Source organism: Triticum urartu, chromosome 2 (genome assembly GCF_003073215.2).
Source record: "Triticum urartu cultivar G1812 chromosome 2, Tu2.1, whole genome shotgun sequence".
NCBI lineage: Eukaryota > Viridiplantae > Streptophyta > Magnoliopsida > Poales > Poaceae > Triticum > Triticum urartu.
The window spans coordinates 52,905,249-52,977,337 of record NC_053023.1 but is presented as its reverse complement, the minus strand read 5'-3'; the positions used below and the strand labels follow the sequence as shown (position 1 = coordinate 52,977,337).

General features: G+C 45.3%; 1 protein-coding gene across 1 annotated transcript; it reads right to left on the bottom strand.

The window, feature by feature from the left end:
• Positions 1-51,953: 51,953 nt before the first annotated feature.
• On the bottom strand, positions 51,954-53,657 carry LOC125540985 (peroxidase-like). The gene is made up of 3 exons (XM_048704493.1): positions 53,407-53,657; positions 53,131-53,307; positions 51,954-53,008 (listed from the first exon to the last, which is right to left on the bottom strand). Exons 1-3 carry the CDS (start codon positions 53,611-53,613, stop codon positions 52,451-52,453), a joined length of 942 nt encoding a protein of 313 aa, XP_048560450.1. The 5' UTR covers positions 53,614-53,657; the 3' UTR covers positions 51,954-52,450.
• Positions 53,658-72,089: the final 18,432 nt, after the last annotated feature.

Below are 72,089 nucleotides of genomic sequence, written 5' to 3'. Positions count from 1 at the left end.
TTCGTAAAATTCTTTCTTATTTCTTATTGTTGAAATCCAAAATTAAAGTCTCTTGGCTCTCTTCACGCTTTCTCACAAACAGATTAAAAAATAGATTTTTATTTTTGAAGTTTGGATAAACCATTGCTTCGTTTGGTGTCTACAATACATATAACTCATTATAGTACTAATTTCATTTTTACCAGATCGACAAATTTTATGTTGAAAAGAAAAATTTATAGATCCAATGTCAAGTTTCTGTTTATTCAATATTCAACATTGTGATACAGCCCATACGATCAACTTTTGTTGACCCGTATACACCATGCATGCATTTGAGTGGTGCACAATGTCGTAGTTTTTTTGCCACCTATCATTTTATATCATTATAATAGCTTACACTGTTTGTCTCAGCAATTGTATATAGCACAAAGTTATAGACGGGCGCGGCGTGCCGCCGCGCGAGGTTGGGCTAGTAACGATGCTATAGGTTAGCCAACTTTTCATATTCCTTAGATTAGGGACAACATGTTTGGTTGTCTGTGCCCGATGATCCGTTTTGTATCCCGCAATTTGTGGAATTCAAGCAATAAGGTCTCCTTTGGTTTGTAGGAATGTCATAGGATTTCTATAGGATAAGATTTGCATAGGAAAATTTCCTTTGAGGCCCTTTGGTTTGTAGGAATGGATTCTTATTCCTATATAGGATAGGAATCAATCCTTCACATTTTGAAGGAAAAAAACATTAGCTAAGACTCAATGAAAAAATTCCTATCCTATGCATCAAATGACATCTCTTTCTCTATAGGAATTGAGATGCATGTCATCTCACTTTCTATAATTTTTCTATTCCTACAACATTTCTATCCTATGAACCAAAGGAGGCCTAAAACTTGGTTGAACCTCTAAAAAAACATGTCCAACTCACTCCCGCAATCGATGCCGCGGCCAGCCGCCACCTTGTCACCTCCACTAATTTTTGGCTCGCCCTTGATGGGAACGCTGCAGCTACCCCGCAAAAAAGAAGAAGAAGGGAACGCTGCAGCCGGCCACGACGTCCACATCTCGAGCTCAAAGCTTTGTTGTTGCTCTTTGTTGCATAATCAATTGAGACATCCCATATTCTCAGACAACCGAGAAATAGTAAAATCGTAAAGAAAAAAAACATAAGCATAAGATTTTGCCTCCTCCAATAACTAACAAGTTAGAGAGTTTTACAGTTGGCATGATTATAATTTTTTTTCACTCTCTTGGTATGATTTTCCCCAAATGCTTGGCACCAGAGTGGACCTAAGGGTGACTTCGTGCATGATGTTGGCGAGAAGAATAGGCGTCGTGCAGACTTGTAGTGGAAGACCTGTGCAATGAGCTTGTTCCAAATTATCCAACATCTGAGTATGGTGAGAGAAACCATGACCCTCCTTTTAGGTATATGCACCTTTGACATGTCGATCCATCACTCCTTGATGGATCACACCACATTCCAAGAAGAGGTGTGAATATGAACTCACTCCTTCACCATGCCCCAAAGCATAATGGTAAACCGACATGAAGAGATGGGCCACGGTTTCATTCTCCCGCTTGCAAAGAGAGCACAACACACAATTTGGCCAACTCCCCTTTGCCAACATATCGAAGTCTAAATCATATTTAGAGCCAACCATAAAAATAATTTGACCTTCAGGGGGAGGGGGATGCTCTTCAAACTATGGTCTCAATGACGAAGTTAGTGAAACCAATGAACTGCGCCTTGTAAGTAGTTGCCGCCCAGTAGTGCCACTAGATGTAAGCTTCCAAATGATGCCATCATCCATTTCTTCATTGAGTTGGATTGCATGCAAGTTTATCCAAAGAGAGATGTTTTGGTGAATATGGTATATCGCCCGTTGAGTGGGAAGCTTTATTTTGAGACATTTTTGGCATGCAGCCATCCATGCACTGTTTACTTTTGCATGGAGCCCAAAGATGTTGCGCCCAAAGATTTTCGAGATATCAAAAAGAAAGGCATGCATGGTGAGCAAGGCGCTTGACAACAACTTTTGGATTCGTCAAATTGACATTCAACAGGGCCTCACTTTAACTCATATTCAGCAGTTTGCTTCTCTTTGGGAGATGATTTCCGGCGTTACCCTCAGGCACGACAGACAAGACACTATTTCTTGGAAATTCACAACCAGCGGGGAATACTCTGCGTTGTCGGCGTACTTGGCCCAATTTGCGGGTCTCACCTTCAGTCCCAATACGGCCACGATTTGGAAGATGTGGGCACCTCCAAAGTGTAAATTCTTTGCCTGGTTAATTCTTCAAAACCGCGTTTGGACGGCTGATCGCCTAGCTCGGCGAGGATGGCCTAACTGCGGCCTTTGCTCGCTCTGCAAGCAGGTTCAGGAGTCTGCTGTCCATCTTCTTTTCCAGTGCAGATTTTCGGCACGAGTTTGGAATGAGATCACCGCTTGGCTAGGCATTCAAGACCACTCACCAATGTTGTGGAGGCATGAAGATTCTGTCCGATCATGTTGGCAGAAGGCGGTGAGTGCTGGAGGTCAAAGACGGAAGGCCATTGCTTCGGTTATGATGCTTGTCTCATGGGAAATCTGGAAGGAACGGAACGCAAGGATTTTTCGCAACACGGCTGCCCCGACCTACGTCGTCGTCAATAAAATCAAAGAGGAAGCCCATCTTTGGGCATTGGCGGGAGCCAAGCATTTGAGTCTTCTGATGTCGCGAGAGTAGTTTTCCCTTTTTCCCTTTTGCCGCTTTGCGGCTTATGTCTAAACCTTCTCCTTAATGAATGAAAATGGCAAGTCTTTTGACTTGTTTCAAAAAAAAAACTTTTGCATGCAGCCACTCGCGCCCCTAGTAGACGCAGATCGAGAGAAAAGCAACGATGCATGTCAGCGGCCTTGAAAAAACGGACTACCTTCGATGGCTTGCTGGCCTTAAAATCCGAGATAAGACACTCTAAGGTATGTCTATATACATTTGTACATAGTCCATGTTAAATTTTTTTAAAAAACTTATATTTAGAGACGGAGGAAATAACAAACTCCATCTTTCATAGCCCCGGCCACCTTCCAATTCTTCCTTGAAGAGGCATCATATATAGATTAACGGGGTAACCACCCTAGGCCGCATGTCAGTAACCAAAGGGAGTCCCAAAAGGGAACTCGTTCCCCATTGCAGATGGTGATGATGATGAAAGCATAGAGCATGTTTAGGTCCGTCTCTCATCGCATGTGTTTTTGTACTCATCTACATTTTAGTTGGCTCTTTGTGTTCGGACAAAGGATACCGCAATATAAGGGTCCGGGTAAACTTGAGGAGATTAAGTACCGAGCCCCCAAGGCTATAGGGACGGCGAACGGTCTCGCCGGTCCCTCGAAGGTGGGATGAGCAGGGTGACATGGTATAATACTTGGGAGGTGAGCACAGACTTGATGACGACACCACGGCCCATGGTGTGGTTCTTGCCATCCCAAGGAGCGAGTCTAGTAATCGTGTCCTTGATGGAGTGAGGACAGCGATTGAGTCTTTATAACAGGAATCGTGCTAAGCTCGTGTTTTCTGTTGCTTTCCTGCTGAACACATAACTTTTTGCTTTGAAAACAAAGCCTCTGTTGTGAAACAGCCCTTTTCGTTTGACAAAGGCCTCTGTTGCGAATATTTTTTTTATTGAAACGAGCCTCTGGTGCGAGCAATTTTTTACATCTGGAACAAGTTCTCTGTTGCGAAATTTTTTTCCTTTGAAACAACATCTTTGATGATAGGTTTTTTCTTCTTTGATGTGATTGCAACAGGGTCTCTGTTGCAAACCTGGACTATGAGGTTCTTTAGAGTTGTCCGATCAAAATCTGATTGGACGACCACGGAGATGGTCGACGCGCGCAGCGTGCGCGTGATCAATGGGGTGATCGCTAGCGTTTTCTAATTTAAGTACGTACGTGAAGCAGAAATTCATGTATGCATCCACAGATGTAACAATGAAATTCTCACTTTCTCATGCAAAAGCATGCTTCCGGCTTATACCAATCCTATTTACACGTGTACACAGATTGAAATATAAACTTCTCTTTTGGCTGCATCGTGCCGCGGGCGTGATAGGCAATTCCAAACCAATGAGCACTACTCCTTTTGGCATTTGTCATGAAGTGCCGCTCACTTGTGCATACTTTCGCCGGGAGCACGTGAATATCAGGGACGAGTCTACGTAGCGGCCGGCTACTCGCTGGCATATGCGAGCGGCCGGCCTAAAATAGAATTTTTTATCCGCTAGCGTCCGCTCTGCATAGACATGCATGTGTGTAATTTTTGTCCGCTAGCGCATGTATCTTTTAGCATTTAATGCATTCACACCGGTTACATTCAGTTGAAAAAAACAGATTACATATGCATTTGTTTCGGTTTTCAAATTTTTAAAAAGCTATATCTTCCAAACCGCGCGTCGAAATTCAGATCCGTCTTCATCATTGGATTCTTCGCGGTGAGATCTTTAAAACTAGATCCCGCATGGATATGTTTCGATGAATTTTTTTTGATGCCAACTTTGATGCTATATGGTGTAACTTCAGTACTGCATTGTGCAACTTTAGTACTACATGGTGCAACTTTTTTCAAAACCAGTTTTTGAAGATGCATGGTCTAATTTCATATGAGGTTGCAACCTAGCAACCATGACAACTTGTTATGCAACTAGTCTACTGCTCCGACCATTTGTCTAGTATCCAACCATTGTCCTAACTCATGGATGTGTTGTTTTTTTAGTTGACACACCCTGCCCCATCTGCCTTACCAGCGATATGTGCAACTTAGTCTGTTGTTAGAGCCAACTGTCTATTACTCGATGTGCAACTCATTCCCCTCCTACTTGTGGAAATGCAGTTTTAATTGGCGGGGGCAACAAACAGAGTTGCACAAAGTCTACTAGGCAGTTGGCCGGAGCAACATATGAAGTTGTACGTCTCACAGGCAGGGACAGTTGGAGGGTGAAAATTTCACATTCACGAGGGGTAGTGAAAAGTCATATATTCATGAGGGTAGTGAAAAGTTGCATATAAACAGGGCGCTAAATTAAGTTGCACATTGTACTAAAGGGGTGGTTTGGACCAGGTGCTAGTAGAGAAATTACACATCCACGGGGTACGAGGGAAAGTTGCACATCACTCGTAAAATAGTTGGCCGTGGCAGTATCTGAAGTTGCATATCCATTGCTAGACACTTGACCGATGCAGCAAACAATGAAACACAACCACGAGGAGGGGGAAAGTTGCACATCAACTACTAGGCAGTTGGCGTGCACAACACATGAATTCTCACATCTCACTAGAGGAGGAGGTAGTTTGGGGGTGGAGGCGCCCACCAGTGAAAACTACACATCTACGGGTAAGCAAAAAGTTGCACATCCACTATCACGTAGTTGCACATCGACTACTAGGCAGTTGCACAAAACGGAGACTAAATTGCACAATTTTTTTAACGAAACATACCCATGTTGGATCTAATTTCAAAGAGCACGTTGCGAGAGTTTCAACGGTGAAATCAGATCTAATTGAAACCCTCGCGACGTGCTCTTCAAAAGTAGATCCCGCATAGGATGTTTCGACGGAAGTCTTCCTGCCAACTAAACATCAATTTCTATACAACTAGACTATATTGTCGCGCCAACTGAGCATATGTGTGTGCCAATAGTCCTGCCAACTAAACATTAATGTGTGTGCAACTAGACTACATTGTCGCGCCAACTGAGCATATATGTGTGTAACTAGTCCTGCCAACTAAATATCAATGTGTGTGCAGCTAGACTACATTGCCGCGTCAATTGCGCATATGTGTGTGCAACTAGTGTCCTGCCAACTAAACATCAATGTGTGTGCAACTAGACTAAATTACAAGCCATAGTGTCCTGCAGTTCAACACTATGTGACTAGCATTCAGATCCATATGCACACGACACACACTAAGCTAGCACTCAGATCCATCCAGCTGACATGAGCCAACTAGTAAACGTAACAATCCACACACACCATGAGAGAAAGAAACACACACACGAGAGAAAAAGAGTCTGCCGTGAACGGGATGACAGGGACGGCCACGACTCAAGGTCGATGCATCCATGTGCTGGGAGGTTTGCCACAGCTTGCAGGCTTCGATGCCTAGCCAACGAGTACGAGGTCGATGGCGACCACGAAGAAGTCACGCACGTCAGATCGAAGATGGCTGCCTTGCGTAGATGTAGATTGATGCAGCCACGGTGAGCCACGCGAGGGAGGTAGACGCCGGCCCCCGGGACGCCATGCATAAAAGGGAGATGCTGGCATGGACGATGCCACACACGCAGAGAGATGACGGCCTAAGCGCGTCGGTGACCGCGGGGTGCTCGCGAACGGTGAGTCCGGGAGGCAGCAGGGAATACGACGGCCCCGGCTAGATGATGGAGCAGTGCGTCGACGCCGGTGCTCCTCTTCTCCTCCATGCTTCGTCGCGAGCTCCAGCATCGAACGTTGACCAGGCAAAGGGGATTGAGCTGGGAAACAAGAGAGATAGACACAGCAAATGTGATGGATGTGAATTTGGGTAGCGATGGGGTGCGGAGGTGGGTTACTGCGGCCAGTGCAAGTTGGGGCGAAGGCGGAGGTGTCCGGCGAGGCGTGGCGGCGGCGGTTGACGCGAGGGGATGAGGATGAAGGGCGTAGACGCGAGTGGATAGCGACAAACGTCAGCCGTTGAGAGCGCCCGACCAGATAGCACCTGGCCCACGCGCGCGACAAATCGGGCGGGATCGAGCGGCCAGGAGTCAGCCGCCCGTTTCTGTTAGATGGTGGCCGGCCGCTTTTTAGATTTTAGGGAATATCAGGGTAGCTCCCACATGCTGCTTTGAAAGGCAGGTATGGAAGCGCTGCCTAAGGGGAGCCCAAGTCCTGTTTGAAGCTTAAGGTGCCATTTATAGGCCTATTTATTTACGGGCGCACGCCCCTCGCAGCACCTACATAGGAGATGGGTCGGCCCATGTATGTACATTTTTTTGTTTACGAAAGAATTTGCACCATCCGGTTTTGTGAAGCTTCCAAACCGGCTTTTATGTGATTTTTTCTTTTTTCTTTTTCTATTTTTTTTGCACTTTGTTATTTTTAATTTTTTAATGTTATCATTTTTTAAATTCATGAAATGGTTTTTGAATTCAAGAACTTTTGTAAAAATCTTAATTTTAAAAAAATCATACTAAAAGGACGTGGAGGTCGCCGGGGGGAGGGGGGAGGGGGCTAGGCGTTTTAAAACAATTACGGTTAACAGTTAGTTTGTCATGCATAGAACCGAAACATATTATGTTCAACTATGTGCACCAGTAACTTATGCTAAGCAAGATAAACAACTAAGTGATAGTAAGATATATAATTTCAAGTGCGAAGGCTATCACAAAGTAAGTGCAAAAGTAAAAAAGCTCAGTTAAGAGATAACCGAGGCACACGAAGACGACGATGTATCCCAAAGTTCACATACTTGCGGATGCTAATCTCCGTTAGAGCGGTGTGGAGGCACAATGCTTCCCAAAATGCCACTAGGGCCACTGTATCCTCCTCACATCCTGGCATAATACAATGTGTTGTGACTTCACTAAGGGACCGTTGAGAGCGGTCAACAAACCCGTACAAATGGGCACTCAATAGGCACAAGCTCTAGGGTGCCCGAACACCCAAGAGTAATAAGCTTCTTAATTTTCACTTTCATGTATTGTAGGATCGAAAGTATGTCTAGAGAGGGGTGATTAGACTACTTGACCAAATAAAACCTAACATTTTCCCAATTTTTGTTGTAGGCGGATTTTAATAATTACAACAAGTCAAGCATCACCCTACACATGCAAGTCTAAGAGTATAATAGCGGAATGTAATACATTGCACATTTAAGTAAAGGGAAGGGTTTTGAGAAGGCAAACGCAACGGGGACACGAAGATTTTTGGCGTGGTTTCGATAGGTGATGCTATCGTACATCCATGTTGATGGAGACTTCAACCCACGAAGGGTAACGGTTGCGCGAGTCCATAGAGGGCTCCACCCATGAAGGGACCACGAAGAAGCAACCTTGACTATCCAACCATGACCATCGTCCACGAAGGACTTGTCTCATTCGGGTAGATCTTCATGAAGTAGGCGATCTCATTGCCCTTACAAACTTCTTCATTCAACTCCACATCATGTCGGAGGCTCCCAAGCGACACCTACCAAATCTAGAAGACACCACTCTTCAAAAGGTAATAGACAATGTGTTGATGATGAACTCCTTGCTCTTGTGCTTCAAATGACAGTCTCCTCAATACTCAACCCTCTCTCTCTCTCTCACACACACACACACATAGAGGTTTGGTTATGATGGAAGAAGGATTTGAGTGGAAAACAACTTGGGGAAGGCTAGAAGTCAAGGTTCAGATGGTAGGAATGGAACCTCTTGATCTCAACATATGAGTAGGTGGTTCTCTCTCGGAAAATGAATGGTGGAAGTGTAGGCACGTTCTGATGGCTCTCTCTTATGAGACAAGGGGGTGGAGGGGTATATATAGCCTCCACACAAAGATCCAACTGTTACACACTTTTGACCCAACTCGGTGGCACCGATCAGAAATCTTGGTGGCACCGACCTGCTTAAAAATATGAACGTTAGGAATCTCAGTGGGACCGACGGGAACAACTCAGATGGACCGATGTGCAATGGCTTAGGGAAAACCTCGTATCGGTGGCACCGATTGCATCATCTCGGTGGGACCAAAGTGAAGCAATAAGGCAACAAGGAGTTGGCAAGACATCTCGGTGGCACCGATTGCAATTCTCGGTGGGACCGAAATAATTGCAACAAGTAACAGAGAGTTGGCAAGACCATCTCGGTGGGACCAAGATCTATATCGGTGGATCCGATTTGTTAGGGTTTGGCAGTGGCTAAGTCCAAAAGAACTCGGTGCTTCCGGATAGGCAATATCGGTGGGGCCGAGTTGGAATCTGGGTTTGGACATAGTTAGATGGAGAAAGTGGTTGAGGATATTGGAGCAATATCACTAAGCACTTGAGCATTAAGCAACACCTCATCCCCTTTTAATAGTATCGGCTTTCCTATGGACCCAATGTGATCTTGGATCACTTAACCAAAAATGTAGAGTCTTGAGATTTTGCCAATCCATTTCCTTAGCATTTTGAGGGGTTCACAATCTCTAGTCCTTGCCATGCCAATCATTGAACATCCTGAAATATTTAACTTGAATGGACATTAGTTCAATGAGATATATGTTGTCATGAATTACCAAAACCACCCGGGGATTAGTTGCACTTTCACATATCACCGAGGAGAACTCAAACCGATGCAACTAATGCAATGGCAAGAACACATGAATTGCTCAAGTCCCTCACTCTCAAATCCCAACAAGGCAAGAAAGCGATAGAGGAATATGAGAGGAAGATCAATGGGAACATAAAGAACTCCAAGATCTAGATCCACAAGGTTTCCCTCACTTAGAGGAGAAAATGATTGGTGAAGATATAGATCTACATATCCTCTCTCTTTCCCCTAAAAAAGAATCAAGAATCATGGAAGGAATAGAGACAAATCAAGCTTTTGAAGGTCAACAATGGAGGAGAAAACCATGCTCCAAAAAATGTGTTGCTTTGGGGAAGAAGACCCCGGCCCTTTTATATGACCCCACGGATCCCACTTTTATGTTCTGAAAATGCCTTAAGCGGTACTACCGCTCGGGGGAGCGGTACTGCCGCTAAGTATAGGTAGTCGCTAAGACCCACTGAGGAACAACACGGAACTAGCACAATAGTACTACCGGAGCAGTACTACCGCCTTAGATAAGCGGTACTACCGCGAATTAGCCGGTGGGTAATAGAGACTTCCATGGTAGTGTGTGCACTACTCCAACGGAACTACAACACAAGCGGTACTACCACTAGGAGCAAGCGGTACTACCGTGTTGAGGATATAGCTCCGAGGTGTGACCCGCCCAGGAGGGGCCGGGTTACACCGTTGGCGGCTTAACATGAAGAAGGCCCAAGTGGGCCTAAGAAGATGAAGTGTGAAGATGGCGGCTCATAGGAGTGAGCCTGGCAAAAGCCCAAGACCTGGACGTATGAACCGCTATATGGTGGCTTGTCTGTTAAAATAAGGCAATTTAGAAACTAGGGCGGTCACGTTGTGTGATCCGGTTCGGACTCTTGTAAGCCGCCGGGTTTCGACCTGTGTATATAAAGGCGAGACCCGGCGGCGGGTTAACTCAAGAAACAATCGATCGAGAACTAGGTCAAGCATATTCGCTCCCTTGTAATCGAAACTCAAGCAATACAACTAGAAGCAGGACGTAGGATTTTACCTCATTGTGAGGGGTCGAACCTAGGTAAATCCTTTGTGTCCTTTATCACGTTCAACCCCTTCAAGCTAACCTACGTTGCGATGGCTCCACACCTAAGTCCTTTCAATAGGGCATCTGCCGTCCCAAAACCACGACATACCGCGTATTTCAGAAGGGTAACAGAGAAATCCACAGTAGTGTGCGTGATACTCCAGTCGAAGTACCGAACAAGCGGTACTACCGCTAGGAGCAAGCAGTACTACCGCGAATTCCCAAAGGGTAACCGAGACCCTCCTGGTAGTAATTGCAGCACACCAGTGAAAGTACCACACAAGTGGTACTACCGTGGTAGCCAGCGGTACTACCACCAATTACCATCAGGAAGGCCAAAACACAACAGAAGACAATAAGAAAAAAACTGCCATAACTTTTGCAAACAAACTCCGATTTCGACGAACTCCATCTTGATAGAAAGCTAGCGACAAGAGCTGTGAAACCTCTATTAGTGAAGAACTTGGCAAAAAATTACAACATCGAGGAAACAATAGATGATGCATACAAAATCCGTTTTCGATGAACTTAAGGTTATATGAAGATAACTGATACGTCTCCAACGTATCTATAAATTTTTCTTGTTCCATGCTATTATATTATTATTCTTGGATGTTTTACAATCATTTTATAGAAACTTAATATCATTTATTGGGACTAACCTATTGACATAATGCCCAGTGCTAGTTGCTGTTTTTTGCTTGCTTTTTACTTCACAGAAAATCAATACCAAACGGAGTCCAAACGCAGCGAAACTTTTTGGAGATTTTTTCTACACCAGAAGGAACAACTTGGGCCGAAGAAGTACCAGAGGGGTGCCCCAAGGGGGCACAACCCACCTGGGCACGCCTCGGTGGCCTCCCGCACCGCCTCTTTGCTCTATAAATACCCCGAAAATCCAAAAACCCTGGGGGAGTCGATGAAACACAATTCCAGCCGCCGCAAGTTCCAGAACCACAAGATCCAATCTAGACACCATCACAGAGGGGTTCATCATCCTCATTGGTGCCTCTCCGGTGATGTGTAAGCAGTTCATTGTAGACCTACGGGTTCATTGGCAGTAGCTAGATGGCTTCCTCTCTCGCTTTTGATTCTCAATACAATGGTCTCTTAGAGATCTATTTAATGTAACTCTTTTTATGGTGTGTTTGTTGGGATCCGATGAACTTTGAGTTTATGATCAGATCTATTTTATCCATGAAAGTTATTTGAGTTTTGATCTCTTATATGCATGATTGCTTATAGCCTTGTATTTATTCTTCGAATCTTTGGTTTAGTTAGGCCAACTAGATCGATTTTTTTGCCATGGGAAGATGTGCTTTGTGATGGGTTCGATCTTACGGTGCTCAATCCCAGTGACAGAAGGGGACATGACACGTATGTATCATTGCTATTAAGGATAACAGGATGGGGTCTATTCCTACATGAATAGATCTTGTCTACATCATGTCATCGTTCTTATTGCATTACTCTGTTTCTCCGTGAACTTAATACTATAGATACTTGCTGGATAGCGGTCGATGTGTGGAGTAATAGTAGTAGATGCAGGCAGGAGTCGGTCTACTAATCTTAGACGTGATGCCTATATAATGATCATTGCCTGGATATCGTCATAATTATTTGAAGTTCTATCAATTTCCCAACAGTAATTTGTTCACCCACCGTATGCTATTTTTCTCAAGAGAAGCCACTAGTGAAATCTATGGCCCCCGGGTCTATTATTTATCATATTTGCTTTCCGATCTATTATTTGTCTCTTTATCATATTTGCCTCCTTTATTTGTCTGTTTTATTTTCATATTTTTTCTATTTATTTTATTTTGCGTTTTTGCGAGATCTATTTATCCAATCTACTACAAATTTATCTATCTTTTACCCGGGAGGGATTGACAACCCCTCTTACGCGTCGGGTTGCAAGTATTTGTTCTTTTTGTGCAGGTACATTTACATAGTGTTGCGTGGTTCTCCTACTAGTTCGATAACCTTGGTCTCATACCGAGGGAAATATCTACCGTAGCTATGCTGCATCATCCTTTCCTCTTTGGGGAAAATACTGATGGGACATGAGCCATCAATAACCACGAGCTCTAAAACTCACATAGAGAGAAGCCAAATAAGAACCAAGAAAGATGATGCCAAGGTTGCAAAGGTTTGAGATCTCTATGAACGGTACGATCAAACTACTTACTCGGGAGCCCCTTTGATAGTACGACTATTGATCTTATAACCCGGTCTCCCAAATAACACCCTGGAATTGGTAAGATAGAAAACCTATCAATGATATTACCATTTCCTTGCGCATAGTCCACTTGAGCTAGATGATGAAGATCTTGACCTCCTCAAGTTGGATCACCTTTCTTGATTGCGCTGGCTTGATGAAGACTAGTAAATTGTTTCCCCATACTCCATTATTGGTGAGCCTCTATCTTAGGCACATGTTAACATGTCCATTATCACCATAATGGACGACAAGCATCAAGGATGTGATCTCTTATTAATGCTCCACTTGAACTTGTACAACACAACCTTGATGACAATCTCCACTTGATGTCATCCTCCATGCGTTATATGCTATCTTCCTTCTGATGCAAGCCCATGGAAACATACATAACCCCACAAAGAAACATCACAGAGAACATGGGTTAGAACACAAAGCGTAATGGACAATGCTTACCATACCATGATATCACTTGATCCCACTCGATACATCTTCTACACTTTGTGTGCTGGTCAACTTGAATCCACTCTTGGCACTTGGTCCCGATCAACTTTGTATCATATGTTCTGTCTTCATATAAGTTGACGTCTTGAAGGTAAACACGAATGTTCATAGAATCTTCTTCTTCAAGACATGCTTGCAATAAGCTCAACTCTCACGTGACCAATCTTTGCATGACTCGTTGAATAGCACCTTAGTGAACACAAAATCTCCTTATAACCTTGAAACCAACATATGGTGTTCAAGCAATGCCTATGGACAAACATTAAAGTATAATTCAAAGCAACCATTGATCCATAGGGATTGTCATCAATTACCGAAACTATACATGTGAGTACCTTGCTTTTCACATGCACTTTTTTCTGCAATTCATGATTTTTTTGTTTTCGTGAAATTTTCTCGAATTTGAGATTTTTTCATTTTTAGTGAACTTTTTCTCAAATTTGTGATTTTTCCAAATTTGTATTTTTTTTCAAATTCCTGAATTTTCAAATTTTGTATGTTTTTTGCAAATTCATAATTTTTTTATTTTTATGATTCATTATTTTTATTTCAGGAACACACTCAATATCACAAAAGGCAGTGGCTGTTTATTTCTTATACCAGCAACACAACACAATCGAGAAAATAAAATAGGAAGGGAGCAAGCCAAGTTGTGCTGGCGAATGAACTAGGAAGAAAAGCGAGAGCGAGCGAGGGACTGAAGCTTAATGGGCCGCGGCCCGCAACCATCGAGCGCTGGTTCTCGATAGGGAAATTTTTGCTTTGCCACTCCAGTTTTTACCAATTTTTATTATGCCACTCTAGCTTTTGACATTTCACTTTTGCCACTTCTAGCTCAAACAATGATCACAATTGCCATTTCGTGGCAAAAGCAAAAATTTCAAAGTGACAATTGTTATTAATTGTCAGAAGCTATGATGGCAAAAGTGAAATAAAATTATTTTGCTTTTGCCACGAAATGGCAATTGTGATACATTATCAAAAGCTAAGAGTGGCAAAAGTGAAATATCAAATTTTAGAGTGGCATAAATAAAATTGGCAAAAACTAGAGTGGCAAAACCAAAATTTTCCCTTGCTGCTTCGACGCTACAGGCGCTCACGAGGAGGTCTCTATAGAACTTGGGCACGTCTTTCTCTTGCTCGCATAAAAACAATACGTCGCTTGACAACTCTGCTAAGCGAGCACGTCAGCCACATGCTATGCACATAGCACGTGCGCCAGTTTCAACTATTTCTTTTTCTAAATTTTGACATAATTTGAGTACATATATTTCAAATTTTAAGTCACTTAAATTTTAAAAAGTTCATCGCATATTAAAAAAAATTCCTAACACAATGTAAAAAATTGTGGGTAATATTTATAAAAAGTTCCTATCATTTAAAAAATGTTTCATGCATTTTAAAAAAAGTGACATCTTTAGAAAATTGTAGAAAATGTGTGTGATTTAATTTTTTTTCATACCCTTCAAAATGTTCATGAATTTTAAAATATATTTTTTGTGATATTTATAACAATATTCATGAAAAAAATATGTACATAGAATGTAAAATATAATTCGTGTCATTAGAAAAGTTTTGTACCATTAAAAATTGTTCTAACACTTAACAAAGAATTTGAATGTTTAAAAATAAATATTCATGTCATTTATGAAAAATGTTAAATGTGTGTTAGAAAAGGTTCAACATGTTTTTGAATAAAGTCCACATGTAGTTGGAAAATGGAGAAAACATAGAAAATAAAAGACATTTAAAAGAAATACCAAAGTAATAGAACACAAAGTAGAAATCCGAAACAAAAACAGAAACCATCAAAGAAAACATAAGAAGAAGAAAATTAAGATAATCCAGACTACTCGCTCCCAAAGTCGTGTTAAATGCATGGGCTGACCAGTACCAGTGCCACAGGCGAGGCAATGATACATCTCGCTGGAAGCAACAAATAACTATGAGCACATAACCTCCCCGAAACCTGAAATTGGAAATGCTATTTGGGCCGACCCATCGTAGCCTGGTATGTGCTGAAATCGCTAGTGAAGTGTTACCCATGTAAAGGTCACTACCCACCTTCCGAGGCGCTATTGTACGCCACTTGTCACAACTTAGGAGTTTCCCCCTTTTCATAAATTTGTTTATTCAAAATATTTTATCTCTAAAACCGTACATCCAAATACCGAATTGTTTTCACTGTTGGATTTCTCACATTGAGATCTTTGAAACTATATCCCTTTTTAATAGGTTTCAACAAACTTTTTTAAAACAAAAGGAAGAAAAGACTAAAATCAGAAAAAAATGAAACCGAAAAACGAAAAACTGGCAAATGAAGAAAATAAGAATATTGAAAACCCCAAAAGGAAAAAACCTAAACTTGAAAGCACAATTGTGGTTTTTACCCTTTTTCAAGTACAAGCTTTATTTCCCCACTTTTCGGTGAATCACATGTTGTTCTTCTCGCATGAACTAAGACCGTGCTTTCCGAAAGAAGCACATCTTTCCTTTTTTTCCTTTTTTTGGGGAAGTACATCTGCGCTTTTTTCCCTTTCGAGTGCTTGTCGTGGAAGCACACGTTGTGATTTTGGCGGAAGGGCAGATTGTGCTTCTACGAGGTGCTTCTACAGGAAGCACACGTTATGCTTCTCAACATGCTTCTTGTGAAAGCAAACATGTGCTTCCATAGGAAGCAAATCTATGCTTCCATGAGAAACACAACTGTGCTTCTTGTGAAAGCATAGTTTGTATTGTTTTTCAAGAAGCATAACTGTGCTTCAAGAAAAACCCAAAAATCCACCAAATACAGGAAAAGGTAGGAAAAAGCCAAAAAAAATAGAACAAAAAAAGCATTTAGAAAATGAAAGAAACCAGTGCTGTCGTGGGTGCACCCAGCGCACAACATGTGGTGGCAACCTGATGCACCACCTAGCGCGCTAGAGCGCTCCTGCAGTGCCCGGTGCGAGCCCCCCTTGATGAAGCTATGTACCTAGGGTAGGGTCATAGACCCGACCTAGACATCCTCCCCTAGGACATCACTCTAAAGCCAGGATCATTCAAAGGGTACCATCATCCACTCGACCAGAGACGTTCCACTCGGAAGAATCAATGTCACTCGACCGTCGCACAAGTCACTCGGCGGGCAGAAGAGCTAAAGCCATTCTGCATGAACAACGGTCGGGCATTTACTTATAGACTTAATTGTTATTTATAGCACTTTAGTGTGGGCGTTACCAGTAACGTTCCCTCTTCAATGTACCTTAAACCTTCTGTGACGTGGGCTGGCTGGGGTCCTGGCGCACTCTATATAAGCCACCCCCTCCACAGGCATAAGGGTTCGCACCCCTTGTAACACACACGCATATAATCCAGTCGACCGCCTCAGGGCTCCGAGACGTAGGGCTATTACTTCCTCCGAGAAGGGCCTGAACTCGTAAAAATCGCGTGTACAACTCCTCCATAGCTAGGATCTTGCCTCTACATCCCTACCCCCCATTCTACTGTCAGACTTAGAACCACGACAGTTGGCGCCCACCTTGGGGCCGGTGTCTTAGCGACTTGTTGGAGAAGTTGCGATTTTTCCAATCCCCATCAACATGGTTTCAGGCGGAGGTTTGGCCAAGGGCCGCGAGACCCGTCTCGGTGCGCTTGTGTTCGTTGCCGACGACTCCGCTTGGCTCCAAGAAGCTCCACTCGACGTCGAGGCGCTCCCCGTCCGCGGGGCAATGCACTTTCGCGCGTGCGTCTGTGGCGTCCTCCTACGGCAGCCATCGACTTAGTATCGGTCGGCTCCTGTGCTGTCCTCCCTCCCTGTAGCCCGCCGGCGCAAATGTTTCGGTCGATCGAGGCTTCAGCGGTGGGTGAGGCACGCGGTGGCTCGCCAGTCGGCTACCCCCCAGGTCGCGGCAATCGAGCCCGACGAAACTCTCTACAGCCTATTCGACTGGCTCCGTAGAGACTGCATCCAAGTGCGACAGCAGTGACCCCACGGCGGAAGTCCTGATGGTCAATGGACCTCGCAGTCGTCCTGGCTTCCCCCGCGGCGACGGTGGCGATGGCGGAGGCGATCTGTTGCGTGTTGACGAGGAGTACCGTCCCGAACCCCTCTCTTCGCTACAGAGAGAAGAACTTCGCCACCGGAACATGGATGCACTTCACACTCCTATCGTTGGAGAAACACCCGAGGCCCGAGCCTTGGAGGACGCGCGCCTGGCCAACTTGGCTGAGCGCAGTCGACTGGAGAACCTCCAGCGCGCACTCGACGAGCGTGCTCGGCAGTGGATCCCAGAATCCAGTCGACGACTACTTTTTCCGCCTCCAACTCAGGTATATCAAACTCCGATCCAGAATCTCACAGCTGCAGCCCGAATAGCAGAATCAATCCAGCCTTCTCAGTCAGAAGCTGGCAGAGGTTTGATGCAGACCAGGGCTTTACTCCGGGCAGCGGGAGAACAGAATACAGTTGTGTCACAGTCGTGGAATAGGATCCATAGCAGATCCGTTGTGGCAGATACAGTCCAGTCGGCTCACAGCCCAAGATCGCCCCCGAGGCGTGAGGGACGTGGGGACCGGCGAGATCAGTACAGAAACCGTGAGCAGTATGATCACCAACTCGATCATGATGATCGTCGTCGAGTGCCCACGCCTCCCCCAAGGAGTGGGTCATACGTGCCTCGGCAACATGATGACAGCCGCCCTCACAGTGGTGGGCGAAGGATTCCAGTCGACCCCAAGGAACCGGGCTTTGATGCGAGATCTATTCTCGTTCAGGGTCTGGTCGACAGAAATAGAGCTCACAAAGAAGGCCACGACAGAGATTTTCCAACCAGCACCAGAGTGCATGTCTCAGGTCTAGAGTGCTTCAGCAGAGCCATCAGGGCTGCGGTGATTCCTCCCAACTTCAGGTTGGCGACTGGAGTCAGTAAGTTCACTGGTGAGTCCAAGCCTGACACCTGGCTTGAGGACTACCGAGTGGCTGTTCAGATTGGCAGCGGCAATGATGAAGTGGCCATGAAGCACCTTCCTCTAATGTTGGAGGGCTCGACCAGAGCATAGTTGAATCAGTTAGCACCCGACAATATTTATAGCTGGGAAGAACTTGCCCGAGTGTTTGTCAGAACATTCGAAGGAACATGCAAACGGCCAGCAGGGCTAACAGAGCTGCAATCTTGTGTGCAGAAGCCAAATGAAACTTTGAGGGATTATATCCAGAGATGGATCACGTTGCACCACACGATGGAGAATGTGTCTAATCACCAAGCAGTTTGTGCCTTCAAAGAAGGTGTCAGATATCGAGAGTTGAATCTGAAGTTCGGTCAGACCGGAGATATGTCTCTGAGTCGAATGATGGAGATTGCCACTAAGTATGCCAATGGTGAAGAGGAGGATCGGCTCCGGAGTGGCAAACACAAAACAGTCGCCCATGAAACCGAAGGAGGAAACTCCAGTCAGAAGCAGAAGCGCAAAGCCGAGCCAGCTGCTCCTGGAGAAACCTTGGCCGTGACTCAGGGAAAGTTCAAGGGGAAGCCCAAAGGACCGTGGAATCCCAAGAAAATAAAAGATCAAGACGGAAATGATGTGTTGGATTTGCCGTGCCACATTCACACAAAGAAAGATGAAGAGGGTAATCTCATTTACCCAAAGCATACCACTCGACAGTGTCGACTCCTGATCCAGCATTTCCGAGAGAAGCAACCCAAAGAAAAGGAAAAAGAGTCAGACAAAGTTGAGGACAAAGAGAAAAGTGACGACGGTTACCCCCACGTCAATTCCACTCTGATGATTTTTGCTGATGTTGAGAGCAAAAGTCGACTGAAAGTCATCAACAGAGAAGTAAACATGGTCGCTCCGGCGACACCCGGTTATTTGAAATGGTCTCAGACTGCCATTACATTCGACCAGTCTGATCACCCGACACACATAGCCACCCCTGGGAGGCAAGCGTTGGTGGTTGACCCAGTTGTCGAAGGCACCCGTTTGACTAAAGTTCTGATCAATGGTGGCAGTGGCCTGAATATACTGTATGTAGAGACGTTGAAAGGAATGGGCATTCCGATGTCCAGACTCAGTGAAAGCAATATGAGTTTCCATGGAGTTATTCCTGGCAAGAAGGCTGAGTCACTCGGCCAGATCGCCCTTGATGTAGTTTTCGGTGATTCCAAGAATTACCGCAAAGAAAAGTTGGCATTTGAAGTTGTGGATTTCCAGAGTGCTTATCATGCTATTCTGGGCAGGCCAGCTTATGCACGTTTTATGGCTCGACCATGTTACGTGTATCTCAAATTGAAAATGCATGGTCCTAAAGGAGTGATCACTATCACTGGCAATCGAAAGAAGGCAGAAGAGTGCTTCCTGAAGGGCTCAAAGATCGCGATGCACAGATGGCGGTAGTGGAATTACAGGAGTATAAAAAAATGTAGATCCGAGTGATTTGTTGCAATCTAAGAAGCCTGCCTCAGATTCAGCATTTCAGTCGTCTGGTGAAACGAAGCCGATTCATATTCACCCGACGGATCCCAATGCTGCTCCGACTCACATTTCAACAACACTCGATTCCAAATAGGAAGAAGCGCTCATCCAGTTCCTCCATGAGAACTGGGACATCTTTGCATGGAAACCTTCTGACATGCCTGGTGTTCCCAGGGGACTGGCTGAGCATCATTTGCGAGTCGACCCAAAAGTGAAACCAGTCAAAGAACATCTTCGACGGTCCGCCGTATAGAAGAGAAAGGCAATCGGTGAAGAAGTGGCTCGACTTCTAGCACTGAGTTTATCCGAGAAATTTACCACTCCGAGTGGTTAGCTAATGTTGTCATGGTCCCAAAGAAGGATGACTCACTTCACATGTGCATTGACTTCAAGCATATCAATCAGGCATGCCTGAAAGATCACTTTCCTCTCCCTCGCATCGACCAAATAGTCGACTCGACTGCGGGGTGTGAGCGTTTGTCCTTTTTGGACGCTTATTCCGGGTATCATCAGATCCGTCTGTATGGACCTGATGAGATAAAAACAGCTTTCATCACCGCATTTGGGTGCTTCTGTTATGTCACTATGCCATTCGGCTTGAAGAACACTAGAGCCACATTCATGCGGATGATTCAGAAGTGTTTACTCACTCAGATCAGTCGGAATGTGGAAGCATGCATGGATGACATTGTGGTCAAGTCACGTAAAGGTTCTGACCTACTAGCTGACCTTTCTGAAACTTTTGCCAATCTCAGAAGGTATGATATCAAGCTTAATCCATCAAAGTGCACGTTTGGAGTTCCAGGTGGAAAATTACTCAGTTTTCTTGTTTCCGAACGAGGGATCGACGCTAATCCAGAGAAAGTGGATGCCATACTCCAGATGAAACGCCCTGTGTGTGTGCATGATGTCCAGAAGCTTACTGGTTGTTTGGCCGCTCTAAGTCGATTCATTTCTCGCCTCGGTGAAAAGGCACTGCCTCTTTACCGACTGATGAAGAAGTCAGATAAGTTCGAGTGGACTCCTGAAGCTGATGCAGAATTTGCAGAGCTTAAAGCCCTGCTTTCCACCCAGCCGGTGCTTGCTGCCCCAATCAGTAGAGAGCCTTTACTGCTTTACATTGCAGCCACTGGACAAGTCGTTAGTACAGTACTTATGGTCGAGCGGGAAGAAGAAGGAAAAGCTTACAAAGTTCAGCGCCCAGTATATTATGTCTCTAAAGTTTTGACTCCATCAAAGCAAAGATATCCACATTATCAGAAGCTTGTTTATGGGATTTATATGACCACGAAGAAGGTTGCACACTACTTCTCTGACCACTCCATTACAGTCGTCAGCGACGCTCCATTATCAGAGATTCTGAACAACAGAGATGCAACTGGTCGAGTGGCAAAATGGGCGATTGAACTCCTTCCCTTAGATATCAAGTTTGAGGCAAAGAAAGCTATCGAGTCCCAAGCAATAGCAGATTTCCTCGCCGAGTGGATCGAACAGCAACTGCCGACTCAAGTTTACTCGGAGCATTGGACCATGTTCTTTGACGGTTCCAAGATGTTGAATGGTTCCGGTGCTGGGGTGGTACTGGTATCCCCTTGAGGATACAAGCTCAGATATGTCCTCCAGATTCACTTTGATTCCTCCAATAATGAAGCAGAATATGAAGCACTCTTGTATGGGTTGTGTATGGCCATCTCACTCGGTGTCCGTCGCCTCATGGTCTATGGCGACTCAGATTTGGTAGTCAATCAAGTGATGAAGGAGTGGGACGTCAGAAGCCCAGCCATGACTGGCTACTGCAAAATGGTGAGGAAGTTGGAAAAGAAGTTTGAGGGGTTAGAGGTCCATCATATACCCCGACTGAAAAATCAAGCAGCCGATGATTTAGCAAAGATAGGTTCCAAGAGAGAAGCCATTCCCAGCAATGTGTTTTTGGAGCACATTCACACGCCGACAGTTCAAGAAGATCCTTTCACTGAAGAGCTCCCGCAGCCTAAGAGTGCCACAGATCCGACTGAAGTCGAAGTCCCAGCCGTGGTCGACCTGATCATGGAGGGTTTGGTCATCACTCCCAACTGGACAGTGCCATACATTGCATATATCCTTAGGAAGGAACTCCCAGAGGATGAAGAAGAGGCTCGACAGATCGTCCGTCGATCCAAAGCCTTTACTGTGATAAGAGGACAACTGTTCAGGGAAAGCGCAACCGGAGTCAGCCAGAAATGCGTAACACCAGAAGAAGGTCGAGTGATCCTCAATGACATCCACTCGGGGACCTGTGGTCACCATGCGTCCTCTTGGACCATTGTGGCTAAAGCATACCGAGCTGGATTTTATTGGCCTCGAGCAAATGAAATGGAAAAAGATATAGTCGACAGATGTGAAGGCTGCCAGTTTTACTCCAATATGTCGCACAAGCCCGCGTCAGCCCTGAAGACCATTCCACTCGTCTAGCCCTTTGCTATTTGGGGATTGGACATGGTTGGACCACTGAGGACTGGTAGGAGCGGCTTCACTCATGTGCTTGTAGCAGTTGACAAGTTTACCAAATGGATTGAAGCCAAGCGTATTAAGAATCTTGAAGCCAGTACTGCCGTCAGCTTCATCAGAGAGTTGACATTCAGATATGGGGTTCCGCACAGCATCATCATTGATAATGGATCAAACTTCGATTCTGATGAGTTCAGAACCTTCTGCGCCTCCCAAGGCACACGAGTCGACTATGCTTCAGTCACCCATCCCCAATCGAATGGACAAGCAGAAAGAGCAAATGGCCTGATTCTCAAAGGACTGAAACCCCGACTGATGCGAGATCTCAAGCACGCATCGGGCGCCTGGGTTGATGAACTTCCATCAGTTCTTTGGGGATTGAGGACAACTTCCAATCGGTCAACTGGCCGAACTCCATTCTTCCTGGTCTATGGAGCTGAAGCTGTTCTACCGAGTGACTTTCTTCACAATGCACCACGAGTCGAGCTCTTCTCTGAAGATGAAGCAGAACAAGCTCGGCAAGACGCAGTCGACCTCCTAGAGGAAGAAAGAGAGATGGCCTTGATCCAGTCGACCATTTATCAGCAAGACTTGCGTCGATTCCACGCTAGAAACGTGAGAGGTCGAGCCTTTCAAGAGGGAGACTTGGTTCTTCGAGTGGATCAACATAAACCACACAAGCTCGCCCCTACTTGGGAAGGTCCCTTCATCGTCACCAGAGTTCTCCACAACAGAGCATATCATCTTTACAATATCGAGCATAAGAAAGACGAGCCACGGGCTTGGAATGCGGAGCTTCTCCGCCCCTTTTATACTTAAGTACTCATTCAGGTGAGATGTAATAAGAAATACCTTTGTAGTTTGTTTATCAAAGATGAGAGCTCTACAGTTTTCTTAAACGATTGTTGTCGCTTTTGTTTGTGTTTGAAATCCCCCAGTGGGTGACTTTGCTGCGAATCCGCTTCACCTAAGTTCGAAAAATCCTACCGAGTGGTGAGCAAGCCTCCCACTCGAGGGCTTAGCCATGAATCCGTTTCGCCTAAGTTCAAAAAATCCTACCGAGTGGTGAGCAACCCTCCCACTCGGGGGCTTAGCTGCAGTCCAGTACTCGCCTAAGTTTAAAAAATCCTACCGAGTGGTGAGCAACCCTCCCACTCGGGGGCTTAGCTACAGTCCAGTACTCGCCTAAGTTTAAAAAATCCTACCAAGTGGCGAGCAACCCTCTCACTCGGGGGCTTAGCTGCAGTCCAGTACTCGCCCAAGTTTAAAAAATTCTACCGAGTGGTGAGCAACCCTCCCACTCGGAGGCTTAGCTGCAGTCCAGTACTCGCCTAAGTTTAAAAAATCCTACCAAGTGGTGAGCAACCCTCCCACTCGAAGGTTTAGCTGCAGTCCAGTACTCGCCTAAGTTTAAAAAATCCTACCGAGTGGTGAGTGTCGGTGTCAAAACCGGCGGATCTCGGGTAGGGGGTCCCGAACTGTGCGTCAAGGCCGGATGGTAACAGGAGACAAGGGACACGATGTTTTTACCCAGGTTCGGGCCCTCTCGATGGAGGTAATACCCTACTCCTGCTTGATTAATATTGATGATATGGGTAGTACAAGAGTTGATCTACCACAAGATCAAGGAGGCTAAACCCTAGAAGCTAGCCTATGGTATGATTGTTGTGTATGGAGTTGATCCTGTCCTACGGACTACAACCCTCCGGTTTATATAGACACCGGATAGGGTTAGGGTTACATAGAGTCGGTTACGATGGTAGGATATCTTGAATATCCGCACCGCCAAGCTTGCCTTCCACGCCAAGGAAAGTCCCATCCGGATACGGGACGAAGTCTTTAATCTTGTATCTTCATATTCCAGGAGTCCGGCTGAAGGTATAGTCCAGCTACCCGAACACCCCCTAATCCAGGACTCCCTCAGTAGCCCCTGAACCAGGCTTCAATGACGACGAGTCCGGCGCGCAAATTGTCTTCGGCATTGCAAGGCGGGTTCCTCCTCCAAGCACTTCATAGAAGGTTGTAAACACCAAGAGTAGTGTCCGGTTCTGCAAAATAAGCTTCCACATATTGCCATAGAGAGAATAATATTAACACAAATCAAATCTGCTGACGTATTCCGTAGTGCGTCATCACACTACAGCCAAGTCCTTCATCCGAATTGTTTTCATCTTTCCACCTCAGCATGTTTTGCGAGGCGGTTTCCTTGGCACGTCTTGTCAAAGCAGAGATCGTGTACCCCCCTTTTACATGATTCTCATCAATAAGGACGTGGGTAACCCAACCGCGCCACTTATCACGGCGCTTGGGAGGCAAGCGAGTTTTACTAGGCAGGTGGGGACGCACAACCGCATCCGTCCATATAAGGGGACAAGGATCCACCCTTTTTACCTACGCCTTCTTCCTTCCTTGCCTACCCATCTCTCGCGCACCCGAGCTCCAGCGCCCAAGCCCGCACTTCCCACCTCAACCTTCTCCAGCAATGTCCGGAGCGGGAGGCAAGTGGATGTTCTCCTCCTTCACGGAGGGCAAAGTCAAGAAGCTAAGGAAGGCCGGGTATCTGTCCAAGGACATCACGCACCGGCTTCCCGAAGAGGGGCAGCTTATCCCCACCCCAAGGCCCCATGAGAGGGTAGTATTTCTCCCCCACTTCCTCCGCGGACTGGGTTTTCCACTCCACCCATTTGTCCGGGGGCTCATGTTCTACTACGGCCTGGATTTCCACGATCTGGCTCCGAACTTCATCCTCAACATCTCGGCGTTTATCGTCGTGTGCGAGGCTTTTCTCCGCGTCCGCCCCCATTTCGGCCTCTGGCTCAAGACCTTCAACGTCAAGCCCAAGGTGGTGCGCGGCAGCCAGGCGGAGTGCGGAGGCGCCATGGCGGGCAAGATGGCCAACGTTCTATGGTTCGAGGGCTCTTTCGTGGAGACCCTAAAGGGATGGCAATCCGGGTGGTTTTATATCACCGAGCCGCGCGATCCGGAATGGACCGCGGCCCCCGAGTTCCGATCCGGACCCCCCACGCGGCTTATGTCCTAGAAAGAGACGGGCCTGTCGTGGGGTGACGAAAAAGAGGTGACCGGATTGCAAACATGCATCCAGTCCTTGGTGAACAAGCCAGTCTGGCTTGTTAATATAATCCAGGTTATGCTCGTCCGCCGGATCCTCCCGTGCCAACAACGGGATTTTAATCTGTGGGAGTTCGACCCGGCGCAGCATCAAACCCTCAGCAGGCTCTTCGACACAACATACGAGGACGCCTGGAAGATGCTATTCAAGGGCGCCGAGGCTCCCGCATCTGCTTCCGAGGACCGCAGATACAGCTCGCAGCGTCACGCTAGCAAGGTATGCCATCTACACCCTTTAGAGGATGTTAAGCTTTTTTCATAGTTTGACTCTATGCGGGATCTAAACTCCCTTACCTTTGACAGGCTTGGCGGGCCATAGCCGAACCGATTAACTGTCCGGCTCCGCTGCCCGATGACCCAGCCCCAGCTCTACTAGCGAAGCTGCTGGTTCCGGCACCTTATGTGGTGCCGGAGAGAAGGCCAAGAAGAAGAAGACCACATGGGCTCGAAAGAGTGCCCGCAACGTGGTGGTGTCGGACTCGTCATCTGACGAGTCCGAGACACCCTCCTCCCGCGAAAACGAGGAGGAGGAAGAAGAAAACTCTCCCCCCCAGCGGAGGGAGGAGAGAAGAGGAAGGCCACCCCAACGGGGGAGGCCGAGGGGTCTAGGAAAAGGAAGACCCCTCCGCCGGACTGCGCCCCCAATGCCGAAGAGGGCGAAGAGGAGTGGCCAAACAGGGCCAAGCGTCCGGCGAAATCGTAAGTTCGGATATCAGAGTAACTCATGATGTTCCTTTGTTGCACAGCTTTCCCTAATGTCGAATGTAATTATGCAGTCCGCCCCGGGCCGAACTCAACGAGTCATCGAGCGGCTCCCTGGATTCATCGGACGTGAACTCCGTTCCGCCCGCTGTATCCCCACACACTATGGACGACGCCGAAGTGGCGTCGCGACAAGCTCCGGGCAGGAGGAGGTGGTCCTGGAGGAGCCGCAAGGCAACCTCCTGGACTCCAGGAGTAAAGGGGACAAGACCCCCCAGGGCTCCAAGTCCGGCTTTGAGCCGGACACCGTGCCGGAATCTTCAACAATTCTGGACCGCGGCAGGCGAACTCCTTCCAAGAGGAGCAAGCCTTCTGAGCCGGCAGCCTTCGTGCAACTGGAGGCGCCAGACAATCTGCTGGAGGTGCTTGAAGGCGCCTCCATCGATGGGGAGCACCGTACTATTATGAGTACGGTGATCCGGAAGGTTCAGTCCGCCAAGAGCGGACTGACTGAAGCTTGCGCTAGCCTTCTAACAGGCTTCGAGGTAAGTAAAAATATGTAAAAATATTACCGCATAGACAGTAGCCCCTGATGCTCTGTTTGGCGTTCGGAAAGAAAAGCCGAATAGAGGATCTATTAAATTTCGCAGGAGTCTAACAATAAGGAGTCAATATGCGTATGCAGGCTTCGCTGCTATCCACCGCCGCACTGACGGCGGAGGTGGGTGTCCTGAAATAGGACCTCGAGCGGACCGAGCAAGAGCTCGGCCTGGCCAAGTGGCAGCTCGAGGAAAAAGAAGGTAAGAAATACCTTACAGAAAAAGTGCCTATAGAGAGGCGTGATTGCAAAAAAATAATAGGATTGTACTGCTTATTGTAGGGGCCACGACGGAGGTGGCGACCCTCAAGCAGGCGCTGACCGAGGCCGAAAGGAAAACGGCCGCGGAGCGCACCGAGCGAGAGAAACTTGGGGCTCAGGTCGGCGAGGTGCAGCAAGAGCTTCAGGCTCTCATGAAAAAACTGTTGGAAATATGCCCTAGAGGCAATAATAAAAGCATTATTATTATATTTCCTTGTTCATGATAATTGTCTTTATTCATGCTATAATTGTGTTATCCGGAAATCGTAATACATGTGTGAATAATAGACACCAACATGTCCCTAGTAAGCCTCTAGTTGACTAGCTCGTTGATCAACAGATAGTCATGGTTTCCTGACTATGGACATTGGATGTCATTGATAACGAGATCACATCATTAGGAGAATGATGTGATGGACAAGACCCAATCCTAAACATAGCATAAGCTCGTATAGTTCGTTTGCTAGAGTTTTCCAATGTCAAGTATCTTTTCCTTAGACCATGAGATCGTGTAACTCCCAGATACCGTAGGAGTGCTTTGGGTGTGCCAAACGTCACAACGTAACTGGGTGACTATAAAGGTATACTACGGGTATCTCCGAAAGTGTCTGTTGGGTTGACACGGATCAAGACTGGGATTTGTCACTCCGTATGACGGAGAGGTATCACTGGGCCCACTCGGTAATGCATCATCATAATGAGCTCAAAGTGGCCAAGTGTCTTGTCACGGGATCATGCATTACGGTACGAGTAAAGTGACTTGCCGGTAACGAGATTGAACGAGGTATTGGGATACCGACGATCGGATCTCGGGCAAGTAACATACCGATTGACGAAGGGAATTGTATGCGGGGTTGCTTGAATCCTCGACATCGTGGTTCATCCGATGAGATCATCGAGGAGCATGTGGGAGCCAACATGGGTATCCAGATTCTGCTGTTGGTTATTGGCCGGAGAGTCGTCTTGATCATGTCTACATGTCTCCCGAACCCGTAGGGTCTACACACTTAAGGTTCGGTGACGCTAGGGTTGTAGGGATATGTATATGCAGTAACCCGAATGTTGTTCGGAGTCCCGGATGAGATCCCGGACGTCACGAGGAGTTCCGGAATGGTCCGGAGGTAAAGAATTATATATAGGAAGTGCTATTTCGGGCATCGGGACAAGTTTCTGGGTCACCGGTATTGTACCGGGACCACCGGAAGGGTCCCGGGGGTCCACCGGGTGGGGCCACCTGCCCCGGGGGGCCACATGGGCTGTAGGGGGTGCGCCTTGGCCTATTTGGGCCAAGGGCACCAGCCCCAAGAAGCCCATGCGCCTAGGGTTCATGGAAGGGAAGAGTCCCAAAGGGGGAAGGCACCTCCTAGGTGCCTTGGGGAGGAGGCATTCCTCCCTTGGCCGCACCCCCCTAGGAGATTGGATCTCCTAGGGCCGGCGCCCCCCCTTGGACTCCTATATATAGTGGGGAAAGGAGGGCCTCTCACAACACGCCTTTGGTGCCTCCCTCTCCCTCTCCAACACATCCTCCTCCTCCATAGTGCTTGGCGAAGCCCTGCCGGAGTACTGCAGCTCCACCACCACCACGCCGTCGTGCTGCTGCTGGAGCCATCTCCCTCAACCTCTCCTTCCCCCTTGCTGGATCAAGAAGAAGGAGACGTTACGCTGACCGTACGTGTGTTGAACGCGGAGGTGCCGTCCGTTCGGCGCTAGGATCTCCGGTGATTTGGATCACGTCGAGTACGACTTCCTCATCCCCGTTCTTTGAACGCTTCCGCGCATGATCTACAAAGGTATGTAGATGCAATCCAATCACTCGTTGCTAGATGAACTCATAGATGGATCTTGGTGAAACCGTAGGAAATTTTTTGTTTTCTGCAATGTTCCCCAACAGTGGCATCATGAGCTAGGTTTATGCGTAGTTCTCTTGCACGAGTAGAACACAATTTGTTGTGGGCGTTGATGTTGTCAACTTTCTTGCCGCTACTAGTCTTATCTTGCTTCAACGGTATTGTGGGATGAAGCGGCCCGGACCAACCTTGCACGTACGCTTACGTGAGACCGTTTCCACCGACTAACATGCACAAGTTGCATAAGGTGGCCGGCGGGTGTCTGTCTCTCCCACTTTAGTTGGAGTGGATTCGATGAAAAGGGTCCTTATGAAGGGTAAATAGAAGTTGACAAATCACGTTGTGGCTTTCACGTAGGTAAGAAAACGTTCTTGCTAGAACCCTATTTCAGCCACGTAAAACTTGCAACAACAATTAGAGGACGTCTAACTTGTTTTGGCAGCAAGTGCTTTGTGATATGATATGGCCAAAGTTGTGATGAATGATGAATGATATATATGTGATGTATGAGATGTTCATGCTATTGTAATAGTAATCACGACTTGCATGTCGATGAGTATGACAACCGGCAGGAGCCATAGGAGTTGTCTTTATTTTTTGTATGACCTGCGTGTCATTGAGAAACGCCATGTAAATTACTTTACTTTATTGCTAAACGCGTTAGCCATAGTAGTAGAAGTAATAGTTGGCGAGCAACTTCATGGAGACACGATGATGGAGATCATGATGATGGAGATCATGGTGTCATGCCGGTGACAAGATGATCATTGGAGCTCCAAGATGGAGATCAAAGGAGCTATGTGATATTGGCCATATCATGTCACTATTATTATTTGATTGCATGTGATGTTTATCATGTTTTTGCATCTTGTTTGCTTAGAACGATGGTAGTAAATAAGATGATCCCTCATAATAATTTCAAGAAAGTGTTCCCCCTAACTGTGCACCGTTGCGACAGTTCGTTGTTTCGAAGCACCACGTGATGATCGGGTGTGATAGATTCCAACATTCACATACAACGGGTGTAAGACAGATTTACACATGCAAACACTTAGGTTGACTTGACGAGCCTAGCATGTACAGACATGGCCTCGGAACACAGAAGACCGAAAGGTCGAGCATGAGTCGTATAGAAGATACGATCAACATGAAGATGTTCACCGACGTTGACTAGTCCGTCTCACGTGATGATCGAACACGGCCTAGTTAACTCGGATCATGTTATACTTAGATTACAGGAGGGATGTCTATCTAAGTGGGAGTTCATTGAATAATTTGATTAGATGAACTTAATTATCATGAACTTAGTCTAAAATATTTACAATATGTCTTGTAGATCAAATGGCCAACGTAGTCCTCAACTTCAACGCGTTCCTAGAGAAAACCAAGTTGAAAGACGATGGCAGCAACTACACGGACTGGGTCCGAAACCTGAGGATCATCCTCATAGCTGCCAAGAAAGATTATGTCCTACAAGCACCGCTGGGTGACGCACCTGTTCTCCCTGCAGAACAAGACGTTATGAACGCTTGGCAGGCATGTACCGATGACTACTCCCTCATTCAGTGCGGCATGCTTTACAGCTTAGAGCCGGGGCTCCAAAAGCATTTTGAGAGACACGGAGCATATGAGATGTTCGAAGAGCTGAAAATGGTTTTCCAAGCTCATGCCTGGGTCGAGAGATATGAAGTCTCCGACAAGTTCTTCAGCTGTAAGATGGAGGAAAACAGTTCTGTCAGTGAGCACATACTCACTATGTCTGGGTTGCATAACCGCTTGACTCAGCTGGGAGTTAATCTCCCGGATGACCTGGTCATTGACAGAATCCTTCAGTCGCTTCCACCGAGCTACAAGAGCTTTGTGATGAACTTCAATATGCAGGGATGGAAAAGACCATTCCTGAAGTATTTGCAATGCTGAAATCAGCAGAGGTAGAAGTCAAAAAGGAACATCAAGTGTTGATGGTGAATAAAACCACTAAGTTCAAGAAGGGCAAGGGTAAGAAAGCCTTCAATAAGGACGGCAAGGAAGTTGCCGCGCCCGGCAAGCAAGCTGCCGGGAAGAAGCCAAAGAATGGACCCAAGCCCGAGACTGAGTGCTTTTATTGCAAGGAAAGTGGTCACTGGAAGCGGAACTGCCCCAAATACTTAGCGGACAAGAAGGCCGGCAAAACGAAAGGTATATGTGATATACATGTAATTGATGTGTACCTTACCAGTACTCGTAGTAGCTCCTGGGTATTTGATACCGGTGCAGTTGCTCACATTTGTAACTCAAAGCAGGAGCTGCGGAATAAGCGGAGACCGGCGAAGGACGAGGTGACGATGCGCGTCGGGAATGGTTCCAAGGTCGATGTGATCGCCGTCGGCTCGCTACCTCTACATTTACCTACGGGATTAGTTTTGAACCTCAATAATTGTTATTTAGTGCCAATTTGAGCATGAACATAGTATGAGGATCTCGTTTAATACGAGATGGCTACTCATTTAAATCCGAGAATAATGGTTGTTCTATTTATATGAGAGATATGTTTTATGGTCATGCTCCGATGGTGAATGGTTTATTCTTAATGAATCTCGAGCGTAATGCTACACATATTCATAGTGTGAATACCAAAAGCTGTAAGATTGATAATGATAGTCCCACATACTTGTGGCACTGCCGCCTTGGTCACATAGGTGTCAAACGCATGAAGAAGCTCCATGCAGATGGACTTTTAGAGTCTCTTGATTACGAATCATTTGACACGTGCGAACCATGCCTCATGGGTAAAATGACCAAGACTCCGTTCTCAGGAACAATGGAGCAAGCAACCAACTTATTGGAAATCATACATACTGATGTGTGCGGTCCAATGAGCGTTGAGGCTCGCGGTGGCTATCATTATGTTCTCACCCTCACTGATGACTTGAGTAGTTATGGGTATGTCTACTTAATGAAACACAAGTCTGAGACCTTTGAAAAGTTCAAGGAATTTCAGAGTGAGGTTGAGAATCAACGTGACAGGAAAATCAAGTTCCTGCGATCAGATCGTGGAGGAGAATACTTGAGTCACGAGTTTGGCACACACTTAAGAAAATGTGGAATAGTTTCACAACTCACGCCGCCTGGAACACCTCAGCGTAATGGTGTGTCTGAACGTCGTAATCGCACTCTATTAGATATGGTGCGATCTATGATGTCTCTTGCCGATTTACCGCTATCTTTTTGGGGGTATGCTTTAGAGACTGCCGCATTCACTTTAAATAGGGCTCCGTCGAAATCCGTTGAGACGACACCGTATGAATTATGGTTTGGGAAGAAACCTAAGCTGTCATTTCTAAAAGTTTGGGGATGCGATGCTTATGTCAAGAAACTTCAACCTGAAAAGCTCGAACCCAAATCGGAAAAATGCGTCTTCATAGGATACCCTAAAGAAACTATTGGGTATACCTTCTACCTCAGATCCGAAGGCAAGATCTTTGTTGCCAAGAATGGGTCCTTTCTAGAGAAAGAGTTTCTCTCGAAAGAAGTAAGTGGGAGGAAAGTAGAACTTGATGTAGTATTACCTCTTGAACCGGAAAAGGCCGCAACTCAAGAAAATGTTCCTGAGGTGCCTGCACCGATTAGAGAGGAAGTTAATGATGATGATCAAGATACTTCTGATCAAGCTCCTACTGAAATTCGTAGGTCCACAAGGACACGTTCCGCACCAGAGTGGTACGGCAACCCTGTCTTGGAAATCATGTTGTTAGACAACGGCGAACCTTCAAACTATGAAGAAGCGATGGCGGGCCCGGATTCCGACAAATGGCTAGAAGCCATGAAATCCGAGATAGGATCCATGTATGAAAACGAAGTATGGACTTTGACTGACTTGCCTGTAGAGCGGCGAGCCATAGAAAATAAATGGATCTTTAAGAAGAAGACAGACGCGGATGGTAATGTGACCATCTATAAAGCTCGGCTTGTCGCTAAGGGTTATCGACAAGTTCAAGGGGTTGACTACGATGAGACTTTCTCACCGGTAGCGAAGCTAAAGTCCGTCCGAATCATGTTAGCAATTGCCGCATTCTATGATTATGAGATATGGCAAATGGACGTCAAAACGGCATTCCTTAATGGTTTCCTTAAGGAAGAATTGTATATGATGCAGCCGGAAGGTTTTGTCGATCCTAAGAATGCTGACAAGGTGTGCAAGCTCCAACGCTCGATTTATGGGCTGGTGCAAGCATCTCGGAGTTGGAACATTCGCTTTGATGAGATGATCAAAGCGTTTGGGTTTACGCAGACTTATGGAGAAGCCTGCGTTTACAAGAAAGTGAGTGGGAGCTTTGTAGCATTTCTCATATTATATGTAGATGACATACTTTTGATGCGAAATGATATAGAACTCTTGGACAGCATTAAGGCCTACTTGAATAAGAGTTTTTCAATGAAGGACCTTGGAGAAGCTGCATATATATTAGGCATCAAGATCTATAGAGATAGATCAAGATGCCTCATAGGTCTTTCACAAAGCACATACCTTGATAAGATATTGAAGAAATTCAATATGGATCAGTCTAAGAAGGGGTTCTTGCCTGTGTTACAAGGTGTGAAATTGAGCTCAGCTCAATGTCCGACCACGGCAGAAGATATAGAAGAGATGAGTGTCATCCCCTATGCCTCAGCCATAGGTTCTATTATGTATGCCATGCTGTGTACCAGACCTGATGTAAACCTTGCCGTAAGTTTGGTAGGAAGGTACCAAAGTAATCCCGGCAAGGAACACTGGACAGCGGTCAAGAATATCCTGAAGTACCTGAAAAGGACTAGGGAAATGTTTCTCGTTTATGGAGGTGACGAAGAGCTTGTCGTAAAAGGTTACGTCGACGCTAGCTTCGACACAGATCTGGATGACTCTAAGTCACAAACCGGATACGTGTATATTTTGAATGGTGGGGCAGTAAGCTGGTGCAGTTGCAAGCAGAGCGTCGTGGCGGGATCTACATGTGAAGCGGAGTACATGGCAGCCTCGGCGGCAGCACATGAAGCAATTTGGGTGAAGGAGTTCATCACCGACCTAGGAGTTATACCCAATGCGTCGGGGCCAATCAAACTCTTCTGTGACAACACTGGAGCTATTGCACTTCCCAAGGAGCCCAGGTTTCACAAGAAGACGAGGCACATCAGGCGTCACTTCAACTCCATTCGTGAAAATGTTCAAGATGGAAACATAGATATTTGTAAAGTACATACGGACCTGAATATAGCAGATCCGTTGACTAAACCTCTCCCTAGAGCAAAACATGATCAACACCAGAATTCCATGGGTGTTCGATTCATCACATGTAACTAGATTATTGACTCTAGTGCAAGTGGGAGACTGTTGGAAATATGCCCTAGAGGCAATAATAAAAGCATTATTATTATATTAACTTGTTCATGATAATTGTCTTTATTCATGCTATAATTGTGTTATCCGGAAATCGTAATACATGTGTGAATAATAGACACCAACACGTCCCTAGTAAGCCTCTAGTTGACTAGCTCGTTGATCAACAGATAGTCATGGTTTCCTGACTATGGACATTGGATGTCATTGATAACGAGATCACATCATTAGGAGAATGATGTGATGGACAAGACCCAATCCTAAACATAGCATAAGATCGTATAGTTCGTTTGCTAGAGTTTTCCAATGTCAAGTATCTTTTCCTTAGACCATGAGATCGTGTAACTCCCGGATACCGTAGGAGTGCTTTGGGTGTGCCAAATGTCACAACGTAACTGGGTGACTATAAAGGCATACTACGGGTATCTCCGAAAGTGTCTGTTGGGTTGACACGGATCAAGACTGGGATTTGTCACTCCGTATGACGGAGAGGTATCACTGGGCCCACTCGGTAATGCATCATCATAATGAGCTCAAAGTGACCAAGTGTCTGGTCACGGGATCATGCATTACGGTACGAGTAAAGTGACTTGCCGGTAACGAGATTGAACGAGGTATTGGGATACCAACGATCGGATCTCGGGCAAGTAACATACCGATTGACGAAGGGAATTGTATGCGGGGTTGCTTGAATCCTCGACATCGTGGTTCATCCGATGAGATCATCGAGGAGCATGTGGGAGCCAACATGGGTATCCAGATCCCGCTGTTGGTTATTGGTCGGAGAGTCGTCTCGGTCTTGTCTACATGTCTCCCGAACCCGTAGGGTCTACACACTTAAGGTTCGGTGACGCTAGGGTTGTAGGGATATGTATATGCAGTAACCCGAATGTTGTTTGGAGTCCCGGATGAGACCCCGGACGTCACGAGGAGTTCCGGAATGGTCCGGAGGTAAAGAATTATATATAGGAAGTGCTATTTCGGGCATCGGGACAAGTTTCGGGGTCACCGGTATTGTACCGGGACCACCGGAAGGGTCCCGGGGGTCTACCGGGTGGGGCCTGCCCCGGGGGGCCACATGGGCTGTAGGGGGTGCGCCTTGGCCTATATGGGCCAAGGGCACCAGCCCCAAGAAGCCCATGCACCTAGGGTTCAAGGAAGGGAAGAGTCCCAAAGGGGGAAGGCACCTCCTAGGTGCCTTGGGGAGGAGGGATTCCTCCCTTGGCCGCACCCCCCTAGGAGATTGGATCTCCTAGGGCCGGCGCCCCCCCTTGGACCCCTATATATAGTGGGGGAAGGAGGGCCTCTCACAACACGCCTTTGGTGCCTCCCTCTCCCTCTCCAACACATCCTCCTCCTCCATAGTGCTTGGCGAAGCCCTGCCGGAGTACTGCAGCTCCCACCACCACCACGCCGTCGTGCTGCTGCTGGAGCCATCTTCCTCAACCTCTCCTTCCCCCTTGCTGGATCAAGAAGAAGGAGACGTTACGCTGACCGTACGTGTGTTGAACGCGGAGGTGCCGTCCGTTCGGCGCTAGGATCTCCGGTGATTTGGATCACGTCGAGTACCTTCCTCATCCCCGTTCTTTGAACGCTTCCGCGCGTGATCTACAAAGGTATGTAGATGCAATCCAATCACTCGTTGCTAGATGAACTCATAGATGGATCTTGGTGAAACCGTAGGAAATTTTTTGTTTTCTGCAACATTCCCCAACACTTGCTAGCATGCAGAAGGCCACTATGATACAACAGCCGATCATCAGACGCCGGAGCATGCTCCATGCATACGGACCGAGCCGACGCAGCAGAACAGCCCGAACCACCACGCCGGTGGTATCGGTGTGCTTCGCCGCCTTCCACCACACTCCCGGTTGCCACCATGCCACCGACGATGGCGCGAAGCAGCTCCTGGCAACGGCCTTACTCGATGGAGCAGCCAGAACGGCGCAGCCGCCTCCTCCGTGGTGGCTGCCGCTCCTTTGCACTCCCGCTCGAGCAGCCCGGCCGGCACAGACCAGAGGAAGCTTTGGTGGGGTGGCAACGGCGGTGCTCATGAACAGCAGCGGGGGCGCCGAGGACCATTACGACTGGAGAAGGAGCAACCATAGAATCAATGTATATGGGACGGGACACCGAAGGAGACCCCATTTATAACCCCGCACCGCACTACGTTACGTACGTCTACAGGACAAAAGCGATAGCGGCAAGCGGTAGAATTTCTAGAACGAACCACGCGACCTCTCTCAAACAAACGGTAACAACGGCACCGACCAGAAACACCGAGAACGTCTGGATGGGCCGATCAAGGCAGCACCGCCTGTTCCCTTGGCCCAATGCAACGACACCAACCAATCGAAGCACACACAATGGCACGTACATCGACAAAGAAGCATGCACATCGCAGGCGGCGATCGAAGCCTACACAGACACGTACAACATTCAGGAAAACCAGCATATTTATAGCCCCATATCACGCGGCAGAACTCCAGAAGACACGCGAAAATCAGCACCGACGGGCAGCGATGTACACACTCTGGAAAGGACGACCAAAGCGGCAGCGGCAAGTTATACGGTGAAAACGACAGGTTGAACGGCGCGCGAGAAATCCGGGCGGCGCAAGCGAACCGTTTCACCCGATCACCGCTGTCCACTCATAACACCAACTCGCTGCATGGCTCCATCCCTTTTCTCTTGTCGTTTTACTCCTGGAAGCAAGTGCAGTTCTACTAATCAGTTTCGACTGGTCGCCCGCCTGCATGATGCCGCCCATGCATATTGTCGTGTTGCTTCTGGATGCAAATGCAACACCCCTGGTCAGCTCTAATTGGTCCACCTGCTCATTGGCCACCGACGACACCGATCCCATTGCATGATGGAACTGGTCCACCACGCGGCGGCACACAATTAGTGTGCATGCATGCAAGGCAAACACGTACGTATAACCCCTCCATGCTACAACGGTGCAAACAACGAAAGGCAAAATTTTAACGCTCACGTCCAAACAACCGAAAGCGACTGCACGTACAAAAACAGAGACACAAAAGGATTGAGATGACCCATGCAAGAAAAATAAGCACACCACCCTGCCCCACATTGAATGAAAAAATGCTAAACCAACCAAACCGAATGCCACACCAGTTCAAAAAATTTGAAACGAAACCTTAAATCCACAAAGTAGTTCTACACCACCAGGTACCAAACTAATAGCACGTGTCACATGCGGAATTCATCATACATCATTTTCACACAAGTGGCTAAACCTTACGGCAAAAACTTTGGCTGGAATAGATGCTTGGGTATTTGCAGACTATCTTCGAAAGTAAAATTACAATTGATTAGTTGTTGTGTACAATGGTGTATTTTGATGGAACGGCCCTATCCAACAAGACTTGAGAACAGTAGCCCGCCTCGTATGATTTTCTTGGCCTTCGGGATGCAGAAAAAAGAAGGTTATGTAAGAGCATCTCCAACCGGCGCGTAACAGCATGGCGTGCTAAAATAAGTTTATAGTGCCGAAATAGCAATTTTTGGCACACCGTAGAGCGCTGGCTCCAACGGCCGCTACAAAAAATTGTGCGCGCCGATCCAGCAAACGTGCGAACTTTTACAGTGCACGCGAGCAGCCGGCACTTGCAACATGTTTATTTTGACAATATGATGATATTTCAAACATTATGCAAAAAAAAAGACATAGCATAGTTCAATTGCACGGCACGTCAACAATCATTGTCACATCATCATATGGCGAAGGTGAAGCCAAAGCTCCCCGGACTAGGGTTTGCGCCGGCAACGACGGCGCGGCGTAGGGGTCGCGGGTGTAGGAAGGGGTTGGGGGGATGTCGGCGCGGCCGTCCATCGGGCGAATTCGCCGGCGGCGGCGCGGGGCGGGGCGAAGGCGGGGCGGCCGGAGAGGGTGGCGGCAGTGCGGCGCGGGCGCTCGTGTGTGTAGCGCGCGGGAGCGGGCGCATGAAATAAGCGGCGCGCTATGCCATTTCGCTCTACGCGCTGAACTAGTTATGCCACACGCGTATTTTTTGTGCCTCCGCTGAAGCGTCCGGAACGGCTGCATGCGCAGAAAGTATGATTTTTTTTCAGGCGGCACTAATATCGCGCGCCTATTGGAGATGTTCTAACCCTTGGATCACATTCGAAGGTTGAGAGCAAAGTGACTGAAACTTGAAAAAAAATCGGTTGACTGATCTATAAGCGGTTTCAGAAATTACACGTTTCAGGTGCTGGTACAATAATTGAACTACCAAAGCTTTATTAAGACGTGGGCATGTCACCTTGCATGATCAGCAACAACTGTTGGACAGTATAGGGGGTGTTTGTTTTCAGGGACTTATTTGTGTAGGGACTAGAAAAAATCCCTTTTAGAAACTTTTTTATTAAACGGGAGGGACTTTTTAGAAACTAAATTAGGCATTTGGGACTAAATGAAGAAGACTCTCAAGGAGAGTTTTTTTGGGACTTTTCCAACAATGTCCCTCTATGCACCCATTGGCCCGCCATCCCATAGTGTTGTTTGATTGTTATTTTTCTATATACTAGTAAGCATGCACGTGAAATTCACGTGCATCGACAAGATGAGACATTGTCCAACAAAAATAAAAGACAGGACTTCATGCGTGCCTGCCTTGGCAAAGATGACATACTTAGTGCATGCTGATGCGTCTTTGTGTCCTGATGAAGTATCAAAATAGTACCCAGGGAAATACCTGCAAGTGTCGTTGTCCGCTGGGCCTGCTCGTTCGAACCAGCTATTTCCTCTTTCTTTTCTGATATTGATTTACAAGAGTTTGATTCAGGTTCTTGTGTTGTGAGTTTGATTTTGTGCTTGTGTTAGACAAGTACAGTAGCAGTACATCATAATCATGTTGTAATAAGATGGATATGCTTCATAGCTAACTGCCAGCCTGAGTTTCCAAAGATTTTTCTTGTACACAGGTTTTACATGTCAAGTTATAATAAGATGGATATGCTTCATATCTAACTGTTGTCTGATTTTCCAATGGATTTACATCCATCCGTCGTCGTGCCCATGACATGAACTAAAAACAAAATTGATAGTTCAAATGAAAATGCAACCTTTTGTAGCAAAATTCATAGCATCAACATTTGGACATATATTTAACAACTAACACATAGTAAATTAAACTACTCCCGTCCGCCTCCTTGTGCCTACTCCTTATGCATCTCCAGGTTACCAAATTTGATGAAGAAAATCAACTGTAAAGAACAATGTCCAGTGCCTGCTCTCTCTAGTGTTCCAACTCCGTTCTTAAATACCTATTTGGGCAAAATCTATGTAGCTCCTGGGCATGGTTTCTTTTGCTAGATATTGTTCACTTTTAACCTTTTACATATATATACATGGTATATCACTGGACATGGCATAACGATATTCCCCAAGATATGTGTTGATGTGCTTAACTATCTTCCTTCTACTGGCATAATGTGACAAAATTGCATGGTTCAGAATCTTCATGCTCCATATCTAAAACTAATATCAATGTTCCTATACATTGCATATCTATTTTTACATATATCAGTCAGCGATGTAAGCTTTTGCAAATATATGTCAGTACATTCTTCGTACTGAACCATGTCCAGAAAAAAACCAACACCTTGGATAGCTTAGAACTTGTATCATTCACACTCTGTAGGTGCCTTGCATCTCTGGGTGTACGTTTAATTGTTGAGGTCCTTCGGCAAAACACAAAAAAGAACACATACAATCAACTGTCATTGCAACATGGACGAAGCTGAATATTACTATGAACCAGTCACACAGATAAATTCGGAAATTTGTATGGGCCTGTCAGACACATACCAGTGCAGCGTGTCGAGGCGGCGCGTCGAGCGCACCATGCGTGTGAAGGGGCCGCGGATCGACGACGGAGGAAGGCGCTCATACGAATTGGCCTTCCAGATTATAGAAAATTAAGAAATGAGAGCATACCCCAACTGTCAGTATCTTGGTTGAAGAGAACATGAGTAGTGCATATATCCTTTTCCTCCAACCAATACCAATACCCCTCTGCTTGAGCACCATCACCAGGAACTCTCAGGACAGTGTCAAAAGCTTTCTCTATGTCGAGCTTCATCATTAGAGCTTGCATTTTACCATATTTCATATTTTAACAATAAATGCCTCTCAAAACTCAAAGCTCAGAGTTCCTAGCAACAACCATATGAATAATTCTGAAAAGCTATTAGTTGTCAAAACTCAGTACTATATACATATGCACCTCACTGGAGAGTGGAGACAACATGATACATTCCAGAGGAGCAGAAACTTCAGCAGAGCTTAGATTTTCACAACAAAGCAAAAGGGCATGCAGAATTCTAATTAAATAAATGTAACAAACACATGGAACCAACATGACAGAAAAAGGACATTATTAACCATTGCTATGACCCCAATTTTTACTCTCATGCAATTATTGCTAAGTTGTGAGCGAAATCGATATTGTGTTGAAAAAATAAATGTTGAAGAGAACAAAACCAAAAGTTGGAAAAGAGAGCAAAGACGTGGATGGATCTTTAGGAAGTTTTTTCCTTTCAGTTGCATTAAGTAAGGATCAATAACAGGGCTCTAATTAATTCTAAGTTGTATGATAAATTGAGGTGAAACTGGCTTGTGTAAGAATAATATAAGCACCAAACCCATAATGAGAAGCGAAGCCAAACTTTTTAAGTAAAAAAGGATGTTACATGCAACAGACTTATAAACTGAGGCATCATATTTGAAAATCTCAAATTACAAAGATAATATTTATTGCCTCTGTGAATGAATGACAAATAAGTCTGGAGTCAAGACCTGCTCTGCATGTTTGCACCTTCTGTTGGGGAACGTAGTAATTTTAAAAAAATTCCTATGCACACACAAGATCATGGTGATGCATAGCAACGAGAGGGGAGAGTGTGATCTACGTATCCTTGTAGACCGACAGCGGAAGCGTTAGCACAACGCGGTTGATGTAGTCGTACGTCTTCACGGCCCGACCGATCAAGCACCGAAACTACGGCACCTCCGAGTTTTAGCACACGTTCAGCTCGATGACGATCCCCGGACTCCGATCCAGCAAAGTGTCGGGGAAGAGTTCCGTCAGCACGACGGCGTGGTGACGATCTTGATATTCTACCGTCGCAGGGCTTCGCCTAAGCACCGCTACAATATTATCGAGGATTATGGTGGAATGAGGCACCGCACACGGCTAAGAATATGATCACGTGGATCAACTTGTGTCTATGGGGTGCCCCCTGCCCCCGTATATAAAGGAGCAAGGGGGAGGCCGGCCGGCCCTTGTGGGCGCGCCAAGGAGGAGTAGGATTCCTACTCCTAGTTGGAGTAGGTTTCCACCTTTCCTAGTCCAACTAGGAGAAGGGGGGAAAGGGGGGAAGAGGGGAAGGAAGGGAGAGAGGGGCCGCACCCCAAATCCCTTGTCCAATTCGGACTGGGCTTGGGAGGGGCGCGCGCCACCTCCTAGTCCTTCCCACTAAGGCCCATTAAGGCCCATTGCTTCTTCCTCGTATTCCCGTAACTCCCCGATACCTCCGAAAATACCCGAATCACTCGGAACCTTTCCGATGTCCGAATATAGTCATCCAATATATCGATCTTTACGTCTTGACCATTTCGAGACTCCTCGTCATGTCCCTGATCTCATCCGGGCTCCGAACTCCTTCGGTACATCAAACATATAAACTCATAATATAACTATCATCAAAACCTTAAGCGTGCGGACCCTACGGGTTCGAGAACAATGTAGACATGACCGAGACACGTCTCCGGTCAATAACCAATAGCGGAACCTGGATGCTCATATTGGCTCCTACATATTCTACGAAGATCTTTATCGGTCAGACCGCATAACAACATACGTTGTTCCCTTTGTCATCGGTAATTTAATTGCCCGAGATTCGATCGTCGGTATCTCAATACCTAGTTCAATCTCGTTACCGGCAAGTCTCTTTACTCGTTCCGTAATACATCATCTCGCAACTAACTCATTAGTTGCAATGCTTGCAAGGCTTAGGTGATGTGCATTACCGAGAGGGCCCAGAGATACCTCTCCGAACAATCGGAGTGACAAATCCTAATCTCAAAATACGCCAACCCAACATGTACCTTTGGAGACACCTGTAGAGCTCCTTTATAATCATCCAGTTTACGTTGTGACGTTTGGTAGCACACAAAGTGTTCCTCCGGTAAACGGGAGTTGCATAATCTCATAGTCATAGGAACATGTATAAGTCATGAAGAAAGCAATAGCAACATACTAAACGATCGAGTGCTAAGCTAACGGAATGGGTCAAGTCAATCACATCATTCTCCTAATGATGTGATCCCGTTAATCAAATAACAACTCTTTGTCTATGGTTAGGAAACATAACCATCTTTGATTAACGAGCTAGTCAAGTAGAGGCATACTAGTGACACTATGTTTGTCTATGTATTCACACATGTATTATGTTTCCGGTTAATACAATTCTAACATGAATAATAAACCTTTATCATGAAATAAGAAAATAAATAATAACTTTATTATTGCCTCTAGGGCATATTTCCTTCAGTCTCCCACTTGCACTAGAGTCAATAATCTAGTTCACATCGCCATGTGATCTAACATCAATAGTTCACATCTTTATGTGGTTAACACCCATAGTTCACATCGATATGTGACCAACTCCCAAAGGGTTTACTAGAGTCAGTAATCTAGTTCACATTGCTATGTGATTAACACCCAAAGAGTACTAAGGTGTGATCATGTTTTGCCTGTGAGAGAAGTTTAGTCAACGGGTCTGCCATATTCAGATCCGTAAGTATTTTGCAATTTTCTATGTCTACAATGCTCTGCACGGAGCTACTTTAGCTAATTGCTCCCACTTTCAATATGTATCCAGATGAAGATTAAGAGTCATCCGGATCAGTGCCAAAACTTGTATCAACGTAACCCTTTTACGACGAACCTTTTGTCACCTCTATAATCGAGAAACATATCCTTATTCCACCAAGGATAATTTTGACCACTGTCCAGTGATCTACTCCTAGATCACTATTGTACTCCTTGCCAAAATTAGTGTAGGGTATACAATAGGTCTGGTACACAGCATGGCATACTTTATAGAACCTATGGCGAAGGCATAGGGAATGATTTTCATTCTCATTCTATTTTCTGCCGTGGTCGGGCTTTAAGTCTTACTCAACTTCACACCTTGTAACACAGGCAAGAATTCTTTCTTTGACTGTTCCATTTTGAACTATTTCAAAATCTTGTCAAGGTATGTACTCATTGAAAAAACTTATCAAGCGTCTTGATCTATCTCTATAGATCTTGATACTCAATATGTAAGCAGCTTCACCGAGGTCTTTTTTTGAAAAACTTCTTTCAAAACACTCCTTTATGCTTTGCAAAATAATTCTACATTATTTCCGATCAACAATATGTCATTCACATATACTTATCAGAAATGTTGTAGTGCTCCCACTCACTTTCTTGTAAATACAGCCTTCACCGCAAGTCTGTATAAAACTATATGCTTTGATCAACTTATCAAAACATATATTCCAACTCCGAGATGCTTGCACCAGTCCATAGATGGATCGCTGGAGCTTGCATATTTTGTTAGCACCTTTAGGATTGACAAAACCTTCTGATTGCATCATATACATCTCTTCTTTAAATCCATCAAGGAATGTAGTTTTGTTTATCCATTTGCCAGATTTCATAAAAATGCGGCAATTGCTAACATGATTTGGACAGACATAAGCATCGCTACGAGTGAGAAAATTTCATCGTAGTCAACACCTTGAACTTTGTCAAAAACCTTTTTCGACAAGTCTAGCTTTGTAGATAGTAATACTACTATCAGCGTCCGTCTTCCTCTTGAAGATCCATTTATTTTCTATGGCTTGCCGATCATCGGGCAAATCCATCAAAGTCCATACTTTGTTCTCATGCATGTTCTCATACATGTATCATATCTCAGATTTCATGGCCTCAAACCATTTCACGGAATCTGGGCTCATCATCGATTCCTCATAGTTCGCAAGTTCGTCATGGTCTAGTAACATGACTTCCAGAACAGGATTACCGTACCACTCTGGTGCGGATCTCACTCTGGTTTACCTACGAGATTCGGTAGTAACTTGATCTGAAGTTACATGATCATCATCATTAGCTTCCTCACTAATTGGTGTAGTAGTCACAAGAACAGATTTCTGTGATGAACTACTTTCCAATAAGGGAGAAGGTACAGTTACCTCGACAAGTTCTAATTTCCTCCCACTCACTTCTTTCGAGAGAAACTCCTTCTCTAAAAAGTTTTCGAATTTAGCAACAAAAGTCTTGCCTTCGGATCTGTGATAGAAGGTGTATCCAATAGTTTCCTTTGGATATCCTATGAAGACACATTTCTCCGATTTGGGTTCGAGCTTATCAGGTTGAAGTTTTTTTCACATAAGCATCGCAACCTCAAACTTTAAGGAACGACAGCTTAGGTTTCTTATCAAACCATAGTTCATACGGTGTCGTCTCAACAGATTTAGATGGTGCCCTATTTAACGTGAATGCAGCTGTCTCTAATGCATAATCCCAAAACGATAGTGGTAGATTGGTAAGAGATATCATAGTTCGCACCATATCTAATAAAGTACGGTTATGACGTTCGGACACACCATTATGCTGTGGTGTTCCAGGTGGCGTGAGTAGTGAAACTATTTCACATTGTTTTTAACTGAAGGCCAAACTCGTAACTCAAATATTTTACTTCTGCGATCATATCGTAGAAACTTTTTATTTTTGTTACGATGATTCTCCACTTAACTCTGAAATTCTTTGAACTTTTCAAATGTTTCAGACTTGTGTTTCATCAAGTAGATATACCCATATATGCTCAAATCATATGTGAAGGTCAGAAAATAACGATACTTGTCGCGAGCCTCAACACTCATCGGATCACATACATCAGTATGTATTATTTCCAATAAGTCAGTTGCTCGCTCCATTGTTCCGGAGAACGGAGTCTTAGTCATCTTGCCCATAAGGCATGGTTCGCAAGCATCAAGTGATTCCAAAATCCCATCAGCATGGAGTTTCTTCATGCGCTTTACACCAATATGACCTAAACGGCAGTGCCACAAATAAGTTGCACTATCATTATTAACTTTGCATCTTTTGTCTTCAATATTATGAATATGTGTATCACTACGATCGAGATCCAATGAACCATTTTCATTGGGTGTGTAATCATATAAGGTTTTATTCATGTAAACAGAATAACAATTATTCTCTAACTTAAATGAATAACCGTATTGCAATAAACATGATCAAATCATATTCATGCTCAACGCAAACACAAAATAACACTTATTTAGGTTCAACACTAATCCCGAAAGTATAGGGAGTGTGCGATGATGATCATATCAATCTTGGAACTACTTCCAACACACATCGTCACTTTACCCTTAACTAGTTTCTGTTCATTCTGCAACTCTCGTTTCGAGTTACTACTCTTAACAACTGAACCAGTATCAAATACCGAGGGGTTGCTACGAACACTAGTAAAATACACATTAATAATCTGTATATCAAATATACCTTTGTTCACTTTGCCATCCTTCTTATCCGCCAAATACTTGGGGCAGCTCCGCTTCCAGTGACCAGTCCCTTTGCAGTAGAAGCACTTAGTCTCAGGCTTAGGACCAGACTTGGGCTTCTTCACTTGAGCAGCAACTTGCTTGTCGTTCTTCTTGAAGTTCCCCTTCTTCCCTTTGCCCTTTTATTGAAACTAGTGGTCTTGTCTACCATCAACACTTGATGCTCTTTCTTGATTTCTACCTTCATCGATTTCATCATCATGAAAAGCTCGAGAGTCGTTTTCGTCATCCCTTGCATACTATAGTTCATCACGAAGTTCTACTAACTTGGTGATGGTGACTAGAGAATTCTGTCAATCACTATCTTATCTGGAAGATTAACTCCCACTTGATTCAAGCGATTGTAGTACCCAGACAATCTGAGCACATGCTCACTAGTTGAGCGATTCTCCTCCATCTTTTGGCTATAGAACTTGTTGGAGACTTCATATCTCTCAACTCGGGTATTTGCTTGAAATATTAATTTCAACTCCTGGAACATCTCATATGGTCCATGACGTTCAAAACGTCTTTTGAAGTCCCGATTCTAAGCTGTTAAGCATGGTGCACTAAACTATTAAGTAGTCATCATATTGAGCTAGCCAAACGTTCATAACGTCAGCATCTGCTCCTGCAATAGGTCTGTCACCTAGCGGTGCATCAAGGACATAATTCTTCTGTGCAGCAATGAGGATAAACCTCAGATCACGGATCCAATCCGCATCATTGCTACTAACATCTTTCAACACAATTTTCTCTAGGAACATATCAAAATAAACACAGGGAAGCAACAATGCGAGCTATTGATCTACAACATGATTTGCAAAATACTACCAGGACTAAGTTCATGATAAATTTAAGTTCAATTAATCATATTACTTAAGAACTCCCACTTAGATAGACATCCCTCTAATCCTCTAAGTGATTACGTGATCCAAATCAACTAAACCATGTCCGATCATCACGTGAGATGGAGTAGTTTCATTGGTGAACATCACTATGTTGATCATATCTACTATATGATTCACGCTCGACCTTTCGGTCTCCGTGTTCCGAGGCCATATCTGTATATGCTTGGCTCGTCAAGTATAACCTGAGTATTCCGCGTGTGCAACTGTTTTGCACCCGTTGTATTTAAACGTAGAGCCTATCACACCCGATCATCACGTGGTGTCTCAGCACGAAGAACTTTCGCAACGGTGCATACTCAGGGAGAACACTTCTTGATAATTAGTGAGAGATCATCTTATAATACTACCGTCAACCAAAGCAAGATAAGATGCATAAAAGATAAACATCACATGCAATCAATATAAGTGATATGATATGGCCATCATCATCTTGTGCTTGTGATCTCCATCTTCAAAGCACCGTTGTGATCACCATCGTCACCGGCGCGACACCTTGATCACCATCGTAGCATCGTTGTCGTCTCGCCAATCTTATGCTTCCACGACTATCGCTACCGATTAATGATAAAGTAAAGCATTACAGCGCGATTGCATTGCATACAATAAAGCGACAACCATATGGCTCCTGCCAGTTGCCGACCATATCACATCACAACATACCCTGCAAAAACAAGTTAGACGTCCTCTACTTTGTTGTTGCAAGTTTTACGTGGCTGCTACGGGTTTAAGCAAGAACCAATCTTACCTACGCATCAAAACCACAACGATAGTTTGTCAAGTTGGTGCTGTTTTAACCTTCGCAAGGACCGGGCGTAGCCACACTCGGTTCAACTAAAGTTGGAGAAACTGTCACCCGCTAGCCACCTTTGTGCAAAGCACGTCGGGAGAACCGGTCTCGCGTAAGCGTACGCGTAATGTCGGTCCGGGCTGCTTCATCCAACAATACCGCCGAACCAAAGTATGACATGCTGGTAAGCAGTATGACTTATATCGCCCACAACTCACTTGTGTTCTACTCGTGCATATAACATCAACACATAAAACCTAGGCTCGGATGCCACTGTTGGGGAATGTAGTAATTTCAAAAAATTTCCTACGCACACACAAGATCATGGTGATGCATAGCAACGAGAGGGGAGTGTGATCTACGTACCCTTGTAGACCGACAGCGGAAGCGTTAGCACAACGCGGTTGATGTAGTCGTACGTCTTCACGACCCGACCAATCAAGCATCGAAACTACGGCACCTCCGAGTTTTAGCACACGTTCAGCTCGATGACGATCCCCGGACTCCGATCCAGCAAAGTGTCGGGGAAGAGTTCCGTCAGCACGACGGCGTGGTGACGATCTTGATATTCTACCGTCGCAGGGCTTCGCCTAAGCACCGCTACAATATTATCGAGGATTATGGTGGAAGGGGGCACCGCACACAGTTAAGAATATGATCACGTGGATCAACTTGTGTCTATGGGGTGCCCCCTGCCCCCGTATATAAAGGAGAAAGGGGGAGGCCGGCCGGCCCTTGTGGGAGCGCCAAGGAGGAGTAGGATTCCTACTCCTAGTTGGAGTAGGTTTCCACCTTTCCTACTCCAACTAGGAGAAGGGGGGAAAGGGGGGAAGAGGGGAAGGAAGGGAGAGAGGGGCCGCACCCCAAATCCCTTGTCCAATTCGGACTGGGCTTGGGAGGGGCGCGCGCCACCTCCTGGTCCTTCCCACTAAGGCCCATTAAGGCCCATTGCTTCTTCCTCGTATTCCCGTAACTCCCCGGTACCTCCGAAAATACCCAAATCACTCGGAACCTTTCCGATGTCCGAATATAGTCGTCCAATATATCGATCTTTACGTCTCGACCATTTCAAGACTCCTCGTCATGTCCCTGATCTCATCCGGGACTCCGAACTCCTTCGGTACATCAAAACTCATAAACTCATAATATAACTATCATCGAAACCTTAAGCGCGCGGACCCTACGGGTTCGAGAACAATGTAGACATGACCGAGACACGTCTCCGGTCAATAACCAATAGCGGAACCTGGATGCTCATATTGGCTCCTACATATTCTACGAAGATCTTTATCGGTCAGACCGCATAACAACATACGTTGTTCCCTTTGTCATCGGTATGTTACTTGCCCGAGATTCGATCGTCGGTATCTCAATATCTAGTTCAATCTCGTTACCGGCAAGTCTCTTTACTCGTTCCGTAATACATCATCTCGCAACTAACTCATTAGTTGCAATGCTTGCAAGGCTTAGGTGATGTGCATTACCGAGAGGGCCCAGAGATACCTCTCCGACAATCGGAGTGACAAATCCTAATCTCGAAATACGCCAACCCAACATGTACCTTTGGAGACACCTGTAGAGCTCCTTTATAATCACCCAGTTACGTTGTGACGTTTGGTAGCACACAAAGTGTTCCTCCGGTAAACGGGAGTTGCATAATCTCATAGTCATAGGAACATGTATAAGTCATGAAGAAAGCAATAACAACATACTAAACGATCGAGTGCTAAGCTAATGAAATGGGTCAAGTCAATCACATCATTCTCCTAATGATGTGATCCCGTTAATCAAATAACAACTCTTTGTCTATGGTTAGGAAACATAATCATCTTTGATTAACGAGCTAGTCAAGTAGAGGCATACTAGTGACACTCTGTTTGTCTATGTATTCACACATGTATTATGTTTCCGGTTAATACAATTCTAGCATGAATAATAAACCTTTATCATGAAATAAGGAAATAAATAATAACTTTATTATTGCCTCTAGGGCATATTTCCTTCACCTTCGTCTTGATGGTGGCCTTCTTGGTGTTGCCACATTACACGGTTTACGACATCTTTTGCTGAAGTGCTGATGTTAGAAGAAAAAACACAAAAGATATACAGAAAAAAGGATGGATACTTTACATGTAAATATTCAAAATAGTCCCTGGCTATTAACATTGCATTCTATTATCCTATAGGAACAGGTTCCCTTTAACTCGTGGCATGCAACAAACTTAATTAAAACATGGCATCATGGCCAATTCTTTGGTCTTTCTTTGATAAGTAAAATCGATTACTTAACATGGTGAGATTTGGCAGTGACTTAAGAAGCTTCACCTTGTCAGCAGTTGGAGTTGGTGCTCCCAGAACATTCGCACATGGAACAAGTGTTAAAAAAATCAGAATTTTGTCCAAACAGTCTTATTAATCCATCATCTACAAAGACAAGAAAAAGAAGTGCCATGATCAGTACAGCTGAAACTTTTAGAACAATAATGCTTCTAATGAAGTTGCGAAAGCAAAACATCGAGGGAAAAAGTACAATCATGTGTAAGAGAAGCAAGCATGACATGAACAGAACTAACCAAATTCTGGAAGGTGTCATCTTTAGGACCAAATTATAGAGTAATAAAATATAATAGAACTTGAACACCATGCAATATCCTGTTCAAATCATAAATAAAGGGAGGGACATGTTGTGTGCATAGGGTAGAAAGCAATCATTGACCTGAAAGCACCTCAGAGTAAGTGCTCGCTAGTCGCATCTACATTCCCTCAATCCACAACCATCTGCCACCATTCATGTACATCACCTAAAACAAATCAAATTTGTGATAGAACATAAAGTATATCATACGGAGAGAGAGCATCCTAACTTGCATTCCAATGATACATTCCAACATGGCAGGATAACATTCAGAGAAACATATACTGAATTAATCTCATAGAAATTCAGAGAAGCATGTACTGAATTAAGCCTCACGGGAAAGGATGCCGCTTGGTGGCTAAGGCCTCAAAGTGGCGGTGATAGCGGCGCGTGAATTATGAATATGAGTAGAATAAATCGACATAAACAATATGGTAGGAACTTATGAAGCAAATGAGTAATGGGATAGACTGAATACGGAAATCTCTGTAGTAACAAGTTCACCCAATGCACAGTTTATCTGTTTCAAGAAGAAAATGGTAAAATAATTACAACTGAACGGAAGAGAAAATGCATGGATATAAAGGAAGGCCATTAAAGGTCCAGATAACACAATTTATATATTTATTTTGCATGCTTTCCAGAGAGAAAATACTTAACTGAAATCTGAATGTTTGAACCAAGCATAGTTAACAAAATGGTGATGATTATGTAATAATCAATTGCATATGATGGATGTTATGTAATAACCAAGCACAGTTAACATGGGAGGCTCAAATACCTCGACTATCAGGACCATCTCTTCCTGAACCATCCGGCGACATGGTTCTTGGTATTAGTTCACCTTCTCGAATCCTTGGCACCAACTGTATAGTGGCAAATCAGTCAAAGCAGAGATTGGGGAACTCTGTAACTGGTTACACTGCATGTCAGTGCCAAATAGCACCATATTGATTTGGTAAAACTTCATTGTTGCACAATAGTTGCTTAGATATGAGAACCAAATTAGAATGCCCCATCACTGGCGAACAGTATAGTAGAACACAACATCTGGTATTGTAATTGGAGAGAGTTATTACATGTTATCTCGTGATTCACCTTCCCTTTGGTCCCGGTGACATGGATGACCTTCATCCACGCGATGGCCTCCTCCAGCTCGAGAATCTAACCAAATTCACCCGCATCAGACAACACATTCCCTCATCGCGATTCAGGCGGAGCATGAGGAGGAGGGGACGAACCTGGAGGTAGCGGTCCATGAGGTCCAACTGGTTGCGTGGGTTGCCGGTGTGTGCCCGCACGTTCTGCATGAGAGAGGAGAGCTGCCCCAGAACCTCGTCGTACTCCCCCTCCGTCGCGCCACCTACATCCCAATCCCCAACCCGCCGCATGCATCAGCCATCAGTACGGTACCCAACCCAATAGGAACCTGTAGCTAGGGTCGCGCTCCTCTCACCTGCGTGCGCGGTGGCGGTTGAGGACTCCAAGATGAGCGGCTCGGACGACACCCGCGGCAAAGGGCGCAGCGACCTGCGGCGGAAGGCGCGACGGGCGGCTCCGGTGACAACTTGGGCGTCGGAGGGCGCGACCAGCGGCAGCTCCCGCGGCAAAGGGAGCGACGATGGACGGGAGGCTGCGGGAGGAACGGCCCGTGAGGAGGATCGATGGGTTAGCGATCGATGCGGGTGTGCGGGAGGCTACGTGGGCGAGAGGTCGTGTGGGTGTGCGGGTATTTTTTTCGAACGGCACGGCAGAGTTAGCGATCGATGTGCCTTAATGCGTGGTTTTTTGCGTTAAACTTGGAAGGATTTAGGACCATTAGATCTTGTTGATGGATGGGTCTGATTGTTTGGTTCTCCGCTCTCTCTTTCTTTTATAGGGGTAGTAGACTAGGGGCAACATGGTCATTTAATAACCTCTAGCAAGGGACTAGGGAGACTTTTTAGTTGGGACTAGAAAAAATCCTAGGACTAGAGAACCAAACACCACCATAGTCATACTCCCACATTACATTAAGACTAGCCACAATGGATAGTAACATACATTAGTAACATACACATATCCCTAGACTATGTTACTATCTTCATAGTGGGTAGTAACATAAGGGTAATAACATGCAAAGATTCATTTATTAAGTTACAGACTCATATTGCATTGGGACATGTGATCTTACAGTAACTAGCTAAGTTACTACAAGTACCTCTCTCTTCATTAACTCATTGCCACATAAGCAAATTTGCTGAGTTGAATTTAAAATTATTGCGAAGTTACTCCCACTATGGCTAGTCTAAAGCATGGGCACCATTAGGTTGCAGGCCTAGTCGCTAGTTTAGCTAGTACATGGGCGGCGCTGTTTGCATCTCTCCTGCATGCCTGAACCTCAGGCTTCGAAAACCTGGCGCGCATTTCAAACTTGAGGTCTTCAAGCACCACAGCATGCACCGAGTAGGCCATGACCTGGTTGCTAAGTGCTATAATTGGTCTTGGCTACTGCTTCTGGGGACTTATTCATTGACGTGTGTCGTGCTGGCGAGCTGCCGATCGACGTGTACGTCAATCAGGAGTTCACCTTGGAGCAGCTGAGCCTGATCTGGCCCTGCGCCCCGGTGAGCGGCGCGATGTTGCCCATCTTGATCATGGCCGTCGTGAAGGCGCTGCTGAACGCCGCCGGGTTGGACGCGAAGTTCCGGACCGTGTTGTCGGTAGTGTCGCCGTTGAACAGCACCTGGTCCGAGTGCATGAGCCCCTTCTGGGACAGGAGGTCCGTGTAGTATGCGTTGTCGAAGGTGTTGGGCGTCGTCGCGTCCAGCGGCGCCAGGTTGCCGTTGCCGCCGGACTGGGGGCAGTTGGCCCGGAGCGACGCCGCGTAGGCGGCGTTGATGTTGGTGTCGCAGCCGTAGATCCGAGAGCGGAAGGAGCTGCACTGCGCCCGCCCGATGGTGTGTGCGCCGGAGAGGGCCACCATGTCGACCGTGTCCAGGCCCTTCTTGAGGAACGCGGCCTCGAGCTGCGCCCGGCTGGAGCCCGGGCCTGGGATGTCGCTGTTTGCCAGCCCCGCGTTTGCACCTGTGGAGTCCCTTCTCCCCAGAGGAACTGTCCATGACGGCCCTCCGAGCTGCACGCACGCGAATGATTCAAAACCAACAGTTAACGTCTTAACGATGGTGCAAGAGGATGATCCTACGGCGACCATCCAAGTGATCATGCATGTAAGTGCTTGTAAGATGATGATCTTACGGCGACGACCGAGTCGCGGGCGGCGACGGCGAGGATGTCAGCGCAGGAGACGGTTTGCTTGCACACGGCCTCGACCTGGGCCTTGATGCCGTCGATGACACCGAAGCCCCTCAGCGACCCCGCGTTTGGACCCGCGTTCTGCTCGTTGCCGGACAGCAGAACAGAGGCGTCGCAGCCCTGCAGCCAGCAAAACACGCACAGCAAATAATTGGTTAATCCCAGCTGTTCCTCGATCAAGCAAATTAGTTAGCGAAGTTCCAGTTATGCGGAGCTTGCCTGGACAAAGCAGTCGTGGAAGTGCAGCCGGAGCAGCGACGCGCCCATGCGGGGGTCGCTGCTCACGGCGGCCGTCACGGCGCTCTTGATGGCGGCCAGCGCCCCGGGGCACGACGAATCGTAGAACGTCGGGGACAGCTGCGCCGACGCCGCCGTGGCCAGGGCCACGAGCACCACCAGAGAAATGCAAGAGGCAGAGGCGGCCATGGTTAGCTAGCTCCCTAGTGTGGCTTGTGCAAGAGAGCAGTGCATCGCATGCATATTTATAGTCAAAGATTCAGCTCAGGTGCACCTGCAAATCGCTCCCTCGCTCCCTGTCCCCCACTTGGGAGAGAGCATCCAAAATCTAGGTCCGCTTGGTCCAGCGTTAGCCTCTCGAACGACGTACACGGCATCTATCCATCCATAAACCTTTCCAACCAAATACAGCTAGCCGGTCGATCGGGTAAGGCCTATCGCGGTCTGCTACGTACATGGTATCGACAAACTTGGCCGCATATTTAGAAGGTTCACGCATGCAAGTGGATAGGGCCAACTTGAGCGATCTATATTGGCGTTTGCCACGCAAAAATCTGCAAAATCAATTGGCTTAGTAGAACAGAAAATATACGCGTGCTTTTCATCATCCCCATGCTATAATTTGTCCAGGGCAATTCACCCTCGTTTTGACCGGTGTGCAGTAATTTTGCATACAACGAGAATATGGGATCTGACCAATTTTTATGTTCAGATGTTAGGAATGAGTGCGGAAGCAGAAGCGAGGAAGAAGAACAAGGTATGTGATACCATGCAATGCAAGGTAGAGTAACACCAGAGAGACTGAACTCATGTCTATTTATCAGTCAAGTATGTACATATATGCAGAGAACATACACACGCAGGTGCGGCCACTGCCACAACAACCTCCGAAGCTAACTCTACTAAGAGCATCTCCAACAACCGCCCAACACGCCGCGCGCAAAAAACTATTTTGCCGCATGTTCATCGTCTGGTTTGGCGCGACCGGCCGCGCTAAAATGCAGCGCATGCGACTCGCCGGCGCATGCCATATGTTGCATTTTGGACACAAAATGAATTTCAAACATTCAAAATGCAATGAACATGGCATATAATTTCACACAAACAAGTTGATGAATAAAAATTCATGCCCATAAGTTCATCCAACCAAATCCATGACATAAACGAAAGACACATCAAGCCTCGTCCTCATCTTTCGAAGACGATTCTTCCTCCTCCGAAAATGATTCTTCCTCATCATTATCATTGTCGCGCACCGCATCACGTGAAGCTCGGACGATATTGGCAAGATCTTCAACGGCATCTTCATGGGAAGGTGTGTGAGGCACACCGGAAGACATTCCGTCCATGGTGGCCGGAGATGCACCCATACCTCCCATGAGAGACGCAAAACTCATGCCTCCCATGGCGACCATGGCGCCGGGGGGTGCTCCAAAGCCACCCATGCCTTCCATGGTCTTCATGGTAGCTCCAAAGCCACCCATGGCACCTAAGCCGCCCATGATAGCTCCAAAGCCACCCATGCCTCCCATGGCGCCAAGGCCACCACCACCCATTACGCGAATCATGGCTTTTTTATGGATCAAGACTTCTTCACGGACAAGATTGACATGCTCCTTTTACGCCTCATTGAGGATATGTGTCCAAGAAGAACAAGTGTTTTTCCCATTCCAACAATCTAGTTCTCTCCTCATTGCTCACCTTCCTCTCCTCCAAAGCCACCTTCCTCTCCTCGGCCGCGGCATCTTGGTTCCTTGCCATTTTCCTCACCTCGTTGGCTTCTTTTCTTGCCTTCACAATAGCTTCCATAGCATTTTTGAGCTCATCATCTCCTTTCCTCTTCTTTTTTTCTTTTGCGTCTTTCTTGCACCCATCCAATCGTTTTGGCTTCGAGTATGAAACCGAGTTGGGTGTGGGGCTTCTCTTGCCGTCATCACTTGATGCATCCTCATCCTCATCATCATCATCCAACTCAATTGTTCGCTTGTGTTTGTTGCTCAAATCCAAATCATCCAAATCATCATCCTTCAACACATCATAGCAATGAGGCAAGGTAAATGGCCTTCCTTTCTTGATCTTCCCCTTTTTGGTCCTCTTCTCCTCTCCTTTGAACAAGTTTTGTGCAATGTTGTACTACATGAAAACAAAACAAGTTAGCACTTCAAACACCAACAACAAGCATGATGAACATGGATGAAATGCCACTTACTCTATCGTCCTCATTGGTGCCACTTCACTACGAGAAAACCTTACTAGTGGCGTTGGTTTTTTACATACCAGTAGCGGGGGCACCCGCACTACTGCTAGGGCGCTATAGCTATTATTTAACAGTAGCACATTTCTAAACAAGCGCTGCAGCTAAAATACTTAGTAGGAGCGCCTCTTTCTCTACCAACGCTGCTACTATCATCACATAGTAGTAGCGCCCTATTTTATCCCCATGCTACAACTAGGTAAATAGAAATTAAAAATAATAAAAAGAAGTCAGATGCAATATTCATGGAAATCAAGACAAGTCTAGTGCAAATAAACTAAGTTCACAGAACCATCTCACAAACATTAATGACAATACCACATTTAATATAACCACACAATCTCACAAACTCATATATAGTAGTCAACAATGCATGGATAGATCATAGTTGATAAGTCTACTAGGTAGTCATACTGGCATATAAATGGTTCAGCAGCCACACGCATGCATATGTAGTTTTAGATGATATCGATGACGATCATCATCCTCAAGCCTTGGCAGTGGGTGTTCCTGATAGTAATTAGGATGGCATGTCGAACATAAAGATTCTTGCCGACGAGGAAGCTCTTCCACCCAACCGAGTTGAAGTGTGTGTGACCATTCGTGTCCACGCCGTACGCACAGGTGGTGACGGAGCCCCTCGCGGTAAGGCGTATTCCAGCAGAGTCTTCTTCATCAGGCTTGATACCACAACTCTCAGATAGGCTCTTTGGCAATTTCTGAATAAGAAAAACATATCAATTAATAATTAGCCTCACACATTCTACACTATTAAAAGACAGTACTACATTTCTACTAAGCATAAATTCTACTAATAAGTATATATGGATTCTACACTATTAACAGTTCTTTGGATTCTACACGAAGCATATATATCATCGGATTCACTAACCATATATATCATCGGATTCACTAAGCATATATATCATCGGACTCTACACTAAGTATAACAATAAAGCATATCATCAAATTACTACAGTAAATGCAACATACCATGACATGTCGATCAACCATGGTACTTGTCAGGTGGGCCACGAATGGCATCCCGACGAAGTCAGCACGTGGCGGAATTATGTCCCATAGGTTGCACACCTCCTCCTCGCTCAACCTCATTCTTTGAACTACGATGCCTTCATCAAGTGGGTCATCATCATCCTCATCATCTTCCGCTTTGTTGACATAAATGACGGCCGGGTTGGGTCTTTCTGCTCTGAAGGAGAAGATGATCAACTCACCACCGGTGATATGCATGTGGGCGATGAAACGAACCCATCCATCTCCTCCCACCTACGTCATATTTCGTCCTTTCTCGACCTCCATGGTGTAGGGGCCCCCAGGAGCCTCAAAGGTCATAGAGTCTTCGGTCAGCTTGTTGAATTCTGACCTCACATTGCATGGGATGATCTGTGTGCAAAAAGCAAAATGATATATACACGATGCATTAATGCCAATCACACTAAAAACAAAATAGTGGTTACTAGTTTCATATAATTTATTACCGCCGCATGAAGAAAACTAGACTAGAAGTGGATGCCGAACAGCGTGCCAGTTGCAAGGCTGTTGGTGCACCTTGACTTGCACCATCGACATGGTGGTGGTGGTGGCGCCATTTCCCTAAAGCAATATGATTAAAGGATTAACGATCCAAAAAGTAAACATAAAGTTTTCAATACACATCAGGTTTTGAATAATATACAAATCAGGTTCACATCATAGAGAATACACATCAGGTTCACATGGCAAGCAAAATAACAACTAAATTGTAGTTCAGTTCAGACAATAACCTAATAGAGATCATGTAACCCAAACAGAGCCTAATAATAAGATAAATGGCATTTGCCATTATTGCGCAAGCAGACAAGCAAAAGTAGTTCGAAGACAGCTTAATTCTGCATTATTAGTAGATAAAATAACATTTATTCACACATTAATCGAGGCAGCTATAAGGCAGCAATAAGATCGTCAATAGATAAAATACCATTTATTTACACAAATATCAATTATGCATTATCTCTGCAAGCATGGCAAAGCAGAGCAATAACTCTTCCATCCTTATCAAGGACAACTCCCAGCCCTGACACAAGGGTAAAAACACTTCCATCCTCATCAAGGACAACTGAACTAAGTGGATCAATCCAGGGGAACACTTTATCTATTCCCACATCCAAAAGTAGAACCAGCTTATAATCTTTCAAAACAGCACGGCACAAGATTCACAAAACACAATAAGTAAACATCCATTTCACCTTTGGCATCAGATGCACAATAATTAAAACAATAAAAGGCAAACACACTCCTTTTAAATAAGATACAACTCTCTATCTCTCTGTGTTTTCTTTTTCTGAAATTTACCAAAAATGGGCTCACTAACAGCATCAGATGGATAGCGATTTGGGTTGATCATTCCATTAATGGCCGGGTGCTGGTGGATCGATGCCGTCACCGGCTAACCTCCTACTACTCCTAAAAGGCAATGAAACAAGACTACAAGTGCATGTTTCCCTTTGCATCAACCGCTCTGGCCTCTATCTAATATGCTTGCTCTAGCCCAACTTAGGCCTGGTCTGCGCCTCTACGGCCCCTCCCCTTCGTCGAGCGGCGCAACACTAAACAAAAGCCAAGGCAGGATGAGAGAGAGAACCCCTCTCTAAACCCTAGAACACTAGGCACCGCCGCCACCACCACTGCTCCAGGGACAGCAACCAAGGAAGAAGAAACCAAGCCTCCGCCATGCCGAAATCCAAGCGCAATCGCTCAGGTCAGTTCACTCGCTCCCTTCTGCTGCCCTCAATCCCCCCCCCTCCCGCCTCTACCCGCTTCCTTTTCTATCTCCTGGATTCGACCAAGTTTGGCCGGCCAAACTTGTGCATCTGGATTAGTTCCAACAACCAGTGGTGTTCATATATGTGCTAAACTGCTAATCAAGAATTGAAACCCAAGTTTCAGTGAGCAACAAAAAGCCTCTACTTCTCTCACCTAACCCCTCTCTCTACTCTCTCCCCAATCACGCGAGGAAACAAGCCCGTGAGAACACCGCGAGCGAACCGTACCCGTTGCATCGAAGCGCGGAGCCACCATGCAATCCCTAAATCCCTTTCCCCCACGCGAAATCCCAAAACATGGCGAGCCGCCGCGGTGAATCGATCGGAGCCTAATGGTGGCGCGCGCAGGGAGGAGGAGATCGAGGGGGACTTGCGGGGCTGGAGCATCGGAGGAGGCGAGAGGCGACAGCCCGTGGTGGCGGCGCACGGCGCCGTCGGCGGGGGTGAGGCGGCCGGGGAGGAACCCTAACCGCGGTGGCGTCGTCGGGCGGAGGGGATCGATGTGAGAGTGAGGGGTGGTGCGAGGAGACCAGCACACGGGCCGGTTTTCTTTTCCTGTAGTAGTAGTAGCGTTGGGTAGAGGCTCGCGCTACTTCTAAGCCCACCAGTTGTAGCGCCCGTTCAAAACAAACGCTACACGTAAGTGGGCTACCGTTTTTGCCCTGTGGCCCACGTAATAGCAGCGCGGCCCAAGCTAACACACGCTGTTGTTATTTAGTAGTAGCCGTGTGTTTTCTACCAGGCGCCACTGCTATATACCAGTAGCGTGGGTGCTTAAACAGGCGCTTACTGGTAAACTTCTATCTATAAGCATTTTCCTAGTAGTGCTTGGGTTCAACTTGTCAACAGCCTTTTGTGTGGCTGCCCACTTTTGACAATCCTTGTTGATTGTCGACCACCGAGACCGAAGAGATCGCTCGGAGCGGTCAATTCCACTCACGTTGCGAACATCAAAGTGTTCCTTCATCCGGTTCCAATAAGCATCTCTACTTTGATCACCTCCAACGGATGGATCCCTCGACACTTGCAACCAAGTATTGCATAGTAAGATGTCTTCGGTGTTGGTGTAATTGCCCGCTCTTCCCTCCGGTGCGTCGACAATGCCCTCACCATCCTCGTCCACCTCGAACTCATGGTCATCAAAGTGCATGTCATTGGTTTGAGACCAATGCGAATTGTTGGAGCCAACACCCATAGTTGACATGTATGCATCATCGTTGAGACTACAAAATATATAGAACAATGCAAATAAGCTATCTATATGAATGCATTCAAAAAATAACAAGAAAAAAAAGTTGGGGAAATTTTCTACCTTTGGGGCATATCGTCGAACACGTTGTGCACGTCGGCCGCCGGCTCAACGAGTGAGCTCGCCGGCGCTTCGGTAGCCGCTGCACCCGTCACACGCCTTGCAAGCTTCTTCCTCGACGCCTTCGAGGTGCCAGAGCCGTCCGTCGCCTTGTTCTTCTTTGCGGATGTCTTGCCCTTCTTCGGCCGCGTCGCATTTGGAAGCTTCAAGGGGGGGCATGGGGCGGCGCCGGCGCGACGCCACCCGCCGCCGAGGTTATCCGTGGAAGCATGAAGAGGTCGCGCACGAGGCTGATACTCGGAGGAGCTCCGGCGGAGGCGAGGCCAACGCTCCCCGCGCTAGGGTTTGCGGCGGCGGCGGCGGTGGAGGGGTCGCGGATGTAGGATGGGGTGAGCGTGGTGTCGGCGCGTGCGTCCATCGGGTCCAGTTCACCGGCGCCGGCGTGTGCGGGGCGAAGGTGGCGCGGAGGAGAGAGTGCGGCGCGAGCGCTCGTGTGTGCTGCGCGCGGAAGCAGGCACCCCAAATACAGAGCGTGCGTTGGCGATTCGGACCGCGCGCCCAACTCCATATGCCGCGCGCGTGGTTATTGCGCGCCCGCTGGAGCCACTCTACCGGTTGCGCGCGCGCTAAAATGGCCAAATTTACGACGCGGCCCTTGTTTAGCGCGGCGGTTGGAGAAGCTCTAATGAAGTACATGCAATCACAGAATGATAGGCTAAAAGAATATCTAAAACAAACAATAACAAATTGCACACAATTTATACATAAATTATTTTTTTATAATACGAAAAAATAAGGGGTCATTTACATTTGTGCCCCTAACTCAAACCCACTACTCAGATTTGCCCCTAATTTCGAAGCATGCTCAAATTTGCCCTTAAGCCGTTAAGTGGCCTTACAGAAATGTCCTTCCGTTCCGTTTCCGTCTGGTCAAAGGCCTTTGACCGTCTACCTGACGTTTACTGGACAATTTTACCCCTCCTGAGAGTTGGGCCCTTTCACTAAAAAAAACTCTCTCTCACCTCTCTCTCTGTATCACTTACATGTGGGGCTACAAAAAAGAAAATAAAAAATCTCTCCCACCTCTATATCTCTCCCTCCCTCGCGGCATCTCTCACCTCCGGCGAACCACAGGCCCTGGCCTGGTCGCCGCCGCTGCTGCTAGCTCGCCTTGCGCTGCCACTGGCCTCCCTTGATGCCGCCGCTCGCCTTCCCTTAATTCTCTCTCCCGCCCTCTAGACCTCTCCCGCAAGCACGCCGGAGAGCGCGCCATCGCCGTCGCCGGTCACTCACATGGCCAACTGCAACCCCAAGCGCGACCACCTCTCCAAGAAGCCCCTACGAGATGCCCTCATCATCTCAGCCTATGAATTTGATCAAAGAAGTTAAGTACCAAGCGCCATGATGCATCTTCCCCACCTTCGGCCTCGGACCGCCGCCACCGATTCGGCGTTGTTGAAGCTCCGCGACCGGTCCCTGCCACCGACAGAGCATCCTGAGGTACCGCAGAATATGTGGACGTCCTCCACAACAAGCCCCGTGACCTCTGGTCATCTTCCCCGCGAGCTCCGAGCACTGCCATGGCCGCCATCGTCGAAGTCATCACTCTGGTGTTCCCCGAGCCCCAGTGGCGCGGCCATCGTCCTCCTAGTGATCTCCTTTGCCTAGGACACCCGGCTACCCTCTCCCTCTCGCACTACAGCTCCCCCGTTTGCGCCGCCAGAGCCGCCGTGGGAACGGTCGTTGCCGTTAGATCCAGCGACCATATGGTCCTAAGAGACCAACCCTGAACGAGGCTGAGCCAAGGCTATCGCCTGGTTCCCTGAGCCGGCCTCCTCGTGGCCTCTCGGTGTGCCTCCGCCGCTGGATTTGGTCGCCGCCGGCATCCCTCGAAGGGATTAGTTTAGGGGCATTAGTTTAGAATTAGTTTAATGATTTTTTTGTCTGGCTGAGCAGTGGACCCACCCCTAAATAACACAATATATTTCAGAAAATAATAATAATAATAATAATAATAATAATAATAATACAATGACATGTGGCCCTATGTCTAGTTTGATTAGTCCTTATCTAGTTTTATTCATCGGTTGGGGCCCACATGGAAGTGTGTGTGAGAGAGGGGGTGAGAGAAAGTGTTTCTGATCTTATTTTATTTTGAGTGGGTCCTGCATGTAAGTGACACATGGAGGCAGGGGCAAATTGTCCAGAAAACGTCAGGTAAACGGTCAAACCCCTTTGACCGGACGGAAACGGAACGGAAGGGCATTTCTGTAAGGTCACTTAACGGCATAGGGGCAAATTTGAGCATGCTTCGAAATTAGGGGCAAATCTGAGTAGTGGGTTCGAGTTAGGGGCACAAATGTAAATGACCCAAAAATAAGTCTATTATTGTGGAATTTTCATACAAAAGTAGTTTTTCAAATACAGAATGAACTAGTGGCATAAATCATACTTTTTGTAATATGCAAAGAATAAACATATAATAGTGTAATTTTCACATGCTAGTATAATATGCATACATAGTGTATAATACTCGCGTGTATACATACACACACAAAAATAAAATAAATAAGGTTTTCATCATAAAGTAGTTCCCACATATGAAAACTGAAGGTAAAGCAAAATAATTAGGTTTTTTAAGGAATAATGAATTAAACGGTATTGATATTACCTTTTGGAACAAAGAAAATTAAAATAAAATTCTAAAAGAAACAACGACAAAATTTACACACATCATTCATAAAAATTGTATATTTTATAATATGCAAGAATAAGCATATAATAGAGGAATTTTTGAAAAAAAAAATATTCCAAAAAAGGAAATAATTAATGGCATTGGTATTACCCTTAAAGAAGAAAGGAAAATGGAATAATAATAATAATAAGTCAAAATAATCAAGTTTATAAGGAAAAAGAATTATTAGCATTGATATTACCCTTAAATAATAAAGAAAATGAAATAAAAACTAAAATTAAAATTAAAATAATAATTGTTTTCTAAGAAAGAATGAATTAGTGCCATTCATATTACCATTAAAGAAGACAAGAATACTAAAAAAATTCTAATGCAAACAATGATAGAACTTGCACACTATATACAAAACATGCTGTTTTTTAAAATATGCTAGAACAAGAATATAATAGTGTAGCTAGTGGCATTGGTGTTACCCTTAAATAAGAAAGAAAATAAAATTGAAAAACTACCTAAATCAAAGTAATAAAATATCGTAACAAAGAATGAATTAGTGGCATTGGTATTACCCTTTGAAATAAAATAAATTCTTAAAAAAATGACAAATTTGCACACAATATACACGAAAATGTTTTTTTAATATGCAATGATAAACTTATGATAGTGAAAAAAGTTTCCTATGAAGGAGTGAATTATAGTCTTTTGGTATTACCCTTAAAGAAGAAGAAAAATAAAATAAAACTAACATAAATATAAACCATAATGTTTTACAAGAAAGAATGAATTAGTAGCACTGATATTACCCTTTACAAAGAACGAAAATGAAAAACTCTTGCACACAACTTTGCATTGAAATTGCACTTTTTTAATATGCAAAGATCAATCATATAATAGTGTAATTTTTGCACATGTTGTGTAGTATTATTTTTGTGAATATATTTACACTGACCTAACAACTCAAAAATACCCAGAAAAGAAAACCAACTAATAAAGCAAAGTAAAAAAATAAAATCAAAAACAGATAAAAACAGAAAAAACATTGGCAGAAAGGCAAAGCTGGGTCGCACCTGGTGATGGGTCTCGGCCCAGTAAGGAATGGACTGACCCATAATAAAACATGTGGTCGGTCGATTTAACACAACCCATACAGCTCCTAAAAAGTCTATAATGACCGGCCGGCTCATTGTAGCGTAACGAAAAGTAATTAAAAAATAGAGTAGAAAAACGAAGCGCCGGGCTCAATCCTAAGATCTCGTTCTTGCTGCGTAGCCCTGCTAGCCACTGAGTCACTGGTTGCGTTTTGTCTTAAATTTGTATGGCGTGATCAACTTCAAGGAATTGAGAAAGTTTTCCACTGGTTTTCAGGTTTTTTGTTTTTTGCTTTTTCACCGGGTTTTCTTCGTTTATTTCTCTGTTTTTTCTTTCATTTTCTTTAATTTTATTTTCTTCGATTTTCTTTGTTTCTTTCTCAGTTTTCACCTTTTTCTTCAGTTTTGTTGTTCCCTTTCTTGTTTTTCATTTGATTTATTTAGTTTTCTCATGGGTTTTTTCTGTTTTTACTATAAATATTTTGGGTATATATCTAATAAAGATTTAAAAAAATTCAAATACAACATTCACATTTATTTAATACATGGTCAACATTTTTTTCTAGAGACACCATACATTTTTTAAAAGCTTGATTAACATTTTTCAAATAGCATATTTATATTTTTTAATACACGGTCAAATTTTTTTCAATATATATTAAAAAATTATAATGTTTGATTAACCTTTTTTAAATACAACTTTGATGTTTTTTTAATAGATGGTCAACATATTTTCTATACACATTAAAAAAATTGAAATGCTTGACTAACATTTTTCAAATAAAATATTTAAGTTTTTTAGTACATGGTAAACATTTTTTCTATACACATTTAATATTTTCAAAAGATTAATTAAAAAAATTTCAATCCATGGTCAATATTTTTCAATAAACATTTAACATATTTTCAGGTGGCTGATTAAGAATTTTTTAATAGACAGTCAATATGTTTTATACACATTCAAAAAGAATGCTTGACTAAAATTTTATAATAATTTTTAATATTTTTTAAAATGTTTGGATTATCATTTTTTAAAATACATGATCAATTTCTTCACACATGTTTTACATTTTTTGCATACATGAGAAATATTTTCTCTATACACATTTAAGATTTTTCAAATGTTTGTTTTTTTAAACATGTAAAGTCTTTTATTAATATATTTATTTAAAATATTGGGAAGTATAAATAAATTAAACAACAAAGAAAAAACGAAAACAGAAAACATGATGCAAAAAATTGATGTTGTAGCCTCCCGCGCATTTGAACCAGCTAATCTCGCGCTCTACTAGGCCAGAGGCTTCCCTCGGTCTCGTCTGAAGTGAGGCATAGTCGGGAAAATCCTATGTGACGCATGTCGCGTCAAGTTGTCGAGGGTTTGCACGGGATTCAGGAGCAAGCGGCGCGATCTAGGTCGGGCCGTTAGAGGTTAGCGTAGGTACGGTTTTCTCCGGTTTTGGGAACCTTCTAGAAGGTTCCCCGGATAGGTTTTCCTTTTCTTTTATTGTTTTTTGTGACTGGTTTTAATTTAGTTTTTTTTTAAATTCCTTTCTGTTTCTTTTTTATTTTCATTTTTGTTTATATATATATATATTTAGTTCTTCTCTTTTTTTCTTTTTTTCAAAAATGCGTATTTTTAAAAATATTTAGAATTCAAAATTATTTGAAATTTTAAAAATTGCATGACATCTTTTGTCCTACCTTCTCGTGGCAGTGGGGTCCATAAAAAAATTAAGGGATATTAATGACTCATTTTAATAGAGAACCGAAACAAAGCATTAACACATAATGAATACATGAACTCCTCAAACTACGGTAATCACCGGAAAGAATCCCAATTATTGTCATCTTGAGAGATGCGGATCATAACTTGCAAGATAGGATCAGTGACACAAATATATTCATGAAAACATAAAGGGTGCAGATCTGAAATCATGACACCCGCGCCATAGTGACAAGCATTAGGCACAGCAAAGTCATAGCAACATCATTCTCATAATATAGTGGATAATAGGGATCAAGCTCTGACAAAACTAACTCGATTACCTGATAAATCTCATCCAAACATCACCGTCCAGCAAACCTACGAAGGAATTACTCACTCCCGACGGTGAGCATCATGAAATTAGGGATGAAAGATGGTTGATGATGATGATGATGATGATGATGATGATGCTGATGATGATGAAGGACCCCCCCCCCTCTCTGGAGCCCCGAATGGACTCCAAATCTGGCCTCCTGATGAAGTAGATGAGGTGGCGGCGGCTCCGTATCATAAAACGCAATGAAACTTCATGTCTTATTTTTTTCTCGGAGATTAGGAATTTATAGACTTGGGATTAGAATCGGTGGAGCCACGTGGGCCCCACGAGGCATCAAGGCGCGCCCTGGTGACTCGTGAGCCATTGATGGCGCCCCTCCTATGGGTCTTGGCTCCATTGTTTTTTATATATTCCATAGAAAAATTGTAAAAAAAAAATTGTTCAATATCGAGAATTTTTATTTCTGCACAAAAACAACACCATGGTAGTTCTGTTGGAAACAACGTCAGTCCATATTAGTTTCATTCAAATAATGCAAATTAGAGTTCAAAACAAGAGCAAAAGTGTTTGAAAAAGTAGATACGACGGAGACGTATCACACGCCGCCGTGGGATAGGTTTAGTGTCGGAACTTTTTTTTGGTTCTAAATGTAATAAAAATCCGTCGTGTTTGCATGAATGTCATCCAGTTTTTATAAATCCCACCGTATTTGCATGAATTTCATCTGGTTAGTTCAAACAGTTGTTGAAATGTATGTCGGCGGCGTTGGATGGCGGCCCCTGGCATCAGTACCTGCAGACTGGTCCCCCTGTCCGTGAACAGATGCCGGAGCAAATTTGTAGGTCAATGTTAGAGATGCCTTTAGACATTTTTATAATATTGTATTGACAGGGTCTTGAACTCAAAACTTTGCTCGGCATGGAGAGAGATGGACAACAAGACTCGGATATCTATTCAGAAACTTGACAACAGTACCGGATTATGTTCAAACTGCCCAACTACCGTCACCAAACTGTATGTATATCTGTCGCTGTCTACTAAAATTACCGGGTTTCTCTTGGAAAAAGAAATAACTTAAACTTTATTAACTTCTGTTTTGTTCAACAGAGAATTGTATTGCATATAATTGCTAACGATGGTATTTGACACTCGAAGCCAAATCCCAAAAGACCTGAGGTGCATGCACCACAGAGTACATGCGGGCAAGCAAATGCTTGGGCGCCTTTGCATTGCAGCCGCCCGTGCAGGTGCAGCAGCGGCCGAAAGCAACATTCCGATTCCCATCGGCGTGCGTACATTCGAGAAGCACATGCAGGTCCCAGTCGCAGCCTATTCCGCCACGTGAGACCGCGCGACGCACAGTGCCAAAGTTGGCAGTCAGTCAGCAGAGCACCCGGCCAATCATTGTCACGGGCACCGTGAATCGGAAAACCCGGGGACTACTCGGCGACCCGAAAATCGTCCACGAAACCGATGCTCTTGTCCGTGGCGCTTACCGTTCGCGGCACCGCAGAGCAGCCGGCGCGCCCCTCCCATCCACCACGAGAGCAGGGAGGAGGGAGCCCACGCCGATCGCGGCCACGGCACGGCACGCTGGATGCGGCCAATCGATGGATCGGTGGCGTTGCGACTGATGCAACGATGGCAACCTAGCGTCCCATGCGGGGTGCCGGTGCCGGTGGAGGGTCCGCGACGGCGCCAAGCCAAATTCAGTTCCTTGGAGGAAACAGACGACCTTGTCACCTTATACTCATTTACTATTCGCCAATGTTTTTTATTTTTTGAGTACTAGTATCCCGTTTACTTATTTACTGTCGTTTCATTTACTCATTTAGTAGTATCCCATAATGTATTGTTACGGGAGCGAGTGACGGTGACGATTCGCTTGGATCTCCATCATGTGGCGCGGGGGTGGACCATGCGCTGCGATTGCGAGATCCACGAGGAGATCGCCCATGTGTTCTCTCGGTACTCGCTCGCCGCTTCATTTCTTTATCGTGTGATAAACCTGTGGTGCGGCGATCATGGCCGGCCGTTCCAACGCTCTCTGTTGCATCAGATGATCAGAGTCCAGTCGTCTACTAGTACATTTTATTGGGGACGGATCCCAACTCGTTAGAAGAATATACTGTATCAACTAGCATAGCAGTACTGTTGCTTGGCTCAGGTGCAGGGACCGGAAGAATTCCACTGATCCACTCGATCTTCCGGCGTTTTCCATCATCGTTCCATCGCCAGCTTGCTGCAGCAGAAGGTCAGTACTTTAGAAATTTTCATTTTCACATTACTCCCTCCTTTTTGATTTGTAGGGCTTAATTCAAAAATCTAATCAACTAAGATAGATGATGAGTAGTGAAATATTTTTTGTAGTTTGCAAAAGTACCAAACTAGTAATGCTTTTGTTTTTCTCAAAAAATTATGTTTATTAATGCATTAATTGCAATGCATGCATGCATAAAATACATACATTGGTCAATTTTCTCTTCAACCTGCATGCGATGATTTAATGTATCTTAAAATCTAAACATGTGATGGAAAATAACCAAACTGAGCCTTACAAAATGAAAAAAAAATTAAAATTTTAAGATAAGCCTTATAAACCGGAAAGGAGGGAGTATCTTTTTGGGTACCGTCCACCTTCCCTTGCAACCAAAGATAAGGATCTCTCTCCTTTTTTGATTCTCCTGCACGACCATAAAGAAATGAGATCAGATAGATATATCGTGTCCCCTCCATGCATTAATTGGAAGAAGAATGCCAAGATTCTTCTTCATCGTCCACCTCCCCTAGCTTACACAAAGGTAGTAGACATTAGTGGCAGGCTGAGTGATACGGAGAGGAGGTGGTAGTATGGAACTTGAGCAAGTCTATTGCCCATTCATGGTTGTAGTTGGTGCTGCCGATTAGTAGTTGTCATCCGCCCACTCGACGATCTCGGACCAATCTATCTTCTCCCTTCCGTGCCAAACTCCCTACCAAGATCCGTCTACCACCAGACATCCATCTTTTTCAGCGAGGCATCTCCAATCGTTCGCATCGCTTTGCGGCAAAGGTGAAAGGAAGAAAAGCGTAGATTTTTAGCCACGAAAGATGCAAGATGAGCCCCACCATTAACGCGGGGCGCCGACAGAGGCGGAATTGGGCCTGGGGCAACTGGGGCTATAGCCCCAGGCGTGGCCCAACTCGCAACTACATTATCCAGCAGGAATTTTGCATGTTTGTACACTCATAAAGGCCCAGCCCTAGATGTGCACATCCATTGCCATGCCTTAGCCCATATACAACCCAGAAAGCTCTCCACCGCCATCAAGCCCTGACGAACGATCGCTCCAAAACGAATCAGAAACAGATCTCACATGGTAGCTACCCCCCAAAAAAGATCTTGCCTGATTGCTGCTCACCACCTCACCATCGCTGATCTCTTTCCATCGTTTCGCCAGATCGATCAGAAAACAAACCTCGTTCATGCTGCGTCGCCAATTCCCCTCGACACTTCGACTACTTGACTCGACGAACCGTACATCCGGACCTGCGCGGTTGCGCCCGGCGGACGGCGCCACAGCCCCCATCAACCTTTCTATTCTGTTCAGCTCCATTTACACAACCGGCTGGACATGATAGGTAATCTGTAGTTTCTTGTATCATTTTTTTCCTAGTTCTTTTGTAGCAGCCAAAATCAATGAATTAGTGATGTTAAAATTCTATCACTTTAGTCAATTTGTTCATATGTTCTTATTTTGCAAAATTTCAAATGAACACTTGATTTAGTCTATCCAATGTCTTGGTTTTAAATACTAGTACTTGATTTATATTTACAAGTCCATGTCCTTTTATTATTGCTTGTGAACAGACAATGACCTCAAATGAACAAAGTCTTCATTAATTGGTACCAACTTTCCAATGATGGATATTGTTAATTTTTTTTACATATTTTATCAAAATTGCTCTTAACATAATATGAATTCATATTTTTCATTTTGGTGAATTTGTGGTGTACTTCTAACATGTATTAGCATGCGTGATATTTGGTTTTTTTTATAGCCACTTAGTTTTAGCCCTAGGCTTTGAGAAATCCTGGCTCCGCCTCTGGGCGCCGGCACCGGCAGCAGCGATCGATCTAGGGGAGGCTGTCCCTGGTCCGCGCTCCCCAAAGCTAAAGGTCGATGATATGATAGAGTAGGAGTGAGAATGTGTATGAGTTGACGCACATGCCTTTCTTTGTCCTCCGGCCTCGGTGCCTCTGCACGTTGCGATAAACTGGTGCCCGGCCAAAAGGTTGGTCCGCCCGTATCTGCTTGCACATCATATCCATGGATTTTAGTATGCCGGCCTCATTTTGTCTGAATGAGTGAGTTTTTGAGTTGATTATCTCTTTGAAGCAGCTTGGGAGAAGCACACTAGTTGTGGAGGTTGTAGGTGGACGGGCCCCCACCACACGTGACACGTCCCCCGCCGCTCGGTGATGCCCACCATGTTTTTCTCGGCGGATATGTATGCCTTTCTTCATTCTCCTTCATTATCTACTCCTTTTTTTTGGTTTATAGAACTTATCTAAAATCTTGATTTTTTCATTTTATAAGACTCAATTTGATTGTTCTTCATCACAAGTTCAGATTCCAAGATGCTTTAAATAATTACATGCAAGTATTAAAAGAAAATTGACCCATGCATGCATGCATTGCAATTAATACATTGATAAACATAAATTTTTAAAGAAAACAAGAGCATTAACTGGGTGCTTTTGCAAATTACAAAAAAGTATTTCACCGCTCACCATCTATCTTGATTGGTGAGATTTTTGAATTGAGCCCTATAAACCGGAAATGAGGGAGTATCTGCTTCCTCGATCTCTTCGTCTTCTTCCCTCTTCATATACCCACCTTGGTTCCTTCGTATACTAGTACTCCCTTCTTTTTATTTATTCCGCATATTAGATTTGACTGAAGTCAAACTTCATAAAGTTTGACCAAGTTTATATAAAACAATACAAATATTTACCATAATAAATCTATATGAACTGAAAGTACATTCAATAATGAATCTAATGATATTGATTTGTTATTGTAGATGTTAATAATTTTATTTATAAACTTTGTCAAAGTTTAAAAAGCTTGACTTTGATCAAAGTTAATACGCGGACTAAATAAAAACGAAGGAGTGCTAATATAGTATAGCGCCGTATCCTGGCATTGCCAGCTCTCGCTCCTTTCGAGGTGTCCGTCCGTTCGTGTGTGCGCGCCGCAATCTTGTCCTTGGCTGCTCTGTTCTTGATGTGCTCTCTTCTTGGACGTAGGAGGAGAACCTAAGCGTTATCATCAGAGCCTAGCTGTTTCCTCGCCGAGCAGTTGACAGATCCTGGTCGAGCTTAGGAGGGCGACCGCCATGGAGCCCGGAAAGGTCAGCCACAGATTCCCAATTCAAAATTAAGCAAGGTAGGGGGAACATGAATCAACGCTGAAACTGCTATGTGGCTCTGGCGTACCAGAGCCTGGGGGTGGTGTACCGGGACCTGACCCCGTCTATGTCCACAAGAGCATCTTCGCCGACGACATCGCCCACACCGACTCCAACGACGAGATCCTCGGCGTCCTCTCCTTCGTCTTCTGGACGCTCACCCTCATCCCGCTCCTCAAGTATGTCTCCATCGTGCTCCGGGGGCGGGGGGGTCTATTCCCTCATCTGCGCCACGCCAACGTCAGCCTGCTCCCCAACCGCCAGCTCGCTCACGAGGAGCTCTCCACCTACAGCCTCGAGCGCCCGCCGGAGGTCGCCCACGGCTCCCGCGTCAGGCGATGGCTCGAGGCGCACCGCAGCCTCAAGACCGCCCTGCTCGTCATGGTCATGATCCGGACCTGCACGGTCATCGGCGACGGCGTCCTCACCCCCGTCATCTCCGGTATGTGCTACTTGTACCATTTGTATATTTAAGTACGAGCGCAGGATGTCTCTTGTCAAACCTGATGAGCTCCGGCAACTATCAACGATGATACAAAAATTACATGACTGGTATTTGGAAACATGCAGCAAGGATGGGACCGATAGTATTTTGCTGGAAATTAAACATGAGCATGACTTTATTAGAGTCGACATGATGTATGTTGAATTTGTGAAATTATTTCAGTTATACAATCAAGACACCATCAACAAAACTCTCGTGACTTGCTACTGTCTGTAAGTATTATTTCTGTAATTAAGTCTCTAGCTTAGCTCGTTCATTGTATGTATATATAATCATCCTCACTATATATTATGCAGATTGAAGATCGTCGAGTGCAAAAGAGGACAAATCTATGATGTTGGGTTCATTAGCCCAAATACCATAAACGAATGGGCGGTACAAAACAGAGCCAAACATATTGAGGAAAACTTGCTAAACGCGTTCCTTCGACATCAAAACAAAAGGGAAATACTTTTTCCTTACAACTTCAAGTGAGTGTTACTGTTTTAGTGCATATTCG

Excerpts from the sequence above, each read along its gene's own strand:
- LOC125540985 (XM_048704493.1), bottom strand. The coding sequence starts at position 53,613 with ATGGCCGCCTCTGCCTCTTGCATTTCTCTGGTGGTGCTCGTGGCCCTG. Across the intron at positions 53,308-53,406 it reads TCCACGACTGCTTTGTCCAG|GGCTGCGACGCCTCTGTTCT; the intron begins GCAAGCTCCGCA and ends TGCTGGCTGCAG. Across the intron at positions 53,009-53,130 it reads CCCGCGACTCGGTCGTCGCC|CTCGGAGGGCCGTCATGGAC; the intron begins GTAAGATCATCA and ends GCGTGCGTGCAG.